Source organism: Anguilla rostrata, chromosome 5, assembly GCF_018555375.3.
Source record: "Anguilla rostrata isolate EN2019 chromosome 5, ASM1855537v3, whole genome shotgun sequence".
Classification (NCBI taxonomy): Eukaryota; Metazoa; Chordata; class Actinopteri; order Anguilliformes; family Anguillidae; genus Anguilla; species Anguilla rostrata.
In genome coordinates this window covers 3,659,810-3,731,898 of record NC_057937.1, presented here as the reverse complement: position 1 = coordinate 3,731,898, position 72,089 = coordinate 3,659,810, and the positions used below count along the sequence as shown (strand labels likewise).

The 72,089-nt window shown below is 43.9% G+C and overlaps 1 protein-coding gene across 5 annotated transcripts; it reads right to left on the bottom strand.

Annotated features, from left to right (window-relative positions):
• Positions 1-23,010: 23,010 nt before the first annotated feature.
• Positions 23,011-62,344, bottom strand: LOC135254453 (ELAV-like protein 2). Of its 5 annotated transcripts, none has more exons than XM_064334623.1 (8): positions 61,918-62,344; positions 42,072-42,155; positions 38,435-38,675; positions 33,965-34,068; positions 31,158-31,311; positions 29,610-29,835; positions 27,885-27,923; positions 23,011-25,748 (listed from the first exon to the last, which is right to left on the bottom strand). In XM_064334623.1, exons 2-8 carry the CDS (start codon positions 42,141-42,143, stop codon positions 25,418-25,420), a joined length of 1,167 nt encoding a protein of 388 aa, XP_064190693.1. In that variant the 5' UTR covers positions 42,144-42,155; positions 61,918-62,344; the 3' UTR covers positions 23,011-25,417. The 5 variants fall into 5 exon arrangements, with proteins under 5 accessions (XP_064190693.1, XP_064190694.1, XP_064190692.1 ...); XM_064334624.1 differs by having other exon boundaries at positions 23,011-25,745; XM_064334622.1 differs by having other exon boundaries at positions 23,011-25,745; positions 38,435-38,678; positions 61,918-62,343.
• Between the last annotated feature and the right edge of the window lie 9,745 nt (positions 62,345-72,089).

Genomic DNA, 72,089 nt, shown 5'->3' with positions numbered 1-72,089 from the left:
CCACTGTCCTGCTGCGTCAGACTCGCGCGTACGTGGCCAGATCCTCTCGCGGAGAAAACTCTTGTCATCTTCCTTTTCGCCGCAGCTCTCTCACAAACCGGCCTAGCAGCGGGCAGAGCGCCAGTCTGCCCGTCTCTCCCTGGTTCGCTCGTCCTCCAGAGCCGCGTGGCCGCCTTGCGTACCGTCATCGATCGCCTTCTCCGCGGCCGTCGCACGGCTCCACGTCTCTCACCCAGCAATCCCTCACACGCGGAAGTGCCAGCGCGCGAATGCATGCCTCCGTGAAGCGTATCCCTTCTACAAATACTACTACTACCATGACTGCCATGCTACAGCTGCTACTGTTACAACATTATATACTAGTACTACTACTACTACTAATAATAATAACAACAATAATAATAAAAAGATGTGATTGTTCACCCCAATGCACAAGTGTGTGTGTGTGTGGATTTACTATGTAAATACTGAACTTCCTGTGAGGATCTAGCTGTCTTCCTGTTTCTGTATTTGGGGGGGGGGGGGTCTATTCCTCATAACTGGGCGTGGACTCTGGTGGAGGTGCCCTCTCAGGGCAAGCAGAGGGAATTTCAATTATGGCCGATGGACAGTGGTTATGAATTATATTCTGCGCTGTTTGTTTTGTCTCGATGGCGAGTCTCACCACTGTAAACAAAGCACAACCGGAAAGCTCGCCCTCGAGTCACTGGTGCCTTGTGCTTTACACACCAGCAGAGGTCTGTTAATCTGCACTGTCTGTAAAAGCAATGGTGCAATTTTAGAGATTAATCTGGACAAAAATAAATGAATTGGTTGCCCGTGGGACCGAGCTGGGCCTTAGTTACAGATGGCTCCATCTGCATTTATTATGAATGAGTCACTCTTTCCAGTTCCTCTAAATGTTCCTTTGATCATATCTTGTCTTCTGTGCTCCAGTGAAGCCAGCAAGATTTAAAGATCTGGAAATAGGTCCTAACACTCATTGCTCTCAAGTGAATCCCGCTGCAAGGTCATCTGTGGGTTCTGAATGGTTTGTAATTCTTCCCTGTGAGTCATACGATTTGTCCTTAAGCTTGACGTCTTTCTCTTATGTAATAATTGAGTTGGTGAGTTGTTTCAGATGTCATTTCTATTCAAGAAAAAATGAAGCCATTTGGGCATAAATGAACAAATTTCATGGATAAGTGAGCACAGTAGAACATCATGAGCAAAACCATACAGGATTGTATTTATAGATAGATATTTATAGACAGGCAGAAAGACGGACAGACAGACTTTCTCAATGGGAAAAGTCACGCTGTCACCAACAGCAAAGGTCCACAGACACAACAACAGTGGACACAAGTCACACTCTACCTGCATACACAAATACTTTAACACAGTAAATGCTCACTTTAAAAGATCTGTTTCCCAAGAAACACCACTGCTTGCTTGAGCTTTAAGCATAGGTGCACTCGAAGACAATACTTAAAGGGATAGTTTTCTAGCTGGAAGTTTCTGATATTATTAGTATTTTAGTGTAGATTTTTGGATTTGCGGCAGGGCCGGGGGGCGGGGGGGGCGGCTTCAGGGGCCCTCCTGTCACTGGATAGGGCCCAAGAGAGGACAGCGAAACTGGCAAACCCCACAATGACAACCACTCTCAGTTCCCCCAAACTGAGCAGGAGAGGAGACGGGAACGCTGTCGAGCTCCTGACTGGTCATAAACCTGGCTCTGATGTTCACTTTTCCCCTCTTTTCATCTCCGATCTGTCTGTCTGTCTCTACCTCCTTTCTCCTCCTCCCCCTCTCCTGCCGGTTTTCCGATTGTCAGCTAACCTGTGTGAGTCTCTCTCCCGCCGGGGCCCTCCTGTGGAGCCGTGCTTTAAGAACACATCCCCCTTCAGGTGTCAGACACCTGCCGGCCTCTCCTCTGCCTCTTCCTCTTTGGGGCTCTTTTGATCTCCCGTCTTCTCTCCTTCGTTTCTCTCTTTTTTCCCTCTTTTTGTTTCTTTGTCTCTGTCTTCCGTGATGACTAACCTCCCTCCCCAAATTCTAGTGCCTTCCCTGAAAAGCTGAGAGTGCCGTTGAGAGTCTGTCCTTGCCTTATAAGCAGTCAAAATGGCGGACAGCCGGTAGGCTCCACCTCTTAGGGCTCTGGTTCTTCAATTTTCTTAATATCGAGACCAAATTTAGAACTACTTTTTAATGTAGGGACCCAAATTTGAGATCTATTTCCTTTCAGGGACCCATCAGATACAGCGTAGCCTAATGGACTACAGAGTAATTCCGGGACCCACCTCATACACGCCCGCGACCCATTTTGGGTCCCGACCCACAGTTTAAGAAACGCTGCTGTTAAGGCATTGCTCTAGTGTGCGGACAGAACCCGTGGTTTGGTAATGGATCTGGACCGTACCAGTGCCGACTGTGGCCAGAAACCCCACAGGCAGACGCGCTACAGTAGTCCAAGAAAGGGAGGGTTTAGGTTGACGGCACCTCATTGGGCACCGTTGCCCCCTGTTGGTCGATAACGGTCGGTGTTGCCACTTAATGTGCACCAAAAGTGCCTTCCTCCAACTCATGTCTGTGTGAGCTCGACTCAGGAACTGACTATGAGGATAAGGGAGAAGAAGAGTCCAACACTGCAAGAACATAGTTTTTTTTTTTTTTTTTTTTTGCTTTTGCAACATTGCTACAGTCTGTTTTTTCTTTCTTTGTATTTGTAGCCTATGAGTCATTCGTAATTGTATGCGGAGCTCCGTAGGTTACAGAGGCCTACTAAAAGCTGTACGTCTTTCCTTATCCAGGTGCTGTGCTCTTTAATGTTCAATATTTATGCAACTTTGACTCAGCACCCACACCAAATGGAAGAAAAAATATGTTTTCCCTTAACAGACCGCTGTAGCTGTACCACATACCATGGCCACTTGCCCAAAAAATTAATTACCAGCTAGAAAATCATGTTTAAATTGAATTTATTATGCATATTTGTACATTTCTAGCTTCTGCCACAAAACACAGCTCTAACAAACAACAACAATGGCTTTTAGTATCCTAGCAACCACAAACAAGCTAGCTCAAGATGGTATTAATTTTGTGTAGTGGACACAATTTACAAAAATTAAATTGGACATTTTTGTTTATAGTGAAGTAAGTCATTCAAGGGGGGTAATTTTTCTGGGACGTTGATGGCTGAGATTGGTACATCAGCAGTTCTCATAACATGGCCAGCTATAGACATTTTCCTTTACTTCTTTCCAGGTTTGTTTCCCCACCCCCACATCGCCTAGTTAAAGATAACATTAGTTCCTAACATGAGAAGATTTGCATTCTGATCAGAATACTGGGCTATATTGAGTGTGGAGGGATGTAATCAGGTGTGAAACAGAGGTCATTATACAGCAATCATCATACGGAACTAATGGCCGCTCGTGGGCCAATCGCGACCGAGTATCCAACAAAGCCATGGCGTAAGACGTGATGCATGGCGTCTATTTGAGCCATCTGCTCCTGTTGCAGCAGAGTGGAATACCATCCCTGTTTTCCAGGTTTTCGTAACCCAAAATGCAATAATAACCAAAATACTTCAGCTCCCAGAGACTGCAGCAAGGGTGAGTCAAATTCTGCACATTTAGGTGCGCAGGTTTCTGTGCACGGAGCTGCTTTCGGTGAAAATGATCTGTCAAATTCCACTGGGGAATTTCGGCAGTGTTGTTGAGTGCTGTGCTTTAATGACATCACCCCCGATACCTCCTGCCATCACACCTCATCAATCGCAGCGATGCATTAAAGGATGAGATCATAACTAGCGGCCATCTGTGAAAAAATATTTATTGAGAAGTCATTAGTAAATGTCTTACACACACACACATACATATACACGAACACAAACACACATGTACACAATCACACACACACACACGCACGATCACACACACATGCACACCACACACACGCACACAATATATAGATTCATTGACCCTCTTTTTGCATTTAAATTTTTTTTTTATTTTTTTTTTACTAAAAGCCCATCAGAATCTGTTCCCTCCTTATGAAATGTTGACACGGAGTGTCATGTCATCCCCTTTGTCCTCACTCATCAGACTCTGGATAACATGCAATTATGCAAAGTGCACTCAGCTGACGTTCCCCATTAGCTTTAATCATCATTTAATATTGTTCTTTAGTGTGTGCCTCATTTTTTCCCCCCGTTTCATCCATCACGGAACTGTCCGTGGTGCTGGAAGCATGGCTCGGCCTAAGAAACGGAGGACGAGAAGTAACGGGGGAATTGATTGTTTGTTCATTGTATGAAAACTGTGCGATTTTGCAGCCGAGTGATCAGGAGCTCATGCCGCTTCCATTACGGTTGTGGAAATCACTGAAGCAAAGCTTTGTGAAAAGGCTGATAAGAAAATAAAATAAACAAATAAATAAAACCATGGCTGGCTTGTTTTGTATTTGCCTTTTCACAAAGCGTTGCTTCAGCAATTATTATATTTTGTGATAACGGCAGAGAAATAAGCAAGTAAAAGGTACCAATATTTGCTGCACTGTTCCATCAATATTATCTATGAAGTTATAATTATCAGATTTAGGCGAAGTAGTCATTGAATAAGGTATGCTTTGTCAGGGTTGAAGTGATCTACCATCCTGTAGGTGTTCAATGCAACCCTAACATGGTACGTTAGGGTTGGAGTGAATGCCTACAAGGATGGTAGATCTCCAAGAACAGGTTGAGCAGCCCTGGCCAATAGTCTGTCAGAAGCTGTGACTGATAAAAGCAAGCACCTGCTGATGATTGCAGTTAAGATGGGTAAAAAGCAGGTGTGTATGGAGCACAGCTTTTAAAATGTTTCTTAATTTTTTTATTTTTTGTGTGAAGCAGAGTCGAACGGTGTCCTTTTCTGTTGTCTGATACCTTGGTCTAAGCACTTTGTATTCCCTGGTGCTCCTTATTTAAAAAAAAAACAAAAAAACAAAAACAAAATGAAATTCCAAGCAGCACCTGACTTTCCTACACAAAGTACGTCATGTCATGTGTATGTCGGCAATTGCAGATATCTTGTACAGGTGTGTCCACAACCCACATGCATAAGAGAGTACCCGAGGAATGGCATGAATCATTGCCTGGCGGTGGGAAGCAGTTCATTTTCTGCGCAGACAGATCATAATTCACAAACCGGTTTCGGCGCTACGGAGAATATTAGCGGGCCCCGATATTAATCTGTGTGCAGGACTCGTTTCTCTCCGTACTGTGGGTGCGAGGGAGGAAGAGCTTTGATTTTCAACCGTGGCATTAATCACACGCACACACAGACATCCTTCAGCAGGACAAATAGTCTGTAAATGTATTCAAAGCTCTAGGCAGCTTTTTGGGGGAGAATTGATTCTTTTTTATGTATAAATTGTGTTATTTGCCATTTCCCGCGTCGCTCGCAATCCATCACGTCGCCTGGAAGAGAGCGATCATTTATCGTCCGCGCTCGTTGCTCGCGCCACTTTACGAAACGAGCCTTTCCGAGAAGCAGACCCGTTTCGGAGCCAGTTTTTTGGTATTTTTTGGCGCGGTCCGAGGATGCATTTGAGTTAATCGCGCGTGCAGTTTTTAAAGCTCATTGCGGCAGTGCCGTCTCGCTCTGAACCGGCGGAAAGGAGGGGCGGCGGGTGGGTGGCACGTGACCTGTTCCGACAACCGAGCTTCTTCTGTTTGAGCGCATCGTGCAGCGCTCAGCAAAGCCGCGCCGGGGCACAAAACTGTCGCGACGACGCTGCTCGTCTTTAACAGAGTAGGACGAATGCGCGCGCCCGCTCCCCGCTCCCCGCCCCGCCTGACTGGCGGGACACTCCATCTTAATAATAAAGAAAGGTGCGATGGAAGCTTAGCGTCAGGCTTAAGCGGGAAAAGTAAATGTTGCTTCGTCATAAATGAACTCGTGCAAGAGGAAAGGCCCCTGCACAGTTGCAGTCTTCTCTACGGGGGGGATGCTACACAACCCCCTCCACCCCCCTATCTCTCCCCCCCCCCCCACCTTCCCTCCTGGCTGACAGAATGATCTTTCTTCCTGAAGGAGAGTGGTGCTGTGAGACTCCTGCCAAAGCAACCCCGTGGACCCGAGGTGCACAGCCATGGCCGATCCGTTTCAGGATTTTCTGCTGACCTCTGCTCTGCTCAATTATGTAATTAGCTCAATCGTGTATCGATCTGAAATTTGTATGAGCACCACCTACAATCGCAAGGCAAGTGTAACTTAAAGATTTTACCGGAGTGAACCAGCGTAGATTATAGAGCTGCCAGAAAACCAAAACTAAGGTAACTGGTTGGAAAGGAAACCAGCAGGGAAACCGGCCTTCCTGGACTGGAGCTGGAGCTGAACAGCACTGGTGTGAAACCCCAGTCCTGGAGGGCCGCACTGTCTGCTGGTTGTTTGGGGTGTTCTCAGCACACGTGTTTCATTGAAGTCATTGATTGGCTAAGGAATCCACACACCTTTATCTCAAGGCCTTAATTGGCAGCTGATTGAAGGGAAACCACAAAAACCTGCAGACACGGAACCCCCTCGTGTTCACCCCTGTTATTAGGGGTGAACATGGCATGTGTGTGGTGGTCACATCTTTTATCACTGTGCATAGCACTGCAAAATGTGAGGAAGTGACAGTCATTTTTTAAGCGCAAAAATATTAGTATGGCAGAGCATTGGTCGATGCTAAGCGCTGTTATTGAATCTTTTTTTTTTTTGTTAAAGAATGGAATAACGTAGCCTAGCAACATGTCGGATGTGGAGGCTGAGAGAATGGAAGCCTGAGACCGAGGCTTGTCTGTGGAGCTGTACCGCATGCAGGCGGGGGTGGGGGGGGTCTCGGCCTGCTTGGATCAGCCTTTTGTGAATGATCACTCCCTTGCTCGAGTGGATCAAGGACTTCAGTGAAGCTGGTTTCACGTTCCTGGAGATCGAGAGGGTGGACTGAAGGTTTTTGAATTGGAGTGTGCCACTAGAACAGGGGTACAAAAACTCCGGTCCTGGAGGTGTGGTCTATGTGCTGGTTTTTGCTCCAACCATTTAGTTTTCTGACAGCTCAATAAACTATACTGGTTCACTCCAGTGCTAGAGCTCCGCAAAATCTTGGGGATACACTTTCAGACTTCAGCTCTCGGTGTGTACCCTTGCACTAGAACACATTTGAAAATCTGAACAACCTTCCATTCTTGCACATCAACTACAAATGCATGTTTTTATTTTTAATCGTCTTTTTATCGAGAAATAATACTTGTCGGCATATCTAGGAAATAATTGCTTATTGTGCACAGTGCTATGAATAACGAGCTTGTCTCATATGTGATACGATTATTCAGAATTCTAGAATTTTCTGAATAACGATGGAATAACTGGCTTCGTGCCAATAAGGTCACTGTAATCAGCAATTATTCAGATGCTTCCGATGAACTGTCGATTGAATTGTCGAATTGTCGATTTTGCAAAACGCTACCGGCTACCGGCAACGTGGAATTACCCATTTGGCCTAATTATAATGGAATGGAAGAGCCCTTGAATTAATGACAGCACGCTAAGTGCTGTACCAATATCTGCTCGCGCCGAGCGAGAGAATTAACGCTGAGAAAACATCTTCAGTTTAATTCGCTTTTTTTAAAAAAAAAAAATCGCCGATAATCTGCGCGACGCTTTCATGTGTTAACATCAAAGGTGCAAACCCGCATAATGATATTATTCCTGAAACTGTTTCACTTTTTCATCGCGAAGCAATGATTTAACCTGCTGAATGACAAACGATGGAAAGTGCATAATTATGCATTAAAGTATTATGCTTAATGAGCCCGTTTTCATGTGGCTGAGGGCTTTAACCGAGGCATCATTAGCGAAGGCCTCTTACCTGTGAATAATGGACTCAGTTAATGTAAAACAACGTGGAGCCCATCACTAAAGCACCGGACATAAAAAAAAATAAATTGCGATTCTTAAGATTTTTATCTTTTTCGGCGAGGATTATGGTATTTCTTTTTCCCCCTCTTTCTTTTCTGAAACCTGTTCGTGTTCTTTTCACGTTTTTTAAGACCGTGATATATCAACACCTGGGAGGGCAGTGGCTGTCGAGAAGGAGGATAATTGAACTTGTATATCTGAGCTGTCAAAAAAAAAGAACAGTGACACTGCACCCCCCCCCAACCCCGCCTTTATGAGGAGTAACTGTAAAACATCCGCCCTCCTGTTATGTCATTGTAAACCCCGCCCCTGACCCCCTCCACCACTACCCAGGTGGTTTTACACTGACATATTCTAGGTTGTCGTCTTGTGTTGAAGGATATATTAGGATTTGCTTAGGCTGTAATATTGGAACTGCATCACAGCAAATGAAATGGTTCTTTGCAGGCATGACCACCTGTAAAAGACTATAAACGCGTGTGCTATAGTCTCTTACTGTATGTGCGTGTACGTGCGTGTGTGTGTGTGTGCATACATTCATCATGGTTTCACTGTCATTTGAGCCAATGGCTATCAGGAAGGCAGGGGGACGCTCCACAGAGTCAACATTTCAGTTTGCCTTCTGAAAAAAGAAGTATGGATTTTTATTGTGTGGCTACAAACACTTCATTTGCATGGGAAAAAAATTACTGAACAGTGTCTTTAACCCTTTGCGGAGTAGGTTTTTTGGAATTTTTTTTATTTTTTATTCTTACTGTTCGAAGTTAATGTTCTAGAACTAAGTTTTTTTTCAGTCACCAGTAGTGATTGTTGCATCAGCATTAGAATGTTCAGTTAATAATATTCTAATCACATATTTGTGACATCACACCTTAAAGGGTCAAGGCTGGGGGCTGGCCAAGACAAGGATGGCCGACATTTCACTTGTGAGACTGACGTGAGTGATACCTTGGAGAAGCCAATAACACAGCTGTAACAGCTGCTTGCCAGAAATCCATATTCAAAATGTTGTCCTTTCTTAAACCCCAAAAGGCTCATATCATCAGTAGTTGGTGTGTGTGTGTCTGCCATGTGATTTTTTTTTCTCTGTGCCTTTGAATACATTAGACAGATTGTTTGCTAATTAGGCCTATATTCCCTGGTCTGAAGACCAACACTTCAGAGAATTTTCTGCTACAGACTGCTCAGTGGAGCACAATGCATGCCAAAACACAGCAAATACAGCTTGTCTTGAAAGGAAGTGAGAAAATGCATTGATACTGAAAATGCCTTGATAGACAATCAGCTGGCTTTCTGGTTTGGCTTGCTTTCTGTTAGCTGCCTAGCCGCTATCACAACTTAACAATATCTGGCCAACTAGGTAGCTATCCAATGGTGGCAACATATGGAGAGCTAATCTGATGGAATGACAGGTATCAAATCATTTTTTAAATCTTTGCATTTATAATCTATAATATAACCATACTTTCATAACGCTCCCAAAAACTGTAGGGTTCTGACGGAATTTAAAAAAAAATGAAACGTCATTTTTGTGTCAACCCCTGTTGTAGTGCATGGAAGGGGGCTCCACAATCTAGTATGAAACCCAAAAGGTGCCCGTGCCGAATATGGCTGGCATCTTTACAGGGTGGCACACGTTTGGCTCTGGCATCGACCCCCGGGATGGAAGGGTTTCACCGGGCTGGATGGCGGCCAGCTACTTCACCTGAGCTGCCCCTGAAGTGTCTTCCTCTGACTCATGTCTGTGCAAGCCAGTGGATGACATCACTTTCCTTGGAGGGGAGCACAAGCTTGTCCGTGCTCTCCCAAAATCGACAAGGTGGCAGGTGGGAGCATCGCAGTGTGAGCCTGACTGGGCGATTCCGAATGGGGAAGAAAAAAAAGAGAAAATATATTTTTCTAAGCATAATTTCGTACAAATCTTGTTTTGTGCCACTAAAGTCAGTCGCTAGTCATCGCAGAAGGTTCTTCCATTCACGTTAGCTCCGATAGTCTCATTATTTGATGGGTTTTTGCTGCTGTTAACCCGACATGCTCCTTCGCAAACCGTAGTTCATCCTCTTCAAACGGAGGATTTGTCAGAGGCGGCGGGGCTGAGATTGAATGACAGGTGTAAAAGGTTAACTGAGATTTACAGGATTAGGCCTGTATCCACGTTGCCGACGGAAACGCGCGCTTAAAATATGTCAGATTTCTGCCGACACATTCAGTAGAGAAGGTTAAAGGAGAGGCCTGCTTTGTTTGGATACATTGCGAGTATTTTCCATATGTAGTGCCAGCAGAGAATCTGATTGTGTAAACTTTAGCTAATAACAGTCTGTAACAGCTTGGATTTTACCTTGGGTGGACATAAGGCTTGACCCCTAAACCCATCCACACCATAAGGGGTCAGATGAGATGTTTTCCCTGAGCAATTTAAGTGGTATTATAATCTTCCAATTTCTTTTCAGAATATACTCAGTACCTGTTATTTTATCTAGACTTTTTTTTTTGCTGATCTTTATCAAGGGTATTTTTTTGAGGGCACTTTATACGCCTAAGGGCAGCACAGGGCAGTTATGAGCAATAGAACTAAGGAAACTCGGTAATTATGATTCCAATATCCTTCCATTATGAATCACAAAGTTAGCCCAGTAAAAATAGCAAGTCGCTGTTTTTGGAAGTGTAGCCGCAAGGGCACGGAGGTTTCCGCGCTGTTTATGAAATTTCCTCGCAACATTAAAACGGCGCTACCCGCCGCCACCCTCCGGCTTTCATGCGCCGAGGTAAAAAGGCAGAAGAAGAATATCGACTCGCCTTCAAGGTATCACAAAAAAAAAAAAAAAATAGCGAAGCAGAGCTCCCCTCCAGGCCTATCAGGTATTTCTGTTCCTGGAATGAAGTGTCGGCGGAGGAGAGAAATGAGATGAGAGAGGGTTACTATGGAAACCGCTGGAGCCGCGGTTGTGAACTTCTTTTTTTTTTTTTTTTTTCCTTCTTCTTCTCCTCCTTCTTCGCCGACTTGGGGACATAAGAACAGTCCCCCACCGAAAGCACTTTGGCGACAATCGTGCGCTTTGCTCGCCCCCCCGCCGAAGACGGATGACTCCGGAGAAGGGGGGAGCGCTTCCTGGTGGATGTCGGCGGCGTTCCCGCGGGAAGAATAACGACGGGAATTTCGGGAAAGGAAAGGACAGGGGCGATGCCTAATGAAATGCGCATCGCCGCAATTTAAGAAGCACGGTCTGGGAAAAATGAAATTACAGGCTCACTGAGGAGTATGATGTAGGCCCGCAGTGTCGAAAGAACGACGCTGCAATTTTAAACCGCAATTTTTTGCAAACAACATGGTGCCTCCCACTGAAAACCGTTTGAAAACTGAAGATCAGAGGATCTGTTTCAGTGCGAGAAGCATCTCTCTCTCTGTGTTGCAAGCTGCAGTTACATATTTAAGCAGATATATACATATATATATGTGAACACGCGTTTCTGAAGAGGGGAAGTTCCTCTCGGATGAGAAGCAGGCGGGAGACAGGCTGTGTAATCAAAGTGCTGCTGCACCGTCAGCATGTTTGCACACAAGCGAGAGGGAATCCCAGTCCAGCCCGAGCTACGCGTGGGAAGCTCAAACTTGCCAAAAGCCCCCGACAGCTTTAGATCGCATTTCGGTCTTTTTGATGTAGACGGTACCTGTTCAGGAAATATAGATTTTTCTAGACTTGTCACCGGCACTGCCGCCCTTCAAAGTAAAAGTCATTTAAGGTTTTAATTGGCTCCAAAAAGGTCAGCGTCTCCTGTTTGGCACTTTGAAGGGGGCTCTATAGAGGGGAAAAAAGCCCCCTTCAAAGTGGCTCTATGTAGGGAAAAAAGGTTCTGATTAGGAGTGCAGGATGGGCCCCAAGGCCTGTTACAGACTGGCTCCTGTGCTCTTGTGTTTAATAGGGCCACAGCACAGGGTCAGAGTTCAGAGGTCAGAGTTCGTGCCATTGAGTGGGTAGGTCTAGGGTGCTCTGGGCTTCTCAGATTAATGCCACATCAGTTCCTCCTTATTTCCCCACTATTTGCCCACAGGCAACTGGATGTAAGTTATTGTTTTGAAAGGTCTTGTTTTTCCTATATCTAGCCATTATGACTTTATTGTGTGTGCCACTATATACTATGTTTTATATAATAAAAACATAAATACGCCCACGCACTAAATGAATGTGTGTGTGTGTAAAATCATGTAAAATTTAAATAAAATTGTATGCATTTTTTGTAGATATTAAGAATTAGCATATTTTCATAAATGTGTCCCTCCCCCATTTTCAGATAAAAGATAAAACTGAAATGATGGTTTGAAAGAAAAATCTGAGTTTTTTTTATTTTTAAAGAAGAAAAAAAATGAACCAGGGTTGAGAAAATATGTGCACTGTTCCGTGAGCGCATTATCATAAAGTTAATCTGGAAAACAATTTTCTACTCTGTGCATTTATGAAATCATTCTGAATCACAACAGAGAGTGCGGCCGAGATTCGCTTCAAGTGTTGTCTCCCACCGTCTGAGCCGCTGGATGTGTGATAGCTTATTGATTTTAATTGGTCTCACATAATGCAGCCATGAAAAATGCGGGAAAATAAATGAATAAACTCTTGATGGGGTCTGCTCCAGAGGGAACGTTTGTGTATTAAGCCGAGCCTGCCCTTCAGTTGAGTGCTGTGGCAGTTTAGGCTGTGCGGGTGAGATGAGTGACAGGGGCAGTATGGGTGCACTGCGATTCAGGGCTGCATTTCTTGGCTGTTGCTGGGTGTTTGATTGACGGCAGGGGAGGCAGGATTAGTTCCAGGCTGGACCAATGCCTGCCTCCTCCTGTGTGTACCCCATGAGCAGTGTGTACCCCAAACCTGTGTGTACCCCATGAGCAGTGTGCACCCCAAACCTGCGTGTACCCCACGAATATTCCATGCATCCTTATGGAATATCATATCATATGATAATATCATAATTTTTTTAATGTAACTGAAAATGAAAATTGTGGGAAAAGTAAAAAAATGCTTCTGGAACCAGCCCAACAGCAGTATGGCAGGCGACAGTATACAGTTATACAGTAAGAGCACACGTTGTTCCCCCCCTGATGTGTCATCTCTGTGTGTGAGAACGCAGCTGTCCTCTCAGGGGCTGATGCAGCCACCGTGGAGCGAAGTTTGGCCCCCTGCAGAGCGAGCACTGTTTCTAGATTTGTGTTGCTTCAGGAGCACAGCGCTTGTGATAGGTGTGAAAATGTCTTGGGCAAGGGCAAATGTCATCTTGCGAAATGTGTGACCCCCACCCAAAAAAAAGCCCCAAAAATGATGGAGGAGGTATGCCCAGAAACAGGACTGGTTATCTGTGAATTATTGAGAACAGGTTAAACGTGCCAAGCAGCACGAATGCATTTGAATGAAAACAGGGAAATGCTGTCCCCATATTTTTGTCACAGTGTTCATACACTAGATGTACAACCTGAAAAGAGCACGTGCTATACCCAGCCGCTGTCATTTGTTCCATAATAAAAACTATTTCACATGCTGTAGCAGCTAGCAGGCACAGTTCAGTCCACAGTGTAATTTGTTGGACCCCCCCCCCCTCCCCACACCTCCTCCATAAAGGTTTAATGATGCCCAAAGCTGCATCACGTTGCATGTTATGTGTGTGGAGAGTCAGGTAGCTCATAAATTAAATTATCTGTGAAGTAAATTATCTGTAAGGCTCAATCAGGGTGAGGCAGGAAGGTATGGGAAGACATTTTGAACAGAAACGTTTCTCATCCCTCTGGATCTACGTGAAACTGCAATGAATTAAATGTCCGCCCTGGTCGCGGCGAATGCCAAAAGCCGTCGCATCGCGCGAGAGTGACGCAGCCGAAAAACACGTCCGCTGCGAACGTTTGCGTCCCGCCGTGCGCTTCATGCTCCCGTGGGGGAAATAAAATGTCTCACCGCGTCATCGGGGGGGAACGCGTGAACCACACCAGACTGGCAGACATCTTCCTTCAGGCTTTTCTTCCGGAAGCATCCGTTTGAGCTCACTGCAGGGCATTATGGGAATTTCTAAAATGATTTCATTCAGAAAGATGGTTACATTGATGGGTGTAATTTTATTTGTATTTTGTCATTAAGGTGCTTCTGTTTGAATGAAACCTGATACCTTTCATCCTGCCGGCAGAACATTTGTTAATTAATATAGGATAAATACAGTATTGTTATCACTGGGTATATCCTTGATGAAACTCTTCAAAATGTACTGAAATGTAGTTAATACTCATAACCCCAAAGAAGCAGAGAAATACAATTTATGCATTATAAATTGAAAGAAAATGACTGTACATTGCTATATCTGAGATACTGACAGTTGATCTAAGTGGTAATTGGAAGCTTTTATTCACAAATTATCTAGCCATTTAAAACTAAAATAGCACCTTACAATTAGACAGTAATTATATATTGGCCCACACTGAGTGCATGATAAATGGTTCTGAGACCTGTGTATTATTTTTAACTAAAAGACAGTCCTGTCAAAACACAGTACATGACATAACTTTGCAGGAAAGAACAAAGATAAAAATAAAAAAAAACCTTTCACAGAAAAGAGGAGAGACGGGAGAAATGAACATGAATTCTGGCGAAATATCGCAAAGCATTGTGGGTAAGCGGTCAGGAAATTAGCCCTTTAACCGTGATGTTGTGCATTTGACTAACCAGTAACCACCACACTCTCAGCACGGGCTAATTTAACACTTTTCTGTTGGAGGCCATATGTACATGCAGAAGCTCTGGATAAGAGTGTCTGCTAAATGCCCGTAATGTAGTGAGCCTGGCTAATGTCTATGAATGTTGTCATTATGAAGGTCCAGCTGGGACTGTGTGAAGTATCTGAGAAACATTTACCCAGGTAATCATGAGTTTCATTTTATGCCAGATCAGAACAGCATGGTGAAGAAGGTCTTGGGTTCGAATCCTGGTCAGAACCTTTCTGAGTGGAGTTTGCATGCTCTCACCGTGTCCATGTCCAGTTTCCTTCTCCAGTCCAAAAACATGCAGGTGAGGATAATTGGAGAGTCTAAATTGCCCCTAGGTATGAGTGTGTGAGCGAATGGTGTGTGTATCCTGCGATGGACTGGCGACCTGTCCAGGGTGCACTTCTGCCTCTCCCCAAATGCATGCTGGGAAAGGCTCCAGCCACCCCTGCAACCCTGACAAGGAATAAGCGGGTTAGCTAATGGATAGATGGATGGAAGGATTTTATGCTGAATCAAGAGTGGTATGAACACCATGCCATCTTACGTGTCAGATTACTGCACATTTGGGCATTCGTGTAACATATTCGAAGAGCTTAACCCAGATTCAGGGATGACATTTTAGTTACTTTTATAAGGACTAAGTAGAAGTGGAAACAAACACAGACTTTTCTTGTTATTTCTATCTTTTATTTCAATATTTAGGAAAATCACTCTAGGCCAAAAGTGATATACATCGCATTTGACGGTATATTGAAACAGAAAACAGAGGAGAAATAGCAGCTTTGTTTTTCCAACAAAATAAGAGGCTTATTTTTTTTCGCCTTTCGAAATCGGCAGTAAGTTGTTTTCGCAGTTGAAAGTAAAAAATCCTGCAGTCTTCAGTTTTGGCAGCCTCCTCTCCCGAGACATTCACCCACTTGCACAGACTTTCACACAAGAAAGCCGGGCCTCCCCAAAGACCCCATTGTCTACAGGTACGCTTTATTTATTTCATTTGTTTGTTTGATGGACTTTTATGCATTCACAGCTCCATACAGAGGCAAACTGGGTTTGGGCTTTTGGGATCTCTTTATTCACAATTTGATTCAAATCAAAATAGTCACCACTGGGGACCCATTGGCAACACATATTTTGTCCAGCGTAGCTGCTTTTGGAATCCAGCCGTTCATGAGAAAATGGGAAAAAAGTTACTGGCAAATTACCTCATTTCAAATTGCCATCTAAATCTTTTTTTTTTTTTTTTTTTTTTTACATCTCAAATTCCCCCTGCATTGGGAATGCCTAATTCACAAACTACACTATATGACCGAAAGTATCTGAACACCCCTGGGTTCTGTGGCTGTTTTTCAGAGTTTGGGCTAGGCCCCTTAGTTCCAGTGAAGGCAAATCTCACAGTTCCATTGAAGGCAATCTCACATTCTAGACGATTCTGTGCTTCCCCAACAGTTTCCGCCGTTCTCCTCTGAAACATCCTTCTTTTTCATATCGCAGCCATATGCCACACACTTGCAGGGTGGGGGTGGAGGAGACCCAATCATACACTTGCGCAGTTGGGCTCCTGTATGGCCAGCAGGGGTTGATTGAGCAATGAGCACTGCTATCCCCAGCTGACTGAATCCCTCCCATATATCACTTGGGTGACACAAAGTCAACTGTGTGTTGCCCCTACAGAGCTGCCGGGCACAGTCAGCACCGGCTGTGGGCCAGATTCGATCTGAGATTTTGGTGCTCGCTCACTGCACCCCAAGCACCTTTTCTGACTGAGCTACCCAGCAGCAGCCCTCTAATATTTTAACACAAACATTTGCTTTGACACAAGGGGCACAGTGTAGCATTTCTGCAACAGGCAGAGAATACAGAGTTGTATAAACAAGATGGCAGCTGTGTCAAATCACTTTGAGGTGAATGAAGACAGCCGATCCCCTCAGGGAAGCCAAGGTTTTAACCATTTGAAGAGTAGGTTTGTTGGAATGTTTTTATTTTTATTTTATTTTCTAATTTCTAAGTCAGTGTTCTAGAACCCCATTGCTTTCAGTTACCAGTAGTGATCGTTACATCAGCATTAGAATGTTCAGAATTTGAATATTCATATCTGTCATGAATATTCATAGAAGTGTGCGGTCAGACCATTTAAAAATCCATGCCTGTTACACACGAGAGCCGACGCCATGGGGGAACCTCTCAGGAACGTGGAGATGGGGAGGAACGGAGAAGGGCCCTCTTCAGTTAAACGATCTCTGCCGTCAAGCGAACGCCTCGCAGTCAAGCATCCCGCGCTTGTGAATGGGACGAGTGTCTCTCCTCTCTCTGCTGAGAGTCGAGAGGGGCCGGGTGTGGAGTGGATGGGCAGGGCTTGATTTTAATCTGGACTTCGAGCTGTGGACGTGACACTGCGTGACTGCGGACGTGAACACTGCACTACTGCAGTCTTTCGTTATGCTTTCAGGAAGCACACGTCGGCAGTGTGTCAATAGATGAAATGAAACTGACTGTAACCCGAAAGCACGGAACATGCTTGATCCTTAATCTGTGTCCAGGGAAACCACATAAGCAGTATTTTAATTCATTTGGTAAATCAGACAGCACTCTTTAATAAAAGCAGGCACTAGTGGATATTTCAGCAAAGTGGGTGACATTTGGGTGTGCATAACATGTCCTTATCCCGTGCCACTTTACACCCATCAGCTGAAGCACATTCCATTTATCACGATCTGGAGTGCTGTGCCCGTGCAGTCACTGGACTGTTAGGGTGTTCAATATCCATTTTATTTTTCATCCACAGCCTATTCTCATCTATATTAAATCAGGGTCCCCAGCCCTAGTCCCAGGGAGCCACTGGCTTTTACTGTAACTTGGTGCCCAATTGATTTATTATCCGTTTAAGGTGTGATGTCACAAATATGTGCTTAGAATGTTCTTAACTGAAAATTCTAAAACTGATATAACAATCACTACTGGTAACTGAGGGCAACGGAGTTCTAGAACACTAACTTTTGAATTTGAATTTAGTGCACTCTATGCTTCAGTCACATGGACTAGGGTAGGACATCCTATAATAGATGTAGATGCTGTCCAATGAGTAAAAATGTAATGGAACACCAGCTGGTCAGAACAGAAAACCTTTAGATAGCGGCTCATCTGTGGAGAAGAGCGAGCACTGATGATTTACCAGGCCATGCGAACAACAGATTTGAGTTATGATCCCACACTGGAACTGGTGCCATTTTGAGGCTCTTCCTGATGGGAAATGCTTCGCATTACAGCGACCCTGTACCTGCGTACGGTGTTACAAGATCATTACAGTACAGTAATGGAGGAGAGTCTGAATGCCTCTAATTTAATGGGACTTTTAGACACATTGAAAACACACGACGACATATACCTATTTTCCTTCTTTGGAAGTTTTTAATCCTGTCTCTGTGAATGTGCTTTGTCGTTATAAAAAATACTGCCTTTACACTGATTTTATTCGTACGACACCATCGTTTGTGAGTCGTGACCATGGAGAGGGTAGTACGGTGACCGTGTCAGCAGGGAAAATGTCAGCCTATCAGCCGTGGCTGAGGCGATGCTCCAGGTACATCTCCTGAGACAATTACTGCGTAGTCAGCTGACAGGTTAATGAAGGTGTTCGTCAGACACGGAGTTTAATCTGGCTTCGCTATGGGAGTAACGGTACCCGTGTCGAGCAGACACAAGTGATTCGCGCACACAAGACTTTATGCTATTTCTTCACTCAAAGAGGAGTCGCTATGTGGAATAGCCTGCCAGGCCATGGAGTAGAGGCAGGGAACTCTGGGGGTTTCCAGACCAGGCATGATACACTGCTGGATGCTATCTAGTTTGTATGTAAATGATGAGCACTAGGTACACTTTAGCGGTGGGGAAAATGCTGAGCATAGCTAGGCTGAATGGCCTGTTCTCATTGTTATGTCATGTCTTGCCATGTCATGTCATGACCACTAACCTGGTGACCTGTTAGGATGCCTTGAAAGACTTTAAGCCATGTGGCACTGTACATTTTGAAAATCTAACCTGAAATAGATTGTCTTGATATAGGTCAAGCAAGAATGACATGATACCTGCACTTAATACATCATTTTTATGATTGCTTCCTATGTTTTATTTTTGTCTGCAATATGTAGTACAACTGAAATGACCCACAACGCATAATCAGACTTTCTAATTTCAATAATCCCTGTGGATAAACAATATACATGTTAATTCACAAGCAACACTTTCTTCCAATGCATGTAATACATCCTGGCCCTCTATAGAATGCAGCGTCTTTAACACAGCTAAAGGAATGAACAGGGTAAAGGAATGAGTAGGAGGTGTGCGTGTGTGTGTCTGTGCGTTTCTGTGTGCGTGTGCGTGTGTGTGTGTGTGTGTGTGTGTGTGTGTGTATGTGTGTGCGCGTCGTGGTGTGTGTGTGTGTGTGTGTGTGTGAGTGCACGTGCATGCGTGTGTGTGTGTGTGTGTGTGTGTGTGTGTGTGTGTGTGTGTGTGTGTGTGTGTGTCTGTGTGTGTGTGTGTGTGTGTGTGTGGCCCTCCCTGGGTTAAGCCATGCTGAATGTACCCTGGCGCAGACACACCTGCCCATCGCTGTCTCCACCAGCTTTTCTCAGGAGGCGTAATGGGCTGCAGAAAGCTAACAGCAGTCAGTCACAGGCCCCTGAAATTGCCTTCTGGCTCAGAGCGCAAGCTTCTTTCAGGCATGTAAGGAGGCTGTTCTGGGTTAATCCTGGCTGGCAGTGGCACCAGGTTCGGCCGGTTTAATCAAATTGCCCAGCGCCAGAGATGAAACAGAATCGAGTTAAGGACAAACTCCACTCGTCTGCTTTTCACTCTTAAAATACCTAGTGATGGCGCTGGTGTTGCCCTGGTTACCCTGGGTTGGGACTGAAAAACCTACAAGGACGGTAGATCTCCAGGAACAGGGTGGGGCAGCCCTGCTCTAGCCGTTGAATGAGGAGTGCTTTGTTAGGGTTGGAGTGAAACCCAACAGGATATTAGTTCACCAGGAACATGGTTGGGCACCCCTGCCTTAAATATATTACTTATTCAAATCTTCCCATTTGCAATTCTATGGTGGTTTTTAAGCTTATGACCTCAGGCAGCCATTTTGTGCCACGACACTCACTGTACATTGGCTTAGGCTGAGAGGGAGGAGATTACTTAGTGAAATAAACTGCGGAATGGTTAGGTGGCGGGGGTGGGGAATGGCAGGGAACCCCCCCACACCCCATTGCTGCAAACCTAACCACATCCAGCAGCACTGCTCACTGTTGTCATAAATATCATTTCCACGCACTTTAATGTGCATCAGTTCATTGCCAGAAAAGTTGAAGTTTTACGTGTTCACATTTCTTTATAAAAGCAAGTTTATGGCTGAAGTTTCAGCATGTGACGTGATCTCCATGAAAGGTCTGACTGCTAAACCCACTCACACAACCCTGTCTCTGGTCTTCCATTTCCGTACTTAAAGAGCTTGGTAGCTCAGAGCCGTCCTTTCTCTCTCTCTCTCTTTCTCCCTCTCTCTCTCTCTCTCTCTCTCACACTCTCCCCCCTCTCTTCTCCTCTCCCCCCATCTCCCTCCCCCCCCTCTCTCTCTCTCTCTGTCCCTCAGCTTTTAGAGAGGCTGGCAGTCCCCTGTTCTTTCGGGGACAGCTGCGCGGCAGGGGTGCGAAAAGGTTTTAAAGCCGCGCACTGTCAGCCCCCGCTCCCCGAATTTCCATACAGTGTCAAACCTGCCCTCCGGGCGTCCCATCACGGTCCCACTGCAGCGTTTTATACCAACAGCGCCCTGAATGTGTCCTGATGGGCAGCTCCATATGTGCCACAATGGGGAGAGAAAAAAGACGATCTGCTGCATTTAAGTAAGGGAGCCTGCAGGGCATTTTTTTTTTTTTTTTTTGCACAGAGTATCAATTCTCCGCAAGGACAGTTCTGGCTAAGTGAGTCTGACACATCAGTTTCTGCCCGGCCTTGCTACGGTTGCTTCCTGGAAGGAGGAGAGGTTGCGGTGATGTTGAGAGGACGTTGGCACGGAAACAGTCCCGGCCGGAACCCTCGCTGCAGGGGGAGATAGGGTCCACTATGTGAACGTGCGATTTCAGGGTTACGTTCGCACCGACACTGTCCCCTTCAGAATGCCGTGGTTGGGTTCCTCTTGTCCCGTCCGTGGAATATCACGGGGGAGATTTCCCTTTTACGAGACGCTCAGATCAGGTAGCCCAGGGACACAATTCACACCGACAATAGCGACATTGTGCTTGCTTCAGGATAATCCAAAAAAAGGCTGCATGCTTTTTGAAGGTCTTTGTTGAAATTCAGGAGCCTTCTTTTCAGCTTTCAGCACCAAACTCAGCACTCGAAGGAATCGAGGAGCGCATCTGGGAAACAAACAGAGCTGCATTCCTCAGCTTCGTTTCGTCGGTAAAAACGCTGCCCCTCTTATGCGTTCTGTTAACGTCTCGGGTTGCTGTGTCATCTCAGATACGCAGGACAGTTTGCCTTTAATGGGGCGAACTCTCCAAACATCCTCATGCAATCTCTTCAAAGTAAATACAAATAAACTTGCATGTGGCCTGCAGTACCAGAGGCTAGCCAAAGTCAAGCTGCATAAAAAAAGCACCAGAAGCACAGAACAGTGCAGTAATTGAAAGGAGACTCAAGACTGTGTTTAAAATAAGGGTGAATAAAACAGATTGCTTTTCACCACCAAAGAAAGGGCAAATATTTACATGTATGTGTTGTTCTGCTTCATGTTGTGTAAGGAACCTTGGCTTGAGTAACACGTATCTTGCTGTGTGTCTTGAGTCCAGCAGGGAAGCTAAAATATCATCGGGCCTCTTGCGTAACCTTGCATAGCTCCTTGAGTAAGAGTTCCCGTAAGGATACGCCATGCAGTATGCAGGGTTGGGCTGCGTTTTCCGTGAATATTTCAACGTGACACCTCCACTGGAGTGGATTCTCAGCTAAGCATACAGGCAAGATAAGCCTCTAAAGTAAAAGGACTGAGATTCATCACACGCACGCACACACACACACACCGAAACACACTCAAACACACACGCAAGCATACACGCACACACTCAAACACATGCATGCATGCATGCACATGCGTACACACACACACACACACACACAGGCAGGATGACTGCTTATTTCCCACACTGAAATTATATTCCACTCAGCAGGGTAATAAAAAGCACAAACATGGTTGCTGCTGCAGTGTGTTGGATGTGCTTCAGGATGAACTCAATCATACGATGATCGCAGAAATCAGGGTTTGAATCAATGGTCAGATTAATCAGAGTTCATGGGGAAGAAAGATCTGATTTGCATCCTGATGAAGACCTGCTGGCAAAACATTGGTTAAATAAAAATTACAGTTTGATTAGAGGAGTGTGTAACTTTAATTACCTCGGTACATTGTGATCCATTAGTCAGCTCATCATACTAATTTCTTTAACTGAGGCAAAAGCTCTAACAGAGAAAACAATAGGCCATGATTTGTCATCAGATGAAGAAAAATTTAGCTACCAATTTACTCGCATCTGGTCAAATGTTTTGGTTCAGAAAAAGGAGAGAACATTGATCATCCTTCTCTGTGAAATATGCTGGTGGATCTGTTTATCTTGGGCCTCGCTTGACAGCTTTTGGTTCTGGACTTCTTGTTGAAAGTGAAGGGAAGATGGATGGGTACCAGGACATTTTTGGCCGGAAAGAAAGAAAACCCAGACTTAGATAACGCCACCAAAATGACACAGAACGCGACCACATAACCAAATAAGACCGCATGTTCATTCTCCATGCGCCAGTCGACGTGTAGTCCTTGGAACAGTTTTTGGTCTAATATTCATCTTCAGTTTCTTCAGATGTTTTTTTTTTTTCTTGGCATATGTTGGCGGAACATTCGTCTGCTTCTCCCTCTCACAGAAGCGCACGGCAAAACCAAAACCAAAACCTGGATTTGATTCATCACCGAAACCACCACCTCCTCCAGCACAAGCCCTTCGCCCGTAACACCAATGGGAAATGAGGGAAGGAAGAGTTTCATCTCAGAATCAAAAGCATGAAGGTAGCTGATATACTGCAGAAATATATACATACAAAATCACAGGAAGTTTAAGCCACAATGCCTGAGAATTCTATACATGCAACCGTGAATGGGACTGAGTCATTCCATATCCATGTTACATTCATAGCTCAGAGATAAAGAGCCCTTGCATTCACAAGCTGAACGTCAATGACTTTAACTGTTTAACTCTGGAAGCTGAACAGTAAATATTGAAGTGTATCGCTTAAAAATACATAATAAAATAAAAATTTAATTTGAAAGCTGGATTTTCCCTTCAACTTGTTTATTGATGCACCGAACATGAAAAAAATACAAAGTATTCAAACATAAATTAAACCAACATGTACATCCTTTGTAATATTCAACGAAAAAACAATATGTGCTCCATCCCAACAGCCGCGGATTAAGTCATACCATTCCACTTCAAGTAAATATCCGCGTCACGTTCAGAGCTCAGAGATGAAGTCGAGCTGGATTGTGTTCTGCGCTCTTGATGCCTTCAGGACTTGAACATCCGGGTGATTAACACTGAATCCCCGCGTCATCGGTACTGCGGTAAACTTTCTCAGAAAGGACAGGTGAAGAGGGCGAAACGCTTTTCGGGCCGGTGGTTCACAGCAGCGAGAAGCCTTCGCGAGGACACTGAACACTGGAAAAACGCATTCACAGCTGCGCACGCCGAATAATCTCAACCAAAGTTTTTTTTCTTTTCTTTTTCAAACAGTCCTCCGCTGCAATAAACCCAAAAAAAGAAACTGCGAAGGTAAATAATATGACGCATCGCGCACTGCTTGATATGGGGGGGAAACAAGCGTGAATTTGTTTACACAAAGCAAGCTACAAGTACAGATGCTAGTGCACCTAGGCTCCTCCAGTCTGTTCGGTCCAGCGAGATATCGCCCAGGTATGATCCCTCCATGAATGCTCTCCTCGCTGTGATTTAAGCAATATACTGCATATCTGTTTATAGTTTAAGACAGCTCGTATGCATTTGGTTTCTGTATGGAAAAAAAAATGTTAGCAAATTTTTTTAAACCGAGGTTTACATCCATATACGTATATATTATTCATATAATTTATACATGAGACAAGAAAGCAAATATGTATTCTTAAAACCATAATTAAGAAGAACCTCTATACATCAAACAAACAGTCCAATGCAATGCAGTGTAGGTCCATGAAACAAGAAGAAAAGCATGTAAACTCATAATGTAAACAACGTTCAGAAATAATTGGCACAACAAGGTATCTCAATGTAAAAATCAAACTTGGATACAAAAGCAAAGAAAAAATGACTTTTCAAAAAAAAACAAAAAAACAAATTTAAACATTTTAAATTGTAAAAAAAATCACATACTCAACACGAGGACTTATTTACAGGGCTCAAAATGAATCCTTCACCCGTGTCACATTAAGTCTTCATTTGAATGTTTCATTTCTAGATGCGGCTTTAGCAGACTTGTCCAGCTCTTTCTCTCAAAAGCAGGTAAAAACCCTAAATTTTTAATACAGGCAAAATGGATCTTTAATATAGCAAGTACATCACTAAACACTGAGCTCTATCAGAAGGGAATGCTACAGGAAGAACCGATTTATTTTCCCCTTAAACTTTCATTTTTACCTTTTTAGAATTCACATGCACTTTTGCAAAAATCATACTTTTGTATTATTTGTTTAAAATAAGAGACACACGCACAAGCTGTATGTAAGAGTACCCAGGATTACCGGGCCACTAACTTATGATCGTACAAATGAAACCAACACCAATTAACCAACATCAGCCATTAATATAATCTTAAGATAATACAAAGATGTCAAAAGGTATCTTGCGTCATAAAGCTCTCCAGAAATATTGACCGCTGCAAACTTCCTGGCAAAGTTCAAAAGCTCACAAGGTGTAATACGAAGATATTTCTCAAAGTATCCAAGTCAAAATAGTTGTTCCAGGTCCAGTAAAAAGATGCTCCAAATGTTTTTTTGTTTTTTTTCCTTCTGTTTTTTTTCTTTTTAATATAAAAATAGATGCTTCTTTAAACCCATATCAAAGAGGTTCTTAGCTCTTTGGCAAGGTACTGCTTTATGAAAAGTCATCTCTGTTAATCTTACAATACACAACATTATGTAGCCAACCAATAAACCAACTGATACAACAAAATGTCTATATGAAATAAACAGAAAACGTGTAAAGTAAAAGAGCTTCGATTTAAGTCAGTATTTTCTGTTAGTCACATACAGGCAAATACACCGAAGCAAATGAAGACACTGAGGAAAGATACAAAACAAAAGCACTTTACAACGCCTTACAAGACATTTCAAAAGCAGAACCAGTAAGTAACAAAATCACAACCAAACAAAACTTTAGCCGTAACATTTATAAAGGTCCTTCTTCTTTGAAGGAGGTATTAGAGTAACACACTGTAACACACTGTGCAAAAAAAGAAATAAATAAATAATAAGAGACAAGCAAAAAACAAAACTTGTTGTCGTTGCTCTATTTAAATGCAATATATTAGGAAGTTTCAAAGACTAGTAATAAAAAATAAAAATAAAACTGGGAAAAACACAGACGCTAAATATCAATTATTTTGCTTTGTAACGGACTTAAAGACATTTTAACTAATATGTATATGTATTATATAATAAAAGTTTTTTGTTCTATAGTACGTGGAGATATTAGGCCTTGTGTGTCTTGTTGGTTTTAAATGATACTTGCAAAACTCTGTCCCCAAGTCGATATCCGTTGAGGCTGGCGATGGCCACTGCCGCCTCGTCGTAGTTTGTCATGGAGACGAAGCCGAAGCCCTTGCACTTGTTTGTGCTGAAGTCGCGGATGACCTTGACGTTCGTCACCGCTCCAAAGGGCCCGAACATCTGCCACAGGATGCTCTCGTCGGCGTCGGGCGCCAGGTTGTAGACGAAGATGCACCAGCCCGTGCCCGCGTGGCCCGGGATGTTGATGCCCGCCAGGCTGGTGACCCCGTCGATGGCCATGGGAGAGAACCTGCTGGAACACAGAGCAGAGGAGAATCCTAGTACAGTGCTAGTACAGTCCTAGTGCAGTCCCTGGCTGTCCAGAGCAGTGGCGTCTCACAGGAGTCTCAAAATCAAACACACGCGTGCACGTGTGTGAGTCTGTATGTGTGTGTGTATGTACACGTGTGTGTGTGTGAGTGTTAGTATGCTAGTGTGTGTATGTGTGCGTGTATGCATGTGTGTGTGTGCACGTGTGTATGCGTGTGTGCGTATGTGTGTGTCTTTGTGTGTGTGCCTGTGACTGTGTGTGTGTAGAGCAGCAGAAAGAGAGGCTCTCCTCCTCTTGTTTGGAAGGGACTTTTCTTTTTCTGCTGCTTTGTTTTTGGCACAGCAGGCTGCTGCTGACGAAGCCTTCCCTTTCAAACACGCATCGCATGCACATATGGGATATTACGCAACATCTGCGGGGATTTCCTGGGACCATGCCCTGCTTTTCTTCTTTCTCCTTTTTTTTTTTTTTTTGTATTATCATAAATTTGAACAAGCTCTCGGAGAGGAAAAAAAAAAAAAAAAAAAAACTGACGGAGCAGGAATCCGTGAATTCTCAGGGAGACGAGGCCTCTCTCTCTGTCAGCCTCTCAAACACACATCCGCTCCAGTTGGCTTCCCTGAGACTACGCAGTGTGATGGGTGTCCTTAGTGCCCCGAGGCACCTTGAAGGAACTCTGTAACCACAAGGGGGGGGGGTGAGGGGGGCGCATTTCATATAAAGCCAAGGGAGCATGGTCCTTTTAATATTTAACTCCGTTTGAAAGCCCCGTGAGAAGCAGAAAGGTGTGACTCACATTTTTTTTTTCGCCTTGACTAGCCTAGCCTGACCTGCCTTACACAAAAAAAAGCTTAAATCAGCACTAGGGGGATGAGAGGGGACTGAAATGTTGACGGACGAGGTTGGGGTTGGTGATTGTGATCCAGACAAATGGGCAGGGGCGGGGTAGGCTGTGATTGTGGACCGGGGGTGGAGGGGGCGGGGGTTTGCCTTTGTTTACCACCAACAAAATTTTCACAATCATACTGATGGGGAGAAGACGCTTCTACAAGTCACCTACTGTAGTAAGTTCATGAAAGTATGCGGAGGTGGAAAATCCAGGTCCAGAAAGTTAAAGTCCTCCCCAGAGTTTTGTTCCACAATTTTGCGCTTAAACACACTTCATCACAATGTTGCTTTGGCTCATTACCCTTTCGCTCTGTCCTTCAACTCTTCATTTTCCACATGGTTTAATTTCAATGAGCAGGTGTCCTCTTTCTGCTTTAAGGACTTCAGCTGCAATCTGTCGTTTAATTCGCCGACACAGGTTGTGACCTCGTCCACAAGGAAGTATTTGCCACAGCGCATTACAGAAAACAGAAAGCATTAGCTGTCGGAGAATTGATCCGACTAGTTAAACGTCCTTTTTACAGAATGCGGCTCTAATTAAAAAAAAAAAAAAACAACGAGCAGCTCTTGGTACTTCACGAATTTCAATTACGACTTGAACAAAAAACAGCATACTCAGGGGTGCACCAGAACCAGGCCCGAGAACATCTGAAAACCAATGCACTTGACCCACACACGTCTCTCTCCTTGCTTACTGGAGTTCTCTTCCATCAGAAACCACAAGGAGCACTTTGCTTAAATCCAGCAATGAACAGGCAGTTTCCTCCCACTGTGTTTACAGGGCAGTGCTAGCCTAGCGTAGCCCAGCTCTGTCCAAAACAATCATCTCCACCATCACAGTCTGGATGAGGCACGTTTCTGCAGCTTGAACAGTGAGGGAAATGGTACAAAAAAAAAAACGTGGGACGGATCACTCAGTCGACTGGTCAGGTCTCCAGGAACTTACTATCAGTAATGACATTAGTGGATAAAAGCTGTGTCTACGAGTTGATTGGCTATTGGGTGATGAGGTCATTTAAGGGCGCCTTTTCCTCACTGCTGATTTCTCAATGGGGGGGGTTTTCTCGGTCTGGACACCGGGAGTTCTGACCCCTTACCCCCCTCTTCCATCCATAATGCAATTCTCCTGCAGTATGATGTCCAATCAGAGTGAGCGCAGCAGGGATTTGAGGCTGAATTGGATGGCTGATGTTAAGATGTCACATGTCTGAACGTTCTTACGATATTTACCTCTTCACTCCGTAGGCCATGTTTAGGAGATTGTCCAACCTGAAACGGAGATTAAACGAAGTTTAAAATGTAGCCGTTTAACAGATACATTAGGTACTTCTGTTATATAAAGGCATGATTCGGTTGACTGATTGAACTGGATTTCCACATTAACCTTGTAGGACAGGTGTTTGCCAGAAGAATTGAAGTTTAGATCTGTAAAAAGTGTGGAGTGAAATATGTTGCAGTAGGCTATCCTTAACCTTTAATCGTGTTGAATACCTTATGGTAATATATGTACTGTATACCACAGACAACAACCTCACGTTATGAAACATTTGAGATTTTGTTTTTCACAAATCTGTCTTTTTTGGCATTAAAAAGCGCAAACCCTTTTCACAAATCCTTCATTCTTATGGAGTCACTTTTTTCGGCTGACTCTTTCTATTCCAGTAGTGTCTCCCATGCAAAGAGTAGGGCAGACATCAGAAGAGAGAAAACACACACGCACACACACACCCACGCCCGCACGTACGCCTGCATGCGTGCATGCACGCACACACGCACACATACACACACACACACACACACACGCACGCACACACACGCACGCACACACACACACACACACACGCACACACACACCCTGATGGTGCGAGCGGAAGTGTTCATCCTGATCTAAAGTGGCACGTTACAAAACGGCTCCCAAGAGCTGTCTCAAAGAACCGCGTCTGCGCTTCTCAAAAGTGCCTCTTCAAAAACTCTATTCAGGCCCGTGACTTCACTTTTAATAACTCGTGACCCAGAATGCACTGGGGCTTTAAGCACAAAATCTGGAGTGGTAGAAAGGCCAGAACGAAGCTAGAGAGAAGAAATTGTTTGGCATCTGCCAAAAAAAAAAAAAAAAAAGGGTCAATATTTAGAAAGACCTTGGTTTATAAGCATCCTCATGAAGCATTGATCTCTCAAAGAGAGATCCATAATCTGTTGACTTGACTACGCGCAGTACTGGCAATCTTTTCTTTTTTTTTTTTAAAAGCCTGGCAGTTGAAATCGGCCATCGGGTGATGAAGTGTGCATGCATCAAGATAAAACTGCATACATACCTTTCAAAAGTTGGTAGATGGATTTAAACAGTAATGTACATTCTCAAAAAGTATGTGTTAATTTCCGATGCACTTCTTGTGTTACTACTGTACGTTTGTGTTGCTTTCAACACATTTTGCGTCAAAGTTATTACTTTTGTCTTGCACATATGCAAAGAGAGACTTTTGAAGGTAACACAAAATATGTTGTCCTTAACCAGGCATGGAGGCATGTTAAAATATGACACAGTATGTGTAGTTTTTAATGCATCTGTTTAGAGAGTGTAGGTCACTGATAACAGCATAACGCTACAGAATATATTGGGAAGGCCAGGGAAGGAGGTGCTTCAGATCCTTCTGGACCTTAGCATTTCAAAAAAAAAAAAAAAACTTGAACAAGACCAGGTCAAAACCTAGTATGTGGCTGGACCTAACACAACACACTTCATCCGGCCGACCAATGGAGTAACTTCATAACTCGGCCGACCAATGGTGTAACTCCATCGCTCAGTCAGACCACTCAGTCACTCAGTCACAGACAGACATTCGCGTTTGTAGGGCTGGCCCCGCTGTTGCGGTCCAGCCAAAAAAAGCCCCAACAACATAAACAAAAAAAAAGATGCTACAGCTGGACTGTGTGTGAAGGGCGGTGTTCATTAACCTGAAGCGCTGGGCCTGCTGAGCCAGCGGGCCCGGGTAGCGCCGGTTTGGGGACTGGTACAGCTGAGACAGCAGCGCCTGGCTGGTCTTCTGGCTCGGGTTGTTGGCGAACTTGACCGTGATTGGCTCCGCGGCGGCCGGCGGCTTCTGGCCGTTCAGCCCCTTGATGGCCTCCTCGGCCTCGATTCGCCGGTCGAACCGGATGAACCCCACCCCTCTGGAGATGCCTGGAGTGCGGAAAGGAGGAGATTTTTTTTTTTTTTTTAACTTGAGTGTGGAAGGAGATTTTGCATTCAGCTGACAGTCCGTAAAAAAAAAAAAACCTTTTGAGCTGTTCTAGGCGCATTAAATCAGGAAAATGTTTAAAACCAAGGACATAAAAACTGACCACATAAAATACGGTTAGGGATTATATGGCCAGGCTATTGAGAGAGCCTTTGCAGAGTCATCTTTCTGCAGCACCATGCCCAGCAGGCTCTATTCCTGACGGGCAGGAAATATACTCGCTGGTCTTCTGTTCCCATAAAATCACAGAGGCTGTCCCGCGTTGCATCCTGTTCAGGGGCCCCAGCGGAAAGGCTGTGATTGGCTGAGAAGTCTGTGTGTTCATCCAGCATGCACTGCAGGGCATAGCTTTCAAAGCTGTGTCTCAGAACTGACATTTCTGCCAGCGAGTTTATTCAGTTAAAACGGAAAAAAAAACACAAAAAACAAAACAAAACAAAAAAAGCTAAGGAAGCCCGTAGGAGCCATAAAGACAAGGTCATTTTGACAGTGCTGATATTTATGGATGGCAATTTGGCAGGTCTGTGTGTTTTTTTTATTCTTGGCTCACCTGAGAAGTCGATCTTAAAGCCAACTTTTGAGGAGGCAGTTCGAGAGGAACTTTGCCTTCGGCAATGTCTTTGTCAAGTGAAACCTTAAAATTGGCTTAGCAGCAATTACCAGTGAAGGCCTCGTCCCAAATCCCTGTGTGGGCGGAACTACTCATGCGTTTCAGCACCGGCAAGAGCGAGACGCTGCAAAATTCAACATTCAAAATTCTACCAGTTCGTGTCGGGCCACAGTGTTCTCCCGAGTCGGGAGTGTGTCACTACTCTTCCCAACTGACGCGATCGCGCTCAAGGGCTTTCTGGTTGGATGATTCAAAAAAGAAAGATGGAGGCCACTCATCATGTGCCTTGTGCCTGGCTGCACGTCTGTTCCTGTCCGGCTGTCTACCTTCTACAGTGGGTTAGCAATCTAACTAGCTAGTTATGGCAAGCAATCTTCAGCTAACTAGCATAGCAAGGAAATTCAAACGTAACCTCGGATTATTATGAGACATACTTTCATGTGAATTCTTGATTTCCTTCTCTAGCTTGGGGTACAGGGCTGGGTTGCCCGGTTGTCCTCTTTTTGGTTCTAGTCCTGTCTTTTCGACTGATTGATCAGCTCTCGCTCTGCACTGTATTTTCAGGGCCTGGAGGTGGAGCTGTGCTTACCCCCCTGGGGGGGGGTCGGGGGGGCATCTCAGTGTTGGCCCGGCTCGGAGGCGTCCCCTACTCACCAGTCACCTGGTCCACCAGGATCCGCGAGGTGATGATGCGGCCGTACTGGGAGAAGAGCTGCTCCAGCTCCTTCTGGGTCATGGTCTTTGGCAGGCCGCTCACGTACAGGTTGGCGTCTCTGATGGAGGCCGAGCTCGGGCGGGCGTACGACACCTGACAGGTAAGTTGGAACATGACGACGACGACGAGGGGGAAGAATGACTTTACAGGGGGGCACTTGGACATTTTCACACATCGTTTTACATTTGCAGGCTTTGATGGCAATGAAAACGATGAAATGCATTTAGCATGGGAAAACAATGGATTTTTTAAAAATCAAGTAAATTAAACAAGAGGTACATACAAAAATATGTGAGATATTAAAAGCTTCATTGTACAACCTCTACGGACTTAAACAGGGTAATAAATCCCAATTCTAATCTTCTGATACTTCTTATTCATTCTGACTACTTCTAACACCATTCCACGGATACGGTGGCCTATGAGGTACCACTTATATCACTGACAGGCCACATGCAGAAACACGTTGAGTCAGCTGATTGTACAGCGCATCCCGCAGGAAGGAGGTTTAGAGCAGAAAGTCGGTCCCAAACGGGTTCCCCTGCACCCACGGCGGCAGGACGAGCGATGTGTGTGTGTGCGCGGGGGGGGGGGGGGGCAGGCGGGACGATTCCGCTCGATCAGTCGAGCGGCGCTAATGGACCCGCTCCGGCCCCTCCCGTTTCCCGTGACAACGTAATCCCTCTCAGCGCAGCCCCGCGCCCGACGCGGAGGAAGTGATCTGCGCCGCCAGATCGTTACCGGTGGCGTGTGATGTTAATGACGGCACTCAGTACGGACCTGCTTCAGTTAACATGTCCTCTGTGTGCGCGGGGGGTCAGCTATCCTAAAAAATATTCACCGGGGGAAACTGTCTCTTCAAAAGCAGGTTGCGTTCACTTACTCTGTCATTTTTTTTGTCCATAACAAGAATACAAAATTGCTCTTTATGTATGTTCAATGTTATGTCGGCATAAGTATTGTAAGTATTACCACAGAGGACACTTAGTGGCGAAGCAGTTGTTTTCGTTCCAATATTGAAACTGCACGACTAAATACTGTGAATAATGTCAATGTCAACAAAGAGGGAAAAAAACACGGTGACATCACAGCAGCGCTCGTCTCCGCATGACCTCGCCGTCAACGTCTCCATGACTACCGGTAGCTGGGAAACAAAATGAGCTAATCGATCTAAGATGAAAGCAACGGCCGACTGCAGCCGGCCCGTCGGGGGTGGTTTGTTGTCTTGCAAAAGGTCAAGAGGTCAAGGTCGCCAATAACTGACCACAAGGGCAAATGTCTACAGACGACACCTTGGGGGAAATGCGCTTCCGCGAACAAAAGAAAACAAAAAAAAAACAAACAAAAAAAGTGAGGTTTTTAAGCAGTATTCCAAAGTGAGGCTCTCGGGGTGTAGCCCTCTCAGTGGGAAGTGATGTAATATGATTTGTGTCCTCGTGGCCCTCCATCGCCAGGGCCAGGGAGGTTGGGATCTGGGGGGCGCGTGAGAAATTGCTTGTGGGAAGTTGGGATTCGTGCAGCAGCAGTAAATTGGCATTTCTGGTCTGCTCTCCGCGTTCGTGCTGGAGGTGTGCTGACTCAATCCTTGGCGCCCTAAAGTTGTTTTTTTTAGTTGCCTGCTACGCCCCGCATTTCCAGAGAGACAAAGGCCGGTATTCAATCAACATTTGTCCTTAAGTTTGCCTCACCAGTAAACTCCAAATGTTACACTATCTTTTCACAAACTCTGTTTTAGTGTGTTAGCTTTTTTTTGTGCTTGCTGGACTTGCCAAGCCATTATTTTTTCTTTGTTTTGAAGAGAAAACCTGATTCTTGCTTTTAGTTGTTCATTAAGGTCTAATGGTGATTGAATCCCAGCCAGCCCGGGTGAGAAATTTTACACTGTTTGTGTGGTGGCTCGACAGTTCATTGCTGTGAACTTTCTCCGTTTTTCTTCCATCGACAACATTCACCTGCTTTAATTATTCCATGAAAAAATGATCAATTCTGTCGCTTCCAGATCAATGAAGTCAACATGAAAGAGCAGCAAGGCCTTCCCCTCTGTCATTTCAAACACTGAATAACAAATAAATATAATCAGTGATACTCTGTCCTTATGAATGCAGAAATATGACAATTACCGTCATACTTTCATAAATGCGACTGAGAATGTGAGTACAGGTACGTGATGAATATTTGAAATACTCAAGGATTTTTACAGATTCTATTTCGTTTCAGCAACACTGACATACTGGTTTAATAATTTAATAGAATCGGTGCCTACTTTCACTAAGATGTTGGTCAGTCAAACGGACAACATGCAAGCAACGGTCAGCTAATCAGTTGACGATTACATTCAAACAGAGTTAAGTTAAAGTGTAAAATATCTGTGCCATTGCCGTTCGCAGCTTTGCAGCGTTTACAAAACACCGGTGCCAAGGAAACAGAAAAATAAGCATAAACACATGAAAATAAAAAGCGAACCATTTTTAGCTTATCTCTGCTCCTGAGAATGTATAGACTTGTGAATAATGACACTGATGAGATTCACGTCCTGAAAAAAGTTACGTGTGAAAATGTGGAATTTCATGTCTCATTTTTTATCACACGTGGACATTTTCATTCACATGTGAAAATGTCTAGTTTACATAAGGCATTTTCTTTTGACATGTGAATATTTAAATCCACATGCGAAAATGTTAAATTCACATATGAAACAATCTGATTCAAACAATGAATACTGATAACCCGTCTCCACTCTGCTTACCTTAATGGTTTTTGTCTGAAGTCTCAGCCCGTTCAGTGTGTTGATGGCTTTCTCTGCGTCTTTTGGATCCACGTAGTTCACAAACCCGTACCCTAGGCTCTGTCCTGAAACGAAATAAACAAGATTTTTAGACCGGCCATTTAGCAGACCTGTCCAACCGCACCTGAGAAGTTACAAAAGAAAGGCTTCATAAAATACTTATTCAATAAAATTAAATATCTGGACCCTGGGAAGTCAACGGGGTCGAGAGAAGGAGGTGTGTGTTGAAAGCTGATTGAGCTGCCATAAACTACCAGCTGCTCACTGATTTGGACCAATCGTAGTGTTTTGTTGCGGAGAGCCAAGCCTTTTTGATTGGCCGAAATAAGCCGGTGCTGTCTGAGGTGCCACTTCTTTGCCGAGAGGCTAATCTGGGGGTTTTGACTGACTGCGGTCATTAGGGTTGCCGAGGAACTTGAGCGAAGAGTCGGGGTGGTTACCATGGCAGCCGGCCGCCAGTCCCTGCAACCTTCTCCTCTCCGGTTAACAGGATAAGCCCTCGAAATTGCCTACCTGTACGGAGCTTGGCGCTTTTGATTGGCAGATGCAAAACCACAGCAGGACAACTGCTCTGCAGTCCCACAGTGTTTGTACTAACACACTTCTTTTTTTCTTTTTTTTTTTTTTTTAAACTTTTGCCAGCAACAACGGTCGAAAGCTGAAAGTGGCCGAGTCCAAATGGCATCTTTTTGCTAGGACGTGGCTGGATGGCACGTGACACTTTCAGGTCTCGGGAAAGTAAAAATGGCGCGTCCGAAAAACTCCCGACCGCCGCAATAAAAGGCGGGATGAATTTAACGGCGCGGGAGGTGCATCGCCGGTCCAGAGCAATTTTCCGAAAGGTGACGCAGGAGCAGGGGAGGGGACAGTAACCGCGGAGAGGCACATTTTTCTCTCCTCTCCACAGCAGTCTCACGGTGGCTTTTTCAGAAGCACCCTTGGCAGCTTGCCCTGGATTTGTGCCGTGACAGCCTTTTTGTTGGAGGGGGGGGCAATGGGGGGGCTGGGGGGGGTTCATCCTTGATGTGATAAGCCGCTCGCAAACTTGAGTTCACCTTGTTTTTCACCGAGTGCTCCCGTCCAAGGGAAGAGAGAGAGGGTAACAGAGCTGCTTTTTGGGAAATGAGACGGAGGGGATGATGACACTCGCGCGTGAGTCTGGAGGGCTTAGCTCGCTCTCTCCCTGGGTAGACACATTTTTAGAAACCAACACTGAGGCTGCGGTTTAGCGTCCTGTGGGTCCCTCCCCCCCACCCCCTATGGGGCGCACGCTGCTCCCCAAACATCTGCCTGTGCCGTAATTGGCTCCCAAGTCGTGCCGGGGGGGGGTGGGGGGGCGGAGGGAGACGGCGTTCTCCGGAAATGGGCGCGGCGTTTCCAAACGAGGTTCGGGCCGGGTAGCTGCTCGCGCGATGCGCTGAGACCGGCGAAGGCCCCAGAAGTGGGAGGGGGCGGCTTGAGTAAGCAAGAATAAACTGCTGAAGCAGGACAGGGGGGAGCGATTGGGGCGTGGGGAGAGAGGGGGTGGGGGGAGGGGGGGGGAGGGGCGGGGAGCCGGGGGAGGGGGGGGAGAGGGGGGGCAGGGGCGGGGGGCCGGGGGCCGGGGGAGGGGGGGGCAGGGGAATACCCTCCGACATCAGCTGTTCTTTTCACGCCCACCTGCCTGTTCTCTGTACTGTACACAATTAAATACTAACGTCCTCAAGTGAATTACAGATAACGGTTGCCTTGGTGGAAATGCAGAAAGGAGACACCAACACGATGCATAACCTGCTGCGGACTGCACTACATACACCTCCATGGTCTCTGTAGATTAAACATTCACCATTATTTCAAATTTGTTCCTGAGCATTCTCTACAGTGTTCAGATATGTTTTTTTCAGATGTTCAGATTTCTTAACCAATCTTGTTCTTACTGCTCTTATTTCTTTCTTTCTTTATTTTTTGCAATGTGAGTACACCAACACTAAAACCGTCCACAGCTTTTAATTAGGCTAATTGCTGCTGATGTGCTGGTTCATCAGCACTTTGTTGTAGTCTGAGCACAGTGTGGAGAGTAGCAGGCAGGTCTGGTACTGCTACTGAACATCAGTGAACGTTCAGGACTGAGAAATTCAATTCCGTTCTGTCCAGTTTCATTTTTTCAGATATTATTATTATTATTCTTTTTTTTTTCACAAAGGAGAGAGATTTTTAAATTATTATTATCCAAAGCTGTAAAACGTTAATTAGTAAAGTTCAGTAAGTTATGAAACGATCTCAAACTGTTCACAATAAAACATATGGAGAGACGAGCGGTCATGTGTCAGGTCACATAGCAGATGTGGGGAGGAACCTGGCTTCCCTTCATTAGTTGCTATTTACTCAGTACCACATTACATAATAGATATTTATACTTCATAGTTATGGAACTAATAGTTGTTGTTTAGTTCTTTTAAAATATATGTCTGCATTGTAAATCACAACATTAGTCTTTATTAGCCTCTCTCGTCTTTCACCCCTTACTCTCTCTCTCTTCCCTCTCCTCCCTCCCTCTCTCTTCTTCCTCCTCCCTTTTTCTCTCAAATATAATCTTAACGAGCGACATGTTCACATTCACGCTGAAAAGAATCTGAGACACAGTGGCTCCACACACTTAAAGATCGAATCTTTCTGATGGTTAAATTAGGCCCCAGGTCTTTTTAAGTGCTGGTCGGGGCTCAGTGGGCTAAGGCCCCCCACTGCAAGTGCATAATTCTGGTATGGGGGGGGTGGGGGGTGGGCATGACGGATTCGGCTACTTGTAGGCCCAGACAACCAACATGTGATGATTAGCCCAGCCCGAGGCTAAGCCCCAGGCTAACCGCTCCCTGAGGAACAGGCAACACACATGCTCTTTTTGAAATGATGTCACGGAGCAGATCAGCCAGTCTAGCACTGCCATGAAGCCACGTCTGTGGGGGGAATTCTGTTCCTCACAAAAATGTCACTTTTAATACAATGCAGAAAAATAGCATGAATTATATTTATATTATGGTCAGGTAATTGTGTATTACTTGTATCCGTTTACCAGTATATTCACGTCCGTCTACAGTACTGTATATATCTTGAGGACTACCATGGATTTATAACTGCTCCACTCCTGTTTTGAGATGCTCAATATATTATGCATTTTGTGAGTAAAAATTCAAATTTCATTTCATTTAAAAACTGTTCAGGTTGGCTTATCAATGATCTGGTGCGGCTTCTCACTCGAATGTGTGTATGTGTATAAAATCTAATTTTATGATATTAAACTCTGTTTGAACATGCTGTTGCAAAGGTCCTCAAACTGAAAACATTATTATTTTTTTATTCCTAATCCTAATAAAGCCCCCTTCCCCTCCCCCTTCCACCGTGTGAAACATCCATTAACATTTGCTCTTTATTAAACCTGACCTACCAGTACAAATGACACACGCTACACAGGTCGCCCGCCTCCCCAGTCTTATTTTAATGATGATTACAGATAATGATGCTGCCAATCCCCCTGCCCCCCCCCCCCCCACCTTCACAACCATCTCTGTCTTCTCCTGACAACCGTGAATGCTCTACTACCACGCGCCACTTCATTGGCTTAGCCCAATTGCTTTCATTTTCTCACTCGCATTCAGAGGATAAATGTGCATAATGTAAATGACTATTAAGCTCACGCTGCTAAATATGAGGCTGTCGAGCCCAGGAAGCCAATCGTGTGCCCCAGTAACCGTGGTGACAGGGGCAATCCATTCACCACCGTTACCTGTCCAAATTATTAGTGGTGAAATTCTCCATTAACCCTTCTGCCAAACCAGGGGCTCAGAAAGGAAAAGGTTTCACGTCTTTGAAGAAACGCGCGTAAAATAAATAAATAAATGCTTCCACGACCATTTGTTTAAATAAAAAAATGCCATAACCCAAAATTGAAAGAAAACCAAGGCCAGTATTCAGTCTTACCTCATAACAGATTGTCCTTCATTGTATAACATTTTTTCGATAAAAGTGATCACTAAGTATAAAGTGTAGTCTAATGCTAGACCTCAATCGGAATGTCTCCGAACAGCTGATTCACCTTCAGTCAACTCCACAGAAGCTAAGAGGCTGAACACATGCTTAGAACCACTGTGAGTCTAAGCACTTAACCACAGCATGCAAACAACACTGGTAAACTCCTGGTATTAAAATGGCACCAGTTACATGCAGTAAAATGGAGTAAACACAATTCCAATATATCACCCTATTACAGGAAACTGACTGTGAAACACAGGGAAACCTAGCCTTAGTTGTGCTAATGGACCAAACTGTGTGACCTAAATGCCATTTCTGAAAGCCTTTGGAAGTGGAGGGGCAAATCTGTGCAAATGATCAGTGACAGGCCAGTTAAGTCCCTGCGAAAGGAATTCAGCGCAAAATAAATAGGCTTCGACACGTTACCTGTTATTTTGTCTCGTACTAATTTGCAGGACTCGATTTCGCCGATGCTCCCAAACAAGCTCTTCAGCTCTTCCTGGGTCATGTTCTGAGGCAGATAGTTGACTATCAAGTTAGTTTTACTGTCTTCTATGCTTCCCGATTCAATGGGAGAGGAGCAGTTGTTTGACATTGTCGAGGGACCGTTGGTTGTGCTGTTACAAGTGGGTCCATTGGACAGCTGTGTTTCCATGGCAGCAATAACCTGCTAAAAGAAATAAAATAAAGAAAAAGGAAAAGAAATGCAAGTCAGGACCAAAGACCTAACTACCTCTGATTCAATTTACTGGTAATTTAGAAAGACCAAACAAAGAAAAACAAGAAATGACTCCACACAACCAGCACCAATACATTGTGAGTTAGTATCCATTACTTGTCATATCTGCATACAAATAAACTACATACATCTAAAAAAAAAAAGCACTACCAGCAAAATGACTGTGCAATGCATTCTGGGCAGCAGTGTGGTGCAGTGGTTAGGGAACTGAGCTGGTGACTCTAAAGTTTGATTCCTAGTTGGGGCACAGCCGCTGTACCCGTGAGCCAGGACTTCAACTGAATTTCTTCAGTAAAATATCTTATGTAAATATATAGTCTGTGTTAAGTTGCTCTTGGTAACAGCATTTTCTAACTGCTGAAATGTAAAATCTATGGCCCAGATTTATGTACATAAATTTGGCAGCATAAATTGCGGCCTGACCAAGGTATGTTGGTGCGTACGCAATCTGTGTGAAATTAATGTCTTATATTACGGCTGCAGCCAATTACACGATCAGCAAATCGCATTTTGCGTATGAAGCATTTTTGTTGTATGAGCTTAAAAGACTTGGTTTTTTTTTAAACTCCTGTTTAGCGCATTGAATATCTTCTTTGTGAGAGAGTGTGATGTTGCAAGGACTTGACTATTGCCAGGATGGAACTGAAATATTGTGTGGGGGGGGTTCTAGGTTATCTTTCATTTCTCCTCGAAGAGTAATCATTTCTATGGCTCGGTGTTTGTCACAGATGTCACAGGCATCACAGATTTCATGATTTTTTGCAACCCAAATATGCCCTTTGACCTTTTTAACATCGAGGGCAACAATTGGGCACTGCATGCCATTCACTTTTCTCATTGATTGGCTGAAATCTTTTTCACATGACCTGCATTTGGTTCTGCATTCATAATCTGCCCTCCAAACAAAACAAAAAAATAAACAAATCAATCAGTCATTTTTTGCAATCAAGCAATTAAATTAGCATTGTCCACTGTCAGTAATTGGGCCCCTGTGATTACATTAAATGGCAAAAATGGCACAAGATGGGTTTTGACTTAAATATCAGTCAGAAAAGAGGCCATGAGCAGCACACTATGGATATTCACAGGGTCTGTCAGATTCTACAGCTCAGGAGGAAGCACCAGCTGTTTTGCCAACATGTTTTAGCGGGCATGACAGACAGACAGACTTCATGGCATGTGTGCATGCATGTGTACATGAGAGAGAGAGAGAGCGCAAGTGAGAGAGAGACAGAGAGAGATTAATCATTTTTTTTTTATCTCTTTGTGGAAAACATAGAGGCTTATAATTAGACACCAAAATGCACAGACTATGTACAGCCACAAAAATATTTTTTTTTCACACAAGGCCATGTTGGTGTCCATAAAACAGATACTTCTGCTCCTGTTTCTAACAGTGCCGATATTCATGATATAACACAGCTCAATGGTGTTCACACATCATCTTAATATCATTACACCTTGTATTAACATAAACATCCTGGATTTGAAAACATTGTAAGCAGTCAACAACAAAAAAAAAAAAAAAAATTTATTTTTAACATCTCATTAAGCCTTCTGGCCTAAGTGTCCGTGTTTTAAAAGTGAGCTGCCTGGCGTTTCACATGTTGGTGCACGGAGAAAAAAAACAGCCTTTAATGTCAAAATGACAACAAGGGGCAAAAAAAAATTAAAAAACCAGGATTCACTGTGAGTGCTCTGCAAGTTCAGAAATAGAACTCTAGTTGCTTAGTAACCAAATAACTTTACATTGCGGAAGATAGTAAAGATTTAAAGATTTCCGTTTAGAATGGGCTTCTTGTGGCATTCTATTTAAAATGGTCCTCATCAGGATTTCTCTGGATGGATCTCCTTTTTTCAGCAATATTGAACTCAAGCCTCTGTTTCTATGGCGAATGTCGGCACAGCTGGGAGCTTGCTGACATTCTGCCTCAAATATAGCCTAAACAGCAGCCACTTAGCCATGCTGATATCCACAATACAGCATGGGTTCTCTCGGGTTCTGTGAGGATTATTTCCTCCTCTTCTTTTTATGCGCCCGCTTTAATTATCATTTCTGTGTTGCTGGAAATCCATTCAGTCTGTGCCCTTGTGTGGATTTAAATAGCCATTCATTGGGTTGGCAGCCCTCAGCTAATAATCTGTGTGTGGCAGCATGCTTTGCCAGTGTAGCATGGGTGACTTTATCCATATTTATGCAGAATGTATGCTAATGAAAAATTACAGTGCTCTTTGGCTAAGCATGTGCATCGCATGCAGCTGAACACTATGAATCATAACAAATGCTGGTTTATAGACCTGCGGATGGAACAAGCACAAAAATGCATGGTTTTGCTGCATTTTAGCTTTATGTTGGGATTTCGATAAAGAGGGTGTTTTTGCTTGTGAATCTCAGTTTGAATAATGAATTAATAAAGCATAAAACACGTAGTCTAGTCTAAATTATCTGACAGCTTCTTCTGAAATAATTCCAGCACTATTGTCGACTGAAGCACATTTTGATTTATCTGTACCAACAATTCACTGAATTTTGGTTCTGCACAAGAATCTTAATGCAGATGTTAATTAGCATGTGTGGGTGTTATGTAGCTCATGAAAAATGGATCAAAAAGTCATGTCATGACTACTGAAAGCCAAGTTTAAAAGCATCAACCTGCCAACACACCAAAAAGCATACGACAGGCCATTACAGCTATTTCTCTTGCATTCTAAAACATCCAAACAAGCACAGTTCAAGTGGGTAAATTAGCTTCTCTTTAATATTGCCAGCTACATCTAATGGAACTGTCAACTCTGTAACAAAAGCAATGTATAAACCAGTGCAGCGATTTGAAGATCTAGGCTACTTAAGATTCAACACGCACATCAAAACTGTAAATGAGACAGTAAGAGAATATTTTACAGTTGTAGACCATACCAATATAGACAGAAGAAGTTGAATAAGTTAGTTTGGCGACCTAAACCAAATTTGAAACCTACTGCACTGATTTTTTTTTATCAATGCTAAATTTGACTCTCGAGCCAAGCACTTCAAGTGCTCTGCTGACGTGCTTGTGCAGGCCATCTAAGGCGATATCATTCAATATTATTTATTTAAGCCGTTAAATTATAACTGAAGTCATTCTGGATGCGTATTTTGCTCTCGAGTACAAGAGCAGTACCCCTACCGGGATTAGAACCCGCAACCTTCCGGTTACGAGTCAGGTCAGGATGCCCTAACCGCTATGCGTTAAATGGAGCCGGAGCATTGGTGTCATTGGTATGGCCTGAGCACTGATTGGTTAGCGGTTAGCCAATGAGTTTTAAGAAGAAAGTCCCACAGACCCCAGTCCAAGGCTCGGCTGCCCACGAACCGCTTCTCAGCAGAGAAGCCACATCGCACAGTCTGACTGCCATGTTAGCTGCTGGCTGCAATGTGGACACAACAGAAAGAAAAAAAAAATGTTGCATGTTAGATTGACAGATGTAAAGCAACAGCGTTCTGATCATTTTTACTTCCTGTGTGTGTGCACACAGGCCATCCAAGCAAGACCCAACCCAGAGAGCGGCCGACTGCATTTTATTTTCTCTCGTGAGGCAGGCTTACTGTGCACACGTAGTCCGTGTGATTTAAGGATGCCGCAAAAGGCAAGAAAACTGCATCATTTCATAATAATTCCAAAATCTGGAAATACATGCAGGGAAGCTCTCCAGGAAGTTAAATTAAAACAGCAACATGATCCCATTATTGGCTTAATAAAAAAACACACACACACACACACACACAATAGCATCATCTTAACTAAACAATATGAAGAAGAAAAAAAACACTGCATTGGAGTCTGAACAAATCAGTCATGTCAGATTACTACCACTGCAGTCGCTGATTAAACACTAAGCATGAATGACTCGATCAGCAGCCTGTTTCTACCAGGAAACCGGGCCAAAGACCCTTCACTGAAAAGTCATGGTACATTTACCCATGCTGCACTTGAGTGCATTGCCGAGCATGATGGGAAATATAAATTTACTGAAACTGAAAAAGCTTTAACTCCGTCTCCCGTGTCTTAATAGTCTACACATCCTTCATGGTACCTTTTGGGTTTCTAGAACCTGAACTGACAGCAGTCAACCAAAAATGAAATTTAAAAAGGATAAATTGCTAAATGCTAATATCTGAGCACCATGCAACCCATGCTGCCCAGATGACCCCTAACAGCGTGCTGCAGAGATAGGCAGCCTTGGCCCTGGAGTGCCGGAGATCTTCCTGGCTTTGGCTCCATCCAAACCCATAGCTACAACATTATAATAATTATCAGAATTGATGAACACAGGTGACCATGTGCAGGAGGCATTTCACCATTTGGTCTGTGAATATTAAGGCTCAGACTTGTAATCATGAGGTCAGGCTCAGATGGAAGAAAAACCAGAATCACCACTGGCACCCCAGGACCAGGGTTGCTTACCCCTGGGGAACTTTGTACTGTGTACTGTACAGTGAAATACATACAATCTGTGACTTTGGGACAAGATATTCACACACACAAAGTTAGCTGTGTACTGATGACCAGGGGCGTCGTGATGGGGGGAAAAGTGGGACTGACTACCCAGGGCCCAAATGGGGGGAGGGCCCTCGAAAAGCGTGGAATGATGCATGAGAGACATGGGTCAAGACAGGAAGTGGGCCCACAGAGACTGCTTTTGTATAGGGCCCAGAATTTTGTGCTACACCCCTGCTGATGACCTTTCACCTTTCATGTACTCAAACATGAGGCAATGCCTTCCGCCTGCCAGGAGAGAAAAAATGAAATTAAAAAAATTACGAATCAATCTCCAAGCTTGGTGAAACGTGTCATTGCGAGCTGAACAATCGAGAGAAATCGGGTGGGAAGGATTGAAGACGTTCCGAGCTGTTGATGGATGACTCAGCTGTTTCTGAAGTATAAGCATTCATTATAACTAGATGTGAGGTATCATTTTAATAATATTACTCTGTGATTATTTATCCGTTAATGCAATTGTGTACATTAAACATTGCATTTTAAATTTTATTCCACAGTCTGAGTTAACTCCTGTCTGTGGGATCCACACATTCTGCATCTTAATACCGTCAATATATGACCAAACACATATAAATATCATAATTTTACAGCTGAAAATAAATTGTAGATTTCAGACATTTTATAAACAGCTGCGCACATCAGATACGCAACAGATCCTACTAAATAAATAAATATAGGTATACGTTAATAATGGGCTGCAGTTTTGGATAATAAAATTTCAGCGCCCATTAATCCAGCACACCTGATGATACACCCTTAGTTTACTGCAGAGCGAAACCGTACCGCAGAATGAAAAGGTCACCTAAACTACACCGTCATCTACATTTCCAGTCTGTTAGACTCCTTGGCATTTTACAAGGAGCGGAGCATGAATGTCAATGTCAATGGCTCAGAAGATTCTGCCGGCCCTCACGGTTGCTAAGACGATCATCTTGCGCGGACGGACGGGCAGTGGATCATTTTAATAGAGAAAACGTATGACCGTACCAAACTTACAGAGTCTGTATACATCCTGTGTACTGTGCAAATAGCTCCTGAGTGGTTGGGTTTTTGGCAGGGTTTTTTTTTTTTGGCAGGTTTATTGCAAATACAATAAGCCATTTCCCTTCAGTCAGCTGCCTGCTTACAGGATTACATGATCCCGGAGCTGTAACAGGTCGCAGTGCTCGGGACGGCACCATAAACCATGCTGCACATCTCAGTGGCCCCGAAAAAGCACCGCTTTTAATTCACCGTGAATCTAAAAGGATTTTTTTTCTGCGGCTTATTTCTTCCGCACCTTCGCTCGGCCTCTCGGGCTCCATTTTGGAATCGTGCGTTTACGGATTCGGGCGCGTCGGGATCCGAACCGTACGAAGATTACTCCGTCGACAGACTGGCAGCTTGACAAATTTGCACTTATTGTAAATGGCGGCAGGCAGCCGTCGATAAGCTGTTGAATATGCAGTGTCTGTTGTTTTAAGAGCCACGTGCCGCGGTCCCTTCATGCTAAATGCGATGCAGTAAATTCACATTTTTAAATGACCCAGACATGGCGCCTCCCGGCTTTTGGAATGCAGCCCAGCTGATGAATCCTATTACCTTGCATGGGGGAAAAAAAAAAATCCATATCCATCATATCAAATGCAGTTCAAGCAAGCGAGAGTACCACAGAGTATATTAGCGACTGCAAATACCATAGAGGGTAACGGGGTGAACGCTGACACGGAGGAGCTCCTGGAACGAATTACGCGTAAGCGTGTGCACTCAGCTTTTCCTGAAGAAACTTTTTTTTTTTTTCCAGACGATCGCCTTAGGGGGCGAAAAAAAAAAAAAAAAAAAAAAAACCGAAACCTCGCGCCGCCTCTGTGGGTACGCGGCCCGGGCTCCGAGCCGCTAATTGCCGATCAGTGCCGAAGTCGTGCCCCGGAAAATGAGGGAAGGCACGATGCGCCCCAGGCTTAGCAGCCCAAAATCCCACCGGCGCGCGGTGCTGGGGGTGAGCGTAGATTAAAGTGGAGCAAATGCCCTTGAAGCTGAAGTTTAATATCTGACGGTTACAGGCGGCCGTCACCGTGGGAGAGAACTCGGCTTCGCCGTGAAAGATGCAGATTTTAAGAAGTACGGCGTCGTTGAGTTAAGGAACCGGGAAAACGGGACCCCTGAAATTGGATTGGCCACCCCCAGGTCCCACCCCTATTTTTCTACCTAAAATAACACATTATCATTACCTAATATAACTGTTAGTGATAGTATGCAATCCCCCCGCCCCCTTACTGAGTCTCTGATCCCCCCTGGCCACCCCATGAAGAAAACTCCCTGCATCCGATACAAATTTAAATGACTGAAACAATGCCTATTCGGAATATGAATGCATAGTGTTATTTATACAGATGTGGATTAAACACAAAGGGACTTTCAGAACACTTCGGGTGTTATGGTTCTCTGTGAGCTCAGAGGCAGTTTGACTAAGAATTGTGACAGAACTGCTTATTGGCAGCAGCTTGTACTCCAAAGCGGCTTGTGCACTAGTGGTATGTTCCCAGAGGCTGTACATCTGAACAGATTAATTTATAATATTTATTCACAATTACAATCATGAATCAGTGTTCATATTCAGACTGTACTTCTGTCCTTGCAGTGCACAGTGGTCTCAGGTTACATGTGCCATAGAGAATATTTTCAACTAAAAATCTGATTAAAAAGTAAATTTATTTTTCAAAGAACAACCTAGTATTGTACACACTTACAGCCTCCGTAGGCACAACAAAACTGTACAAGCTAATTTGGAGATACTTGAAGATACTTATTTTCTTGCTTTCTTACACATACGGCATAATGCCTCTAAGCCAGCCTTTGTAAAGCTGGCGTTCCATCAGAAATTTCACTGAATACATGAAATAAAGAAAAACTGCCTGGGCCAATCAAAAGCCTACCATTGAAACAGAGACTGAACTCTCGCTGTAAAGCAGCTAAATTAGAGCTCTGGCAGTGTCACTTAAACATAGAAAAAAGAGAAAGTGTGAATGTGAATACTATAGTAAGGACACTCCTGCAGTCAAGGTCATATATATATATGTGTGTGTGTGTGTGTGTGTGTGTGTGTGTGTGTGTGAAAATAGACTGAAACACAGGCATTCTGCCTCCCCCTGAGTGGTTAATGCGATAGGAACTGCAGACCATGACAAGTGGGAGTTGCAACCACACGCAACGCAGAGGAACACAGCCAGGCTGCAGGCCCCCCCCCCCTCCAAAGCCCGCAGGGCTCATGTCACTTCCTGTTGGTCACGTTTCCAGCCGACCTCTTCTGAACCAGCTGAGGGGGTGGGAGGGGGGAGGGGGGAGTGGGAAGCCGTCCGAGATGGCTCCCGGTTCTCGGAACGTTCCGCGGCATTTTTTAGGGCGCGTGCCAAGCGTACAGCAGGTGCCGGGACGGAGATTTTGGGGTTCTCTCCCGCCCGACAGCCCTAGGCCCTGATGTCAGAGCGATTTAAATAATCCCGCTGGCCTGTCAGAGTACACGTTAAAAGGGCCGCATAATTCCGGGGGGGGGGGGAATGAGGAGCAGAGAACCAGATCCTTAGGTCATAACGGATCGCAGAGCATTAATCGCGTTCAGCAAACACCCCTAACACGTCCTCCCCTGAGTACACGGTATTAAGTGATAAACGCCAGACTGTATCTTCTTCCACAGCCAAATGTCACGGCTAGACACGGACGAGACTCTTAACGTGAAAGATACACACGGCAGAGAGTGGCAGTTGCATAATCACCGGCAAAAAAAAAAAAAATAGTTTGCTTAAAGCTCTTTAGCGTCTGTGTCAGGTTTTTGTCATCTTATGCAAAAAGCCCAGTGAGTGGTACCCCCTTCCCCTCTGCCCAGGAGGCCAATCAGGGAAGAGTTCAAAAGGTCAATGTGCAGCAGTGCAGTACTGAAGTCCATGGCTGGAGGTTGTTGTGTACTTTGATATTCACTCTGGACTTCAATTCCCATGAGCAGCCATGAAACCTTTTGCCACTCAAAGTTGTTTTTTCACACTACATGCCTAGGGCCCCGGATTGTTCAGGAAGTCATATTTGGCTTAACTAGTGATTTATACAGGGGAAACAACTTAAAGGAAGCTTTCCAATAATTGCTTATCCAATAATAACTTTCTCAGAATTTAAAGGATTAATTAATATATATTTTTTTCATTTTAATCTAACCACATTCTCTGTGCTAACCTTCATGCATATGGAGTCGATCTGTACTTCAGTAGTGTGTTCATATCACATGTATAGCAAGCATGTAGCGTGTTTCTGCTGTACGGGTTCATTAAAGGCCTTGTCTAGCCAATTACCTGACATGCTATCAAATGCTAAGGTAAGGAGGTTAGCGATTTGCTCAGACATGAAAGCTCAGACTTGTCACACTGCCCAAAAAAATCTAATTAAATTAAATGGCAGCACATTGCTAACAGTCCATTTTTCCTGCCTTCTGCATCTAACCTAAAATTAAAACTAATTACCTAATTTACTTTGCTAATTGCCAATTACCTTGAAGATGCTCTGCACAACACTGTACTTCCGTACCACGTATTCCTTAAATGGACTCTGCTAACTGCTCGCAGGAGTGGGCACAGGTAAATTTAAATAAACGTCCCTCATGTCCGTTTCAGTCTTTTTTTTATATTCACGACCTGCTGCTGCTAAGGGGAAGTTTTCCGTTGTACATGGAAAGCTGACCGCACACTAGCATGAGCAAAGATGTGGACTCATAACTAGACTTCACCACTGTTATACTGAAGAACATCAGGTGTGCCAAATTAGGGTTGAAATGATGACCAAAAGGATGGTAGATCTCCAGGAACAGGGTTGGGAACCACAGGCCTGAAATATACCCTGAACTGAGTGTATGGTATTCTCAATTCATAGCAAGACACAGACAAACAGGTACCTAGTAAAACCGATTCTGAAGCATAATGCACCCGCATGCTGTACAGCTTCAGCTAGCTTACTGTGATACAGCCTCTCTCACATTATGCACAACTAAATAAAATATAATAAAACAACACAATACCGGCAATAATAAACAAACAAGGCCCGGTATCATCGAGTACGACGTACCGCATAACCTTATTCTTTCTTCGAGTTCTCCTTGAGGAAACAGAACATCCTCGGAGGGTTAGTGGTTGACCAATTACCTTATTTTTTAAGAAATAGCTGCGCGCAGGGAAAGATGCCATTTCGGACCCAACCCCTGCTTTAAATGGCTGACCTGAGGCAGTAACACTTTGCAGCAGCCTTGAAATGAAAACGGGCCCGCAGCGGCCAACTGCTACAGGATTTTTTCGCAAGTGATTTTGTGGGCGCTGGGTGCGAATGCATTATTCTCACTTCTGTTTTTTTTTTTTTTTTTTTTTTTTTTTTTGGGGTCTGTCTCGGTTCCAGGTCGCCCTTATTTCCCTGGTTGTTGCTGGAGGACTTTTTAATATTATTACACACGGCTAGCGAGCGTCCGCGCATTCCCCTCGAAGAGCCAACCGCCAAAAAAAAAAAAAAAAAACGGCTTTGTTTTTTCAGCAGCAGCTGCTAGCATTGTTCCCACAAGCTCCTGTGACATTTGTGCGACATCACAGGAGCCAAGTATTGTGGAGGCAAACTAATTTTAAAACGCGTGGCTTAACGGTGTCATGCAAGGAAGAGTTGAAATTTCAGACTAAATTTGAAATGGAAAAATCCTGGTTTCATCCTTTTTTTCTCTAGGAATGCATTTATTTTTGGAAAGCCCTGATTTCCCATCCTAAAATGTGACATATTGAATCTGTAACCAGGAGCTGGGAGCCTCCAGTAGAATCCCACATTAAGGATTTGTGTCCGGGTGATTACAATACAAAAGCCCTGACAACATCATGCAGTGGGAAGCAGATAATAAATCATCACTGTCCATCTTGCGTCTTTGGTAAAATTGAACAAGACACTGATGTCATCATTGCAATGTAGACTGCTTAATACGTCCATGACAATCTTTTTTCCTGGGTTGACGGGTGGAAATGAAATGTGTGTGCACGCACGCGCGTGTGTGTGTGTGCGTGCGTGTGAGTGTGCGAGTGTGTGTAGTGGACTGAAACAAACAAAAAAAGAAATCTTTTTACAGACAACTGCAGTTTTCAGCGGGGATTGATTGTAGCCTGGACGTACTTCCCGAGGAAATGGCCTCCATTGAATGGCACCACAAATAAAGTAGCAGGGTAATGACAGCCCTGCACTGCCAGCTAAATCGTGCTTTAATCTTAGACCCTCAGGAGTACGACCAGAATAGCATGTCACTATTAGCCAGCTTTGTAGCAAGAGTGCCAATATACTTAGCTACTGTAGCTAGCTCAATATAACAGATGGACGTTGGAACTGACAGTCTTGAACATGGTCTAACTTTGGCTTTTTCTTTTTTCCCCAAAAACATTTGCATGTTAACTGATCTAAACTGAATATTACTCACCCTCTTGCTACCCTCAGCCTGGGCGGGGACCTTAAATGACTAAAGTGCTTAATTTGGAGCACGCAGCCACTGAGAATGACTCATGGTCCTCTGTCATCGAGGCCACGCTCAATATTAGCTATGTTCTCGATGCAATTAGCATCTAATGAAAGGCTTTTCCGCCTTTGAGTTTTTCTGTTTTGTTTTGCTGAGTCACTGTGGCCTGTGACCTCCGCGCACACAGCTAGCGTGCTAAACGGTTTGGTCCAAATCTGGCCGAACGTTAAAGGAAGCATCAAAATGGCCGGTACAGCCAGCCGACTAAATCGCTCGCGGTAAGTGCCGCTTTTTGCGGCTGAGCGGCGTTAATTTAGGACACTTCCTGGTCTTCAGAACGCGGCCCCCGGGCTTATCCACGGGCCAGCGCCCTGTTCGGGGGGGGGGCGGAGAGGTGAGAAGCACACGCTGGTCTCTCAGCGGGAATCTTTCCACACTTTCAGAGCTGCCAAATCTTTATAGCAACAAGCTTTTCCACTACCAAACTACCCTTATGGAAGTGTGATGTTATAAATATACCTCGGTGAAAAATATAATACATATATTTCACTGAAGTGTAATATATTATTACATCTTTGAGTGGCCATGATTAGTACATTTGCCAATATGTTATTCAGTGTTGTGATATACAGATTTTCTATTTATTTCAGTGTATTTTACAGTATATTCCAAGTCCATAAGGGTTTGTTAATCTGAGAAGTGCCTTATGAGTGCTTTCAAGAGGTTGACAAACCTCGACTGAAAAATTAAAACAGAATTAGCAAGATGTTCATAAAATTCCCTGAACTTTATGATTATTTCCAAAATCCTGTTCATACGTGGGAGAATGTATGCTATTTGTTTTTGATACCCGTACATTTTATCATGCAAGATTTCACATCTGATTCTGCACAAGCAGCCTGCGTTGCTATGCACAGATGACCACAGGGGGAGGAGGTCAGAGGTTACATTCCTTTAAAAACGCATGGAACCCGTCCAGTGCTGTAGACTTTTTCAGTGGAAAATCTATTTTGGAGTTTTATTGAAAACTATGCCAGAGAAATTTACGCAATTATTGCCACTTAACAATACCATAAATGACATTTCACAAAATATTATGTATGTGTACATTTCTTATGTTCTTATATTTGGCCAATTTTATGGAGCTGCCCATTTATGCTGATCCGTACAGAGCGATTGCTCTGGTTTGGCAAACTTTGGGCTGTTCAGTACGCAAGTTGTAATCTGAAGTCCTCAGGCATTTATACATCTCAGGGTAACGCCCAAACACAAACACACTCACACGCACTTGTAGAAATCATTTTAAAGCCAGCGCCTATATACAATATTTTTGTAAACTCAAGAGTACACCCCATTTCCTATTCGCAAAACGACTCTGGAAGCAACACGCACTGGCCCACTTCCCCTACTGTGAACAGGATCCAGCATTTTATCCAAGCACACAGAGACTGGCGCGGGGAATCTTGGCAGGTCTCTCTGCACCTCTGGCCCGGTAAATTATTTGGGTTTCCGCGGCTGCCTCCGGCCCGCCGCCGGTGGTTCCACAGCGCCTCGTTTCCCCGGTTACACACACGCGTTTCAGAAACGGGAGGGCAACCTCGGGTTAAGGGTACGAGCCGTTTCATCGGCTGCGGAGACGGTCTACCTACGTTTCATCCCACAGAGCGAGGTCCCCTTTTAAGACTCACTAAAGCACATCAGCTCTCTGCGGCTCTCTGCACTGGCTGCTACGTTCGAACCCGCAGCCGCCCCCAGCTGGCCCCCAGCCGCCCCCCCCATCCTCCGCCCCTTACACGACGGCGTGAGTCTCCTGCGTCGCCACGCGGTTCATTTAGTGCAGAGATGGAGGTCGATGGCGGGGATGCTCAGGTCTGCCCCCCGGAGGCCTGCTGCAGTACTGCTGCTTTTCTTGTCTGCCCGATAGGGAACCGGTCGATTAATCCAAAGTGGAAAAAGAAAAACACACACCTTGTTTGGCAAGCATGCTGACCTTGCAAGGGACTTGAAAGTAAAACTTCAAAAAAAAATATCGCACACTCTTCCCTCCAACGCAGTTTTTTAATCGCAAACGGACGTTTTGGCTCCCGAAATGCGAAATGTTGGCAATTAAAAAACTGTATTGGAGCAAAGGGTGTGTGACCTTTCTTTTGAAGTTTTAATTGATCAATTAACGCTGCTGATTGGCCAGAGGTTTAGCTCACCTGCTGTCCCAGGATTTAACCAGTCCTGATTAGAGGGGAAGAATGAAACCCGACTGTACTGCAGGCCTTCAGGGCCAGATCTGAGTACCCCTACTCTGTGGGGAAAGTGAGGTAAAGCCTGACTGTGTTTCAGACCTTGCTTCACCTGAGTCTGCTGTCTTAATCCGGGTGTGGGGTGGGGTACCCCAGCTGTTTTAGTCTGAGTTTGGGGTGGGGTACCCTGCTGTTTTAGTCCAGGTTTGGAGTGGGGTACCCCTAGTCCTGAGGACCTGGAACGGCTTCTCGTCTTCACTCCAATCATTCCTTTTCATGCTTTTCCCCCTTTTTATCCCTGATTTGGAATGACCAGAGACTGATTGACTCAGACAAAATGGCCGCTCTGAATGCCCAGCCCTGAACTGATAGGACAGCTACAATCGCAACCTCACAATGACAGCAGTAGCAGTGCAAAAAAAAAAAAAAAAGGTTTCTTAAATCCACAGCGTGTATGACGCTTGTAATACGGCTTGTAATACAGTAGAATGCTGCATCACTTCGAAACCTGCTGTGCTGTAGCTACGGACAGCCTACCGCGGATAAACAATACGTTCAGCTGAACTGAAATCAACAGCGTCCTCCAGTCGTGTTACACCCTTGCATCATCACATGTGCACCTTGTTCAGTCTGAACTGCATTAGCGGCACCAACGGAAGCAAAACATCCTTCTCAGCCCTTCCTGCGCTCCTAAATAGAATTACTGCTGAAATTTCCACCGGAGCAACCGCCCCTGCTTCCTTATTCCATTTAACAACCGCCAAGGTGACAGGTAACGAGGAAAGTGAAGGTGATATTCTGATAATAAAGGAGAAACCAAATCAAATTAAGTGTAAAAACGGATTTAAAATGCCCACAAATTCCCTACATTAATTTTTTTTATAAACTACCCCTCACCACTGCAAATGTTCTTTTTCAAATAAGGCAGTCATTCTAAAGTTCTGCGGGAGACTTTCAGGGTTAAATTCACAGTGCCTGTCATACAGAGAAGTGGCAGAATTCCAGCGATACGTGAGGGGGCGAGCATGCAGAACATCAGTATAAAGGTACAGCACATAGACTTCAGGATCTGATTTTCACTATTGAAAGTCTATACATGTTGATTGCTCAAAACTCCCACACAGCGAGCAGAGGGAACAAAGAAAACTAATAAAGAGACACGAGTAAAGCTGTTCTGCTACTTAATTTTCCGCGCAGAGAGAAAACGGGTCGAATTCCCCGCAGGGAGATCTCCATGCCAACTCGAAAGGTCTTAAAAGAACAGGTAGAACAAGCGAAAGGAATATAAATCTAGACCTGGCGCGGCTATCTGAACACCGCCGCGTTAGCGGGCTCTGATTGAGGATGGATTACAGCTGGCTGCGAAACTGCGATGAACTCTTGAACTCTGGGAAGGGAAAACGCTACTCTGATTCACACCAACAAAAAAAAAGACCCTCAAGGCCAAACCCTCCCAGGCAGGAACCACTAAAGCATTAGCACGTCTCACGACCACTCAGGGCTTTTGTCAGTAGCAAAAGGGATTTAAAAAAAAAAAAAAAAAATGATGATGTCAGATGCGGTGTCACTTCTTTCCACTTGGCTGTCCAATGACAGGACAAATATAGAGGCTTTCAGACTCAGTAAAGTGGTCTACAAAAAGATGCTAATTAATCAGAAGTTGAAAAGCACTGTGTAGCAGAGCAGCGATTCAACAAATTGCTCTCCGAAGCTCTGCGTCCTGGTGAGCCACTGCCAGGGAACATTCAGAAACTTGCAAATCAAATAAATTTGTCAATTTCTAGATTCTGAGGCGCCCAAGATTAAATATTCCAATAATAAACCCCCTTGTCTGCTTTCACATTCAGGTATAAAAATAAGCTAAATATTCCATGTGTATTTTTGAGAATTTTGATTTGTAATATCACAGTTATTCTAAAAGAATATTCTGCATGGTACCGGTTAAAAAGATGGATACGCATAGAGCAGCTATGTGCTCTGTTCTGCTCCTGCACCTGGCTGAAAAAGGAAGGAACAGCGCCCCCTCTGGCCATCGGAGAACATGTACTCAGAGTCCAGCGGTGCCGTAAATTCTGGTTGGTGGCGAAGCGGAGAGGAGTCAGACAGCTGCGTGCATTTTGGCGGACGGACAATGTAGTGTGGACCCTTCTGGTCTGACGGCAGCAACCAGAGGTGCATGTGATGAAGATTAGGCATTCCAAATTTGGGGAGAAAAGAATATTTTTTAAAAAGAATTTAAAAAAAACAAAAACATTTTTTTGTAAAAATATGTGATTTGATTTTTATAGCCCCGTGTGCCTCTGCGTTCTGTCCCGGTCTGGCCCTGCTAATTTTGTACTTAATTCCTGTTGGCCAACTGCAGGGTCACCAAAGTGCTCTTCTAGCAATGGCCAGCAGGGGGCATGGCTTGATGCACAGTCAGTGAGTCATATCCTTCTACTGCTTCCAGTTGGCAGCTGAACTGAGTGATCCGGCCCTTGGCAACTGGAAAGCAGCAATAACAAAATAAACCCATTGCCCAGCTTGCAGAAGCCCATAATGATCTTCAGAGCAAATTAATAGGGTGCCTGAGGAATGGGTGTGTGGCATGCTAGAGGAATCTGTTTTAAACAGTATGGCTGCGTGAGTTTTAATCCTACACTTATTCATGTCTGTGGTTTTTTCACGTCCGAGTGCTAATTTTTATGGGAAATATGCCTGTATCTTTATTCCTTCATTATGGAAAATCATAATTACCCCATGTGATGACTGTGTGGATATAATTGAATTAATTTTAAATTGCGTGACTGAACCGGCTTCTGTATAATGTTAATAAATTCAACACAACGCAGATTGGCCAGTTCCTCGCCACAACGCCAATTCCTCGAGAAGTAGAAGCGCTTTGTTAGGGTTGGAGTGAAAACCTACGGGATGGGGGATCTCCAAGAACAGGGTTGAGCAGCCCTGCTCTAGCCGGTGAATGAGGTGTGCTTTGTTAGGCTTGGAGTGAAATAGGCTTGGAGTGGAGTTAGGCTTGGGCGACATAGCTCAGGAGGTAAGACCGATTGTCTGGCAGTCGGAGGGTTGCCGGTTCAAACCCCGCTCTGGGCGTGTCGAAGTGTCCTTGAGCAAGACACCTAACCCCTAACTGCTCTGGCGAATGAGAGGCATCAATTGTAAAGCGCTTTGGATAAAAGCGCTATATAAATGCAGTCCATTTACCATTTGAAAACCTGCAGGACTGCAGATCTCCAGGAACAGGGCTGGGCAGCCCCACTCTTGTTTGCATTCCCTGGTGATACCAAGGTAGATAACATTGCCTGATTTTCATCTTCTCTTTTCCTAATGAGACATTATTGAACTTCCTTTTCTTGTTTGTTTTGCTGGTACATGTTTCCACTATATGCGAGTAGAGAATTAAAACTGAGTTACTGTACATGCCGTTTAAATTGGTCCACAGCAGTCTGTCCCCAGAGAAGATTATCTCAGTCTAACATTACCTTCAGCTTAACATACTCAGTATACAGAAGTAAAAAAAAATAAATAAATAAACATAATGCAGAAAACCTGTGTGAATGTTTTACAGCAGTGTGATCTACCTCGGTATCACCAGTGAATGCAAACAATAGAGGTCATGTATCGTATGTGTGCATGTGAGTGTGTGTGTGTGTACGTACATGCATCCGTGCATGTGTGCGGGTGAGTGTGTTTGCGTGCATATGTGTGTGTGTGTGTGTGTTTGTGCTTGCATGGGTGTGTGTGCTCACGTGCACGTGTGTGTGCGTGTGTGTGGGTGTGTGTGTGCACGCACACTAAAAGCATCTTTTCTGAGATAATCCAGTTTGTACTCATTAAGTGAAAGGCCAGAGAGACTCGGCGAAGGGAGTCTTACTGATCCGAACGCCTGTGTGCTCCGCCCAGTGTGGCACGTGGGTAATTTCACTCCGACTAAAACGCCTCGTAATGAAACGGAGAAATGAAGACCCGAGCGCTGTTTCATTTCCCACTGCGAAGCATAGCGGGATTCTTCAAAACACAATCGCATTAATTACTCGTTAAATATTGAAACCTGTGGGTTTTGAAATGCAATTTAACTTTGATGGTCAATTTGTGAACCGCACGCCACAAATATAATACTGTCGAGGAAGGGTGTTATTTTAAATAAAGAAATACGCCACCGATTGCATAAACAGGTGGACAAATCCTTTAACAGTCGCAATGAAAATGCAGGTGCCATTTTTTGACATTTGGAGAAGAGGGACTTTTAATATAAATGGATGTTTATCTCACTATTTTTAGCAAATAATCATTTATTCATCGAAAAACACTGCTGTAGTCAAAGTTTTAAACTGCGTATAAAAATATCATTACCCTCAGCAAACTGACCAATATTTCACGGGCCTGCTTGTCTTAAAAGGTAAAATTCTGATGGAAATGCACAAATCATTTTGATCGTACTGACAGCACTTCCTGTTTAATACAGCCCAGATCTTGTGTTCCGTACCGTCAGTACGGTTCCCCAAACGCCGTGTCTCGCCTCCGATCTTTCTGCCCGGCTGCACCCGGTAGCCACGCCACTGCGGCTTCTGAGAATTAAGTGAGAGGTCTCGTCGCTGACCGACTTCCAAAACAGGTGCAATGGATGTCCTGGGACAATAATGGTCACATTACTGAGCACCATGGTATCTAATCCTGTGTAAGGAAAGGCGCTACATGAACCTAGGTGCTAAGGTCCTGAAATAGGCCTCGCCACGGGCCTGCAGGGTCCTCGGTGCACGCGGCTGAACGAGGGGCGTCGGCACATGAAGACGGGCGTCGGCACGCGAAGCATCGCTCAACGAACCTCTTTTAGCGGCCGGGCGCAAATTCAGCGCACAGACGACATCCACCATTTTCAGCGATATGAGGCGACATTGATAAAATAGGCCTACACATTAAACTACCACACAGTTGGATAAAAATGTGCGTTTTAATGGTATTTTATGTCAGAGCTGAAAATATTCAGCCACACTGTGCAGTTAACAATTTTCACTGTTATTCTGAGGAAATCGCAGTGCACAGATTTGCAGGGATTTGAACCCGTCTCACTCAGTGCTGTTAAGAAATCATGGCTTTTCACTCTTATAGGCTGAAAGACGTAAGCAGTGCCTGTCCCCACCACAAGAGGGCATACTTCAGTGCAGGGAGAGCAGGTCAGCAATTTATATCAGATAATTTTAAAGCAATCTTTGCACACAGCTAATGTGCCATTCAGAAGAAAAGAAGGTTGATTAGCCTTCAGCTTTATCTACATATGTAAACCTACAGTAGATCATCTACTAGTGCATATCATGTCAGAAATGGAAGATTACGTTTTTGTACCTGATCTCAGAATTCACATTTTTAAAACTAAATAATTACTCACGTTACTTTACTTTGAACCGGCTCCTTTCTCTTTGTAGCTATAAACCTCGGAATAAGCTAATACCCAATAACAGAAGGAGTGGTCAACAGGACCAGGACCTCATATGAACATTTTTATGACCTTTATTCTACATTTCTTTTCAAACGATACACCTCCTTTTCAGCGCCCTGCAATCTATTGTGCATGCAGTTTCATTTCATTCAAGTCCTTCTTTTACAACAAACGCTGTTGAAATTCCCACACTCTATTATTTGCCTAAACGCTTAGAGGTGCACCTTGTGTTATTTTGATAGCACTAGTTTGTATCAATGGAAGGTGTGACTCATTTTTTCCTGCTAGCCTTTTTATATCCGTAATACTTAGCTTTATAGAAGTCTTCTACGCTACATCTGGTTTCTTAACCCGTTCGGTTGACTGTTTAGTTTGCACCTCTGAGGGTCTGAAGTTCTCACAAGCCTCAAGCCATCAGAACTGGCACCAGATGCCGGTGAAGATCTCCTCGAGCGCTCATCCTCTGGCCTAAATGCTCGCTCTCACAGCTCTCAAGAGAGCTCCAATTTAGCCAAAATATGCAGGGGGGGAAAAAAAAAAAACACCCTGGAGGTCTACTCAGAGTGACTTAGCGCGCTAAACACACACATTCTAATTCAGGTTTGGGAGATTTCCCATGGTAGTTTGGAGGGGGGGGGGGGGCGGGGGCAGGGGTGACTGCAGGCCCACAGAAAGTACTTTTTTTGTCTGCTGGCTGGAGTATGTCTGACCAGCCCTGACAGAAGCAGGGTACGCTGGCTTTTAAGGGCAGGGCTTCATTTAATTATTTTATTTTTTAGTTCTTTATCTTCCTTCTGGGAAAACGGCGCTGTGACACCCGGGCTGTTAGCGACGCTTATGCTAAAACAGTTTCCTAAACTGCCGTCCTTCCGAGACTCGGCCGACCCACTTTCAAAAATGACTTTTATAATAAACAGCCTTATGAAGGCAGGTGGAGGGGGGGGGGGTGGGGGGCACTGGGGAGAGGGTTTTCAGCACAGAGCATTCAGGGTCTCCACAACAGAAGTATGGGGGGGACGGGAGGAGGGGGAGAAAGAGAGGGGGGAAGGCGCTACCTTGAAGCATCCCTTTGTTTTCAGACGGACCCGTGCGCCCCCCAGACCGCGCGGCCTCGCTCGAGCTCCAGACGGCACGCTCCGTTTGTCTTTGTCATATTCCATTACCCGGAGCAGGGGCAGGGGGGGCCTGCCGGGCTCGATTCCCATCAGCCCCGGCGCGCGTCGAAGTTTGCCTCGCTGCCAGTTTACCCCCCCCCCCCCGACGCAATTAGCTAATTAGCGGGCGAGCACCGGCCGGGCGGTGCCCTCGGAGAACGGGTCGCCGTGGAGAATATTTCATACGGAGACGCGAGAACCAACCCTTCAGCAGTCTTTCCTGAGCTGAGATGATCGGGAAGGCAGAAGCCGAAGCTGTCAGATCATGCAAAGGGGCGGGGCTAATTAAATAATTAAGAGTTTCTGCCCCCGCGCCTGCATCATAGGACAGACAACTCCTCTTCCCTGTTTACTGAGTGAATTAATATTAGTACTCGTACCTTCCATTGGTTGCATGATGACCAAGAAAGTTTGGAATGGTGTGCACGTGTGTGTGTATGTCTGCGTGTGCTTGTGCGTGGGTGTGTGTCTGTGTGTATGTGTGCAGGTGTGTGTGTGTGTGTGTGTGTGTGTAGGTGTGCTTGTGTGTGTGTGTTTGGGGTGTGGTTACTTGCTTCATCACTTATGGAAATATACATTATATGGGTATGCTTCCCTAAAAAAGGTATACTTTCTGCAAAAAGATGATTTACAAAATAAACCTGCTTCAAATCTGAGTCCTAAAGGACAGGTTGTGATTTATCAAAATCCTTTTCAGGAATCCGACCTAGAAATGGTCCTTTGAGACAAGATTTTATAGACTCCAAAAATCCTTCACACACTGATTTGTGAAATGCATTCAAGGCCCACCATAAACAGGGTGAGTCAAACTAAAGATGCACAGTGCATCAAGATCTGCTCTTTGGAATTCTTTTGGTATTCCTCCATCCGCACCACTGCTTTTGAACACACATCCAGTTAACCTCAATACATGATACTGCTATAATATAAGATATGCAATGTGGGCCAAAAAGGTCCAGTGCGCAAGATTCTGATGGAGAGATTAACTTTTGTGGGAAGCCCATCCATTGAGAGTGTCAGCTAGCAAGTTACACTGGTGGCACTTCAACTGTCGTTTGCCCCACCCACTTTATTTCCAGTATCTATATAACTAGCGAGACACCGTCCACAATGTGACCTGAGGATTGAAACTGGTTCCCAAGTGGATAATGCTTACATGCAGTCCTTTCACGGGGTAGCATCAGTGAAAGTGAACTAGCCGGCTAGCTGCCGAGCACTTTGTCACCGTTAGTAAAGGTCACAGATCAGTCTGTGTTGTGCAAGCTCATAAAGTGCTGAAGTCAAGGCAGTTAAGAGGCAGTTAAGTAGCGGCATTGTAGCGAGCATGCTAAGCTAACAAACTGCAGGGCACAAAAGCAAGACGGAGAGATAACGACAAACGTGCTAATGGCGTTTTACCAGCGCAAGCCTAGCTAAGAGACCGCCTGCTAACGTGCTAGCTGATGCGTGGCACAACTCAATGACAAGGCAAAATGGCCTAACTATGAAGCTAGCTCACTCAAGCTGCAGTTTGAGTTTTCTAAATCAAGCACCAGGTAGTCAATGCAATTGCTAAATACACCTACCCACCACAGCTAACTCTGTTTAGAAATACAGCGCAGCAGTTTTTTTAAACATTACTGTTAGCAGCAGATGATTTAGCACAATGGTCTGCATGCTAACGTGCTAATGGCTGTGAACATGAGGATGGGGCCATGCAAGCAGCGTGGTTCAGTCATGTGCTCCCTCGAACAAATTATCCAGCTGTCCATCACTGTCACAGATTTCTTCTTCACAGACTGTCAGTTTACTTCCTAAATATGAACAGATACAGCACTGGGGTACTGCCAAAATTAATGGTCCTGTATCTGTACCCCATGCCTACCAGTTTACGGTCTCATACTGAGCAGAGACCAAATTCTCAGGTAGAGGCTGTATACCATTGTGCTTCATTTATCTACAGGTTAACTAATAAAGTGCCAGTGTTCTTAGACTAACTGGGATGCGGGTGACATCCAGTAAAGGCCTTTTGGGTGTGAAGGCGGAACCAAACAATCAAAAGTTTGATTTGTTTCACGCAGACAAAGCCACTCTTGTCCTGCATTCCAAACCTATACAGTATGACTACAGTCCATTTTAAAAGGCAACACCCACAGGACTATAAATCCATTTTAGGATCATGTGGATGCAAGGCCCTACATTGCTGCAACACTGAGGTGTATTCCATACAGCAAAAAGGCATATAAAAGTTTAGGGGAAAAATACAAGGGGTTATAACAACACTGGCCTCAGGCCCGTCCTATGGTAGAGCACAAGCTTGCGTGAAATGATACATAAATGCGGATGGAAGGAAAACCTTAAAATAAGGACTTGATGTTGTATGCTGGATTTTTAAAGATGTATGAATGTGCCATTCCCCCTTGAATCGCCTTTCACAAAACAGGCAGGCAAGCGTCCTTCCTTCGTCGTGTTTTCTTTCATCTGTAGTCCAAATGTTACGCTAATAATGACGAAAATGTATAAAACCTCGGTTTACAAGAGTTCTACCGCATAGACCGATTGTTAATTTAACACGCAGACCAATTTATTCCACCTCAAACAATCGAGATGAGGGGAGAGGCGCACGTTGCTCCGCGGTAACGAATCCAGCGCTACCAGCATCGGTGATTTATTATCTTGCGGTATGCTGTAGCTGTAGCTATAGCTACCTGTTAGAGATGCTGCGCGCGTACTTTCCCTGTTTTTAGGCATCAACTTTGCACTGACGGCTCCCAGAAAAGGTTGGAGTCAAAGTTGGTTTCTAAAAACATTAAACGACGAAAAGAAACGACAGATTTCAACATTTCATATTGGACGTGTCACTGGCGACAGAACGACACGGTCGCCAGTGCCTTTCGCATTAGTGATCAATCGTATCTAGAACTGATTTCCTAAGTATCAAGATGCAATGCTATAAATCTAGGACGACATCCTTCTTTTCCTGTGTTCAAGTGTGCACAAATGCTCGCAAACAGCGCCAATAGGTTATATACTCCAGCTAAATTGTTAAGCAACACAAATAATTAGCAGTTTATTTTCTACAGGTTAATGGATAACAGCTGTACAAGTACATGCGAGTGCTGCTCTAAGATAGCCTACAGAATTTTATTTGAACCAGCAAACCTATCGAATAATGTTACCAACTGATCAGCCTGATAATGAGATATGGCCATTTTGTCAAATGAAAGACATTAGTACCACTGATGTTGTATCAGAATTATAAACCCCCGAGGCTATTTTCCGAACAGCATCACAACAGTTCACTTGCTTTTAAGTAGAAACTTAAAATCCCTTACCGTCTTTAATGAAAGTTAGACGTCCTTAGCGTAAACCAAATTAGACTCTTTCAACAAAAGCAAAACAATAAAGCAAGATTAAAAAGAAATCTCGCTTTATCAGAATTAAACGTAAAACTAGCAAAGCAATAAATAAAAAAACAGGGTTGATTTGGTGAAATATTTAATATTTGGAAACGGCCAAAGCACACAAATGCGTCCGTAACAGAAAACGAATTGGCTACCAAACTGAAAGGAAATTAACTGAAGAAATAAAATTAAATTAAGGAATGCAAAAACACAGCCGACTTGTGTCTTTCGCTTTACAGGTTCACAACAAAAACAGGCAACATCACTAACTGGGAACAGTACCAACGAAAGGAGCAGGTTATCTTTCAGAAAAAGGTGGTCCTGCTTGTGGATATATAGAGCCGTATCACAGCAAAAACATACCTCTCCGCACTTGGTATTCAGAATGCCCAGTGCACGCGGAAGTATACGCTTACGGAGAGCTCACTCTTCCACGTTGAATTGAGTCCCTGCACGCAATTGGCTGTACCATTTCTTCTTGCGACGTCCCTACTCTGAAACCCGAGACTCCATTGGTCTGCCATTTTTTATTCTTTATTTTTTATTGTCCACCATGGAGATCTTGGGAATATTTTATCAAAACTCAGGCAGAAACAAAAGCTTGAAAAAGGGAGGGCCTTCGGAACCCTTTTACGCCAGTTTCATTCCCCTAATGACAATAGGAGTAAAGCTGTTTGCTGCATATGTTGACGACTGCTCATGAAACGAAATTATCCGCTGGCTCAAGACATCTTTAAAAAACCCAACGTATAACAACAGGAACATATTGAAAACTGCGTCATTGTGTTTACTTTGTAACCTTTCCCTGTAAGAATTCTGACTGAGTTCTGAGAAAAAAGTTCTGTCCATATTTAGACGTATCATAGAAGTGTTTGTCAATCTCCATCGTTGTACTTCAGACATTTATCTAGCATGTTTGAGTAATGAGAGTCGTTATTATTATTCTTATTATTATTATTATTATTATTATTATTAGTGTTGTTGTTGTTGTTGTTTCTTTAATAGTTTTCAGACTATTGGTCATTATTATATATTTCAAGTAGCTATATTTTTGTTATTTAGGGAAAAAATAAAACATGTGCGTTCATCCGCCCCAAAGCTGAGAGCACCGAACTGTATCAGATGTGAGAAAGCTTCTGAACAGACTCAATGTATGTATTACTGGAATACCTTAAAGGCCGAAGTATGTATATATATGCGATATATCTGCAGCAGGGAAAAGAGCGTCACAAAATCTACAGTCACCGTAAAATACAAATATTACATGGATACATACAAGTCCAGTTTAAAATTAATTGTGACTATATTAACCGCTAGCAACGTGTTAGCCTTTCTCTGCGGTAATGTCCGATCTGTGCGAGATCACTTTTTCAGCACCAAGGACAGCACCCGACGTGGCAGAGCACGTTGCCGGAATTTCTCAATGCGCAGCTGCCAAGTTGTTGCGAGCACGATAAGCGCCGTACTGAAGGAAACCGCACACGCTTTACATGCAGATAATCATTGGGCTGCGTGCTTAATCCCTAAACACGCTGGGCTGGGGGATGCTTTTAAATCCACGTCCTTTCTTCTCAGTGGCAAACCACGCATTTTGACGTATCTCGGTTTGGCGAACGTAAGCTTGAAAAAAGAAAAGGGAAGTAACCAGCATGCCCAACTCTTGCCTAATTATGTTGTGATGAAGGAGCTCCAAACACGAGTTGGCTCTTACACGTTCTGAGATAATAGCGCTGTGACTCAGCAATGCGTCAGACTGGTCGCGTGTTGTTGTACGGAAATTCGTTTAGAGAACGACAGAGCGGCTATTTTAGGGTTTTTAGTTAATGCTCTTTTTGTTATTCACATTCGTCAAATATGAGGTTACTTTGTGCTTATATAGACTATTATTATTATTATTATTATTATTATTATTATTATTAGTAATAGTAGTAGTAGTAGCAGCAGCAGCAGGAACAGCAGCAGTAGCAGTAGTAGTAGCAGCAGCAGCAGCGGCAGCAGTAGTAGTAGTAGCAGCAGCAGTAGTAGTATTTTATGTTAAAGCTCTCCGTATTGTTTACTTTTTGTACAGGTTGTGCAGGTAAAGTGAATATAAAATGAATGTGCTGTTCAGTATTACAGCATGGACCTTTTTAATATGTCTGGGGAAAACTAAAAAATGTCTATGCGTTCTTTGTGTACATATTTGAACTTAAATGGTAGTTAAGTGCACTTGTTGGTTGTTGAAGGTTGCATAGAAATGGCCAATAGGTTGCAGATTCTCTTCTCCTGAAATGGTGCTGTGCTTTTTGTGAAAAACATGTTACTACAATTGCTTCATCCTGTGTCCAGTTGCATCGGCGGGCAATTTGAAAATACAATTTAAGCCACATTGCATTGTGCTGCATCTGATGAGAAAAAAAGGACATCACAAGAAGTATGATTCTTGTTATGTCTACTTCATAACAATAAAAAGAAGAAGAATATGTTTAATGTTTCAATGTAAGCAGTTTGGCCTGTAGTATGTTTGTATATCTGAAAACAATGCTTGGTGCGTTGAACCGTTCTTTTTCTTCATTTGGACTTGATTGAATTTGTTTAATGTATTTTTAGCAGAGGTGAACGGCACCTGCAGAATTGTTGAGTTTCACGTCTAAACAAATTAAACTAGCGTGAGGAATGAAAGTGGCTCTCTTCTTTTTTTTCTGTGGAGCCATTTCTGTTGGAAAACACAGCTGGCATGACAGAAAGCAGAATAAACCAAAATCAATTCCTTCATCAGGCGAGGAAGTACAAAAATAGCTTGAAAACAGATGCAATTTCAATTAAACCATTTGTGCTTTGCTTTATTTCCGTCCCTGGAAAACATGGAAGAGCAGTTGTCTGAAGAGCCTTCATTTTCCTTTGAAATGGCCAGCCTTAAATGGCCTCATTAGACGAGGAATAAAACGCAGCCTCACTTTTGAAGTAGCCAGCTTGCTTGCTTGCTTGCTGCGGGGACATCAGCAATCGATCGATTTTGCTGTGCGCTGATAAAATAAGAAATCAGGCATTTATCCGCCCTCTTTGGAAAGTCTACAGAGCACCATTAGAAAGGTTTTCTGGGCGATGAGGAAGAGGAAGAGGACAATGGTAATCTGCCCTTGGTTGGCTGTTAGTTTTTTGTTGTTGCTGTGCATATCTACCTCAGCTATCCTCAGTTACATTCAATTCAGCACGAACTGAACAACAACTTTCTTTTTATTCAGATGGAAGACAAATCTGCTTTTTTCACAACATTGATACAATGTTTACGTCATAAAATAATTCAGCACCCTTTCAGAAACATCAAAACTGTGGTCCATCTTCCTTGCCTCCAGCATTCCCACCTTCAGTATTCCCGCCTCTGACATTCTCACCTTCGGTATTCCCGTTTCTGGAATTCCCACCTTCAGAATTCCCGCCTCTAGCATTCCCGCCTCTGGTATTCCCGCCTCTGGCATTCCCACCTGCGGTATTCCCACCTTTGAGGATGTACGGATGCTTCTCCTGGAGCCAGAGGAGGTCCAAGCGGAGCACCTTGCTTGTGGCTGTTTCCCTGCCGACTGTTCTGTCTTCAGCCTGATAGCTATTTTCATTTATAGCGCCATTCTAGAGAGTCCTCTGCATTTCCAATGAAACCTGGGTCAAATAGGTATTTGTTTTGGATTCAAATACTTTTCTGTGCTCTATTGATCTTGCCTGGTGTAATTGAGCTGGCAAATATGACCAAAAGGTGGGGTTTGCACTTTTTGAGAGTAGTTCATTGGTTCCAATACACAAGACAAGATCAGTAAAGCGCAGAAAAGTATTTGAATCCAAAACAAATACGTATTTGACCCAGGTATGTTTCCAACAATGCCTTGGTGTAGTTTGGAATTATTATTGTAGACATTGTCACTCACCTCCATTAAACATTTCCTAATAACTACTACACATACATACAGACATACATACACACACTGAGAATGTAACTAGATTACTGCAGTGAGGGGTGGAATGGATATGTGGCGCATTACTGCATGTTCCAGGGACACGCGCAGCCCATAAACATCATTTTCATGCATGGCGACGAAAGAGAAGATTGCGGTGACCGTCTTCAGTCTGATTTGCTGCTTTGACGGATGACACAGCCATGCGGAGTCTGCCATTACAGACACAGCCTTGAATGCCCAGGCTGCTCTTCCACAGTGATGTCATAACCCCAAACGGTCTTTTGGCCAGGGTCCCTGTCCAGCGTCCAGTGGTCTTCCTGAGACTCATAATTGAGCCAATTACAGCCTTGGACTGGGCCCCAAAAGCTCTGTGCTTGTTACAGTTTATTACAGTCCTCTCCAAACTCACCTCATTGCTTCCAGTTCCAGAACTTTTTTTTGGGTGGGGTGCGGGGGGGGGGGGGGGTTACTTTCGGAAAGCGATAAAATTCCAGACAGTGCTTTATGTGCACAGGACCGCGGTGGCGGTTTGATTGAGCAATAAAGCTGTTTATTGGAACCTGGTTGTGTTCATCCCTTTGACTGCACATCTGAGGTGATTAGTGTCCATTGACTACCAGGCCTACCTGGCTAGCAACGGTCTCTGAATCCACTTTGAGTGATTTTTCTTTTTTTCTTCTTACCCTTTTGGTCTCGCACACTGAGCAAAGGACACATAGCATGCAGACAAGTTTTTCAGAACAATGTACCAAAATCGATAGTCCAGCGGAAAAAAAGAAAAAAGAAAAAAAATTGTCATGGCATTAATCTTCTGACTGCATCAATGTTTGTAATTAGTCAATGTCAAAAAGGCATATGGAAATTGGCTATGAATCTTTAATCCTTACAGGTTCCAGCAATATTTTCTCTGGAACGTGGAGCTGCCACTCAGTAGGAATAGTTCTGTGCTGTTTAATATGCGTCAAGTGTCAGTGTTTTTTTAATGTGCTGTGACTGGTGGAAGCAACCAATGAAATCAAATTCTTAGAGGTGTCCTTCACTGACTGACCAACTGACTGACTGACTGACTGACTTAACCCGTTGAAGATCAGGGTTGATTTTTCACAATTCTAAGTCAGTGGCCTAGCTCTCAAATGTCAAGAAAGATTTGTGAAAATAATTTCAAAACTGAACATTTAGGTCCAAATCCAACATCTGGAAACTCTAGCTATGTGTGATACCACCAGTTTCGGACGAGGCTCAACCAGGTACGGAGTATTCCTGCCTCATCCAGGTGTGCTGCTGTCATGTAAAAAAAAGCACAGCACAGACAGTTCTCTGAGAATCTCAGGGGGACGTGACACCGCAAAATGTGTGCGTTGATAAATACACACTCTCGGGTATGAAAACACTGTCTCACACCGTGGACAAACTGCTGAGTATCTGCCAAGATACTGACAGTAACTATGGCGATGGCAGAATTCCACTCCATCTGAATATGTAGAGGCCAAATGTTTAAAAGTGATCAAATATTTATAGATGGGAAGACGGTAGGAAGGCCTTTGATGAAGCCATGCCATAATTATTAATAAATGTAGACTTTGAATTTATTTATACAATGTACCTTTCTCTCGCCAAAACCCAAAATGTTTAAAGTACAAAAAAACCTGAGAAGTTTTATTATTTTCTTCAATGTGACATTTCTGTCAGTACATTTCATTATGTTCTTTTGTAAATTGGTTAAACACCTTTAAATACTTTTATAAACATGATAATGCATTCACAGATGTGTTAGAAAACAATGCTATGATATGAGACATGACAATTAAAAGCACATAGCACACATTATAAATAAAAAAAGAATTAAAAAAAAAAATTCTACTGCTTCCAGAGCTACTGTAGAGACCTGTGATTCCAAGCATTTGATATTACATATTGAAATATATTTCCAGAGATTTAGACAGCAACCGTCACTTGTGCATTGGAGGCATTATAGGGGGCTTTCTTGGTAGGAAGTAAAGGAGAGAAATTAGAAAAAATTTGAATGTCAAAATACCTCCGGAAAGCTCTTATTTTAACTTGGGTCACACAGAAGCTAATTCGAAATCCATTTTGATTTGTAACCCACTTCAGGCTATCTAACCCTCATGCAAATGCATAGCTACATCAGTCCTTCTGTCTGTGCTTGCAGAAAATGACTGTATATTTACACAGTGCATTCTGGTTTCACTGTATTAAAAACGTAAGTTGTGCTATCTATGCTTTGCATTTTAAGATGGGTTCTATTAGCTGAGAAAAACTGTAAAGCAAGGAAAAGCACATAGAATCTTTTGATTTTCAGTGAAGTTACTGTATAAGGTAGACTTTAAAAAAAATAAATGTACATAAGCAACATTTTTGCAGTTTTTTTTTTCCATTATTGCAGACCAGCCAATAACACATTATTGCAAAAGTGAAATATTGACCAATTTAGCTCATTTACTTTGCTGTCAATCTTGTGATGGTGCATATCATTGCTCAATACCAATTACACCCATTAAAAAACATATCTGATTTTATTTTACTGGCCTGAATTAAAGCCGTGTTTGATATAATGTCTGGATTCGGTCCATCGGTCTTATGAAATAAATATGGTTTTTATTGAATTTTGGGCGTCACTGTCACAGAATCTCTTCTGTTGTGCTTTCTGGACGAAGATGAGTCCTCATCCTCACCCCACTGATCTTCCTTTATAAATGACGTTGTTCCAGCTTTAATGGACACACTGGAACATCTCAATACTGGCTGTTTATTCTATTTCAAGATCATTGGAAAATTTTGGACTTGTGGATTTGATATCCTCTGGGGAATTGGAGCGTCATTCTGCAGCTACGTGCTCTGGGTATTGAGAATGACGTTACCAGTAGCGTTGTACAGAACCAGTATAACCATTGATTTTTTTTTGAGGGCCCTTGAGCAAGACTAAGCTGTGTCATCTGATCAATATGGCCCAGCCCTAACACCTGATTATGTCCAACTTTTTTTTGAAGGAGCGCTGACAATCCACCATTTTATTTTTATGGTTTTGCTTTATACAGGCGGGGAGAAAGCAGTGGGGGCAGGAGATAGAGCTATGATCACAGCTCAGAAGGTGCTGTGGTAGGAGATAGACCTAATCCCCAATCGTGCACAGGACTGGTAAATGGCTGAAGAGTCAGCTGCCCTACCAGCTGTGCCAAACCTCACACCACTAACTCTTCTTTGAGTTCTTAGACACTATGGCTCTTTGTGTGTATAATGCTGTGCTCTTGTTCACATAATGCAGTTTTAATGCTCATTAGAGTAGCTTGGTCCTTGCTTTCTATAACTTAATGTAATGTTCTTTTGGGTAGTTGACAGGAAGTTGTCAGTCAAGTCTGCGCTACCTGGACTTCCTGTGTCTCCTGGGCCTGTGCTTTTTTCCCCCTCTTGGGAAGGCCTGCACTTTGATCTCTGGTGACCCCCCCGCCCCCTTGTGCTTGTATTGGAAGGAGAATCTCCTTAATGGCCGCAAAGTAAAAGCCGCAGTGACGGAGCACATCTGTCTCGGTCTTCGCCACGCGCGCCGGGCGGGTTTAATTACGGCTTATCAGGTTACCGTGGCATTAGCGACCCTGCTAATGAAGAGGAGAGGAGCCGGCTGCAGCCACCGACTGTGAGAGACGCAGCTTGTCCGCTAGCTTGTGCTGTGCCGCTCCTGTAGTACTGCGTGGCCTGTAGAGACCCTTTTAACTGATAATTTAATTTAAGTAAGAGTAAATAAGTGCAATAAGTTAATCCTAAACACACACGCATGCATGAATGCCCATTCACGTGCACTCACACACACACACACACACACACACACATAGGTCCACCAGTTCATATTCACACCACCTGAACGTGTAAAGAAACCCATGCATTAACCGTTTCCTGCCACCACAGGAAATAGTATTGAACGGCGTGCTCAGTCGGCAGGCTTGCCTGATAATATAATGACCTTTAGGCGTGTCGTAAAAAACGGCTAATTGTACAAATATATAGTCGTACATTAAACAGGAATTGAAGGTTTAATGTGTCGTATCATGGCCGCCGTGCTGTGATATAAAGCCAGACCTGCATAAGCAGAATCGGCATGATGGGATTACGCCATGCTCCGGGTGCACGTGCCGGGTACATCCCATAATTATTGCAGTTATGAATTTTATGATTTTACACCCCTGCATGGGACTCAAGGCAATCCATTCAAGCATTAAGCCCCTGGAACAGTCATGCGGAGAGTGCGCGTTCCACAGAGACGTGTAAAGGGGACATTGGATGTGACCTTTGCTGAAGTTATGGTCGCGCACGCCCACGGCGGTGTGCCGTAAATATTCGCACGGCGACGGCTCACGCGTGTTTACAGGAAAGCCAGTAAGCATTTAACGTCTCGGATAAATGCCGCTTGTCTGGTCTTCTGCTGGCAGAAGCGAATGCCCTCTAATTTTTTGGGAGGTGGGCACGCAAGACGCTTATAAAAAGGTTCTGAAAAAGTAAATGGGGTGCACGTCATAAAGAAGGGGGAAAAAAAATCGAATGCGGTGCCAGGCCCAAAAATATGAAATGTCAATAAGTATCGCCACCTTCTTCAAATAAAAGAAAGTGGGGGGAATGGGTGCTTTTTAAAATTTTTGATGACAAAGACGTCGGAGAACTAGACCTGCGTCTGTCCGATAATCGATAGTCCACTTTCTTTCATCTGCAAGAGGTGGAGAGGAACCTGATGTTTATGAATGGGTTTGCTCCCAAAGCGAACAGCCCTCGGTGCGCTTTAAAGTTAATGTGACGCACTTTGCCTGACACCAAGAGAAAGGAAAATGCTGACCGCAGGCTCTAAAAGACGATGACGTTAAACTGAAGGCGAGAGAACTTCGTTAGCATGCTTCCCTCTCAGACAGAGTATGAGTGTGAGTATGCGAGTATCAGGATATCAGTGTATGAGTAACTGAAAGAATAGATTAGTATGTAAGTACCTATATTAGTGTAGTATATAAGCATGATAGTGTGAGTATAGTCGTGTGTGTATAAGTGTATTCACTTCAGTATATGAGTATACGACTAGTATCAGTATATGATTATGTGCATATGAGTATGGCTATATTAGTATCAGTATATGAGTATGAGTATATTAATATATGTTTATGAGTATATTAGTATTGGTATATGAGTATGAATATATTAGTATCAGTATATGAGTATGAATATATTAGTATCAGTATATGAATATAAGTATATTAGTATGTGTATATGAGTATGTGTATTTGAGTATGAGTATATTAGTATATTAGCTGGCGCTCAACACTTCAGCTGTCCCATCAGCATACATTGCCTGGTACATCAAGAACCAACTCTTTCATGTGACGGTGCTCAATAACGCTCGGCAAGCAACTTGCCAGGAGACTGTTATTTTGTGATGCACGTTACGCGGAGGATTAATGGGCTAAATAAAAGTTTTTATTTCATCATGTCAAAGTGCCCTTTGGCTGCACAGCATTCATCTTAATGCATGAAGAACACAAAGCCCGTTTTGCACACCGTGACTCACAGTCAGAAAAGCAGTGGTGGTGGAAGATGTTGGGACAAAATGCATTTTTAAGTCATTTCAAAAGACTGAGTGTGAGCTACAAAGCCAAAAGGTACACCTAGGAAATATGGCATAAAAAACAGATGCATTTCCATCTGTTAATTAGCCTCTACATGAGGGGCCAATTAATATGACAAATGTGAATGATTTTAGAATGAGAAATAAGCTTCTAAAACCTTTTTTTGTACAGATTTATTTTCTTTCTCCTGCTTTTGAAGAAAACTGTAAAATCCACATGGACTTCACAAAAAAAAAAAAAAACTACAAAGCCTTGCTGGCAAGTAGAGTCTCAGACCAATGCCCCACCACTGGTGTGCGGTGTAGGGACAGTAGGTGGTGCTATAACGATCGTCTGACAGTTTGATTTACAAGTATTGGCTCACACTGAAAGTTTTCTTGCACTCCAGCATGACATTTTGTTGGCGAATCAATTTTGTAATATTTGAAAACACTAATTAATGTTCTCACGAGCCTGTCTGGTGCTTAAGATGAAATGTTAAGCACAAGTCGAAAGACCTCTGATTATCAGGCCAGTCAAAGCAGTTCTAACATGGATAGATACACTTTATTGAACC

Coding starts and splice junctions, on each gene's coding strand:
- LOC135254453 (XM_064334621.1), bottom strand. CDS start 42,143: ATGGCAGTCAGACTGTGCGATGTGGCTTCTCTGCTGAGAAGCGGTTCG. Junction 34,069..38,434: donor AGTACGAGACAAAATAACAG/GTAACGTGTCGA, acceptor ATTTCGTTTCAG/GACAGAGCCTAGGGTACGGG. Junction 29,836..31,157: donor CCTGGTGGACCAGGTGACTG/GTGAGTAGGGGA, acceptor TCCGCACTCCAG/GCATCTCCAGAGGGGTGGGG.